General features: G+C 40.3%; 2 protein-coding genes across 2 annotated transcripts; one reads left to right on the top strand and one right to left on the bottom strand.

Moving 5' to 3' along the window:
• The first annotated feature begins 21,016 nt into the window (after positions 1-21,016).
• On the top strand, positions 21,017-26,212 carry LOC136676009 (homeobox protein engrailed-2b-like). Its single transcript, XM_066652857.1, has 2 exons — positions 21,017-21,532; positions 25,700-26,212. The coding sequence occupies exons 1-2, from the start codon at positions 21,085-21,087 to the stop codon at positions 26,017-26,019; spliced, it is 768 nt and encodes a 255-aa protein (XP_066508954.1). The 5' UTR covers positions 21,017-21,084; the 3' UTR covers positions 26,020-26,212.
• A 13,255-nt stretch (positions 26,213-39,467) lies between these two features.
• LOC136675976 (protein canopy-1-like) lies at positions 39,468-56,832 on the bottom strand. The gene is made up of 6 exons (XM_066652810.1): positions 56,602-56,832; positions 54,255-54,351; positions 49,411-49,526; positions 42,551-42,760; positions 41,630-41,726; positions 39,468-39,663 (listed from the first exon to the last, which is right to left on the bottom strand). Exons 2-6 carry the CDS (start codon positions 54,346-54,348, stop codon positions 39,623-39,625), a joined length of 558 nt encoding a protein of 185 aa, XP_066508907.1. The 5' UTR covers positions 54,349-54,351; positions 56,602-56,832; the 3' UTR covers positions 39,468-39,622.
• Positions 56,833-71,791: the final 14,959 nt, after the last annotated feature.

The raw sequence follows: 71,791 nt of genomic DNA, 5'->3' as shown, positions 1-71,791 counted from the left end.
ACACACTCTATCAGATTCCACAACTCATTCCCCACTCAAAGTTATTGTAGTTTCTTCACCCCAGAGAATGCGGTTGGGGTTTGTTTTTGTTTTTTTTTTTGGGTGGGAGGGTGGGGGTCATACCCCTCTGGTCCATGCTTGGCATTGAGCATGGTGACCTTAGTCTTTACTCAGGAGCCGTTTGAATGCTGAGAATCCTTGGCCAAAAGTAGCCCCGAGACTAAAACTAAGAAACCAAACTTTGAAGCTATAATTCGAGTAGAAATGTGGCCGAACTACGGCTTTAAGAGGATGAGGTCAGCGCTGCAGGGGGGGTCAGCCTTTCTCTGGAGTGTGAAATTCATCCGTGCTGAATTTTGATCGTCCTCCAACAGCTCCCTCACTGGTGATCTTGATACGCTGCCATCAACTTCACAGTCGAACCTGCGCACCATGGGGGAGCGGGAAAATGACTGGGAACCGAAGACAAAGAGAGTGTAGGAGCTTTTCAAACCATGGAAAAAAAACAAAGCAAAAGCGTAATGACTTGTGCGTTATTTTAGCACTTTCACGGGTTTGGACTAAGCCTAGCACTAAAGGAATCACAAGATATTCACAGGCAGAAATGAACTCTATATGAAGTGGTATGAGGAATACTGCAAGGACAATTAAGCTTCACCACAATGTGCAAATAACATTGAATAACTCAATTCAGGCTGTTTAGGGAGAAAGCACTGGGAAAGCAGTCACGTACTGGTATTCACTCATGTAATTATTCAGTATCAGAGAGAGAGAACATAAGAGTATGACTGCAGTGAAAAAGGTGTCCCCATATATTTGAATAACAGGCAGATTTTTGACAGCTGTCTCCAGCCTTAAGCAATAAACACAGCACATGGTTTCATTGCTTTTGAGTGAAGTATTCCATAACCATTAGAGTCCAGGAGGATTTGACTGACAACATTCATTTCAATTTGTTGTAATTAAAAATGAATGATGAAAACAGGCGCGTTAGACGTGCAGCGTGAGTAAAACAAATTAATACTAGAACTCATACGTGATGCTCAACTCTAAACAGATTGTGGGCGAGTACAGAGCCATAGCCTTTTATTTAAATCTGAAAACCTCTTCAAATCAATGTGTTCATCGTAAACACAAGGACACGGAAATACGTTACATTTTCTCTTTTGAATAAATGTATGAAATGTGAAATATTCAACCACTGGCAAAGATCACCTCAGTCAGAAGTATTTCACTCAGATTTATTGTGTAACACACCTCAAACAATTCCAATTATTATATTATATATATACTGTCTGTGAGGAGTGTGGTGTGTTCTCCCTGTGTCTGCGTGGGTTTCCTCCGGGTGACTGTCTGTGAGGAGTGTGGTGTGTTCTCCCTGTGTCTGCGTGGGTTTCCTCCGGGTGACTGTCTGTGAGGAGTGTGGTGTGTTCTCCCTGTGTCTGCGTGGGTTTCCTCCGGGTGACTGTCTGTGAGGAGTGTGGTGTGTTCTCCCTGTGTCTGCGTGGGTTTCCTCCGGGTGACTGTCTGTGAGGAGTGTGGTGTGTTCTCCCTGTGTCTGCGTGGGTTTCCTCCGGGTGACTGTCTGTGAGGAGTGTGGTGTGTTCTCCCTGTGTCTGCGTGGGTTTCCTCCGGGTGACTGTCTGTGAGGAGTGTGGTGTGTTCTCCCTGTGTCTGCGTGGGTTTCCTCCGGGTGACTGTCTGTGAGGAGTGTGGTGTGTTCTCCCTGTGTCTGCGTGGGTTTCCTCCGGGTGACTGTTTGTGAGGAGTGTGGTGTGTTCTCCCTGTGTCTGCGTGGGTTTCCTCCGGGTGACTGTCTGTGAGGAGTGTGGTGTGTTCTCCCTGTGTCTGCGTGGGTTTCCTCCGGGTGACTGTCTGTGAGGAGTGTGGTGTGTTCTCCCTGTGTCTGCGTGGGTTTCCTCCGGGTGACTGTTTGTGAGGAGTGTGGTGTGTTCTCCCTGTGTCCGCGTGGGTTTCCTCCGGGTGACTGTCTGTGAGGAGTGTGGTGTGTTCTCCCTGTGTCTGCGTGGGTTTCCTCTGGGTGACTGTCTGTGAGGAGTGTGGTGTGTTCTCCCCGTGTCTGTGTGGGTTTCCTCCGGGTGACTGTCTGTGAGGAGTGTGGTGTGTTCTCCCTGTGTCTGCGTGGGTTTCCTCTGGGTGACTGTCTGTGAGGAGTGTGGTGTGTTCTCCCTGTGTCTGCGTGGGTTTCCTCCGGGTGACTGTCTGTGAAGAGTGTGGTGTGTTCTCCCTGTGTCTCCGTGAGTTTCCTCCGGGTGCTACGGTTTCCTCCCACAGTCCAAAAACACATGTTGGTAGATGGATCAAAAGTTTCTGTAGGTGTGAGTGTGTGAAGGACTGGCGCCCCCTCCAGGGTGTGTTCCCACCTTTCGCCCAGTGATTCCAAATAGGGTCCGGACCTATATATATATAGATGACTGCTTAAGAAAACAATTCCATTTCCCTAGTCATTTTTTGACATGGTAATTTCAGGTAAAGCACTAGAGGAGGTTTTGATTATTATCTCTGCAGGTGTACACTGACAATTTTGAGCCTTTTCTCAATCCTGTTTAAGCTTTGCTTCATTAACCCATAACAGCCTTAACCCATAATGCTTAACATACACATTAAAATGGATAAAAAGTTTAAAACACACCGTTTAGAAACAGAAATGTTCTTTTCAAATAAGCATCACTCAGCACACCGTCACTCTGGAAACGAGGTCACACCTCCACAAATTCATAAAATGCCATGTGACTGCATCCAGGACGTCCAGTAATCATGATATAACGTGAAAGATGTAGCTGTTTAGGGAGCTTTCCATACCTTATAAATGGTTTGGGACACATATGTCACCATGGGCTCTTATGGGTTAAAAGCATTTCAACAAAATGACGTGGTCAGCAAAAAGACGTACGGTGGAAATTGAAAAACTGGTCTAGGAGAGGGTCCATGCTCGTTTGTGAAGGTTGGAACCTGCTCAATGTAGAATTTTCATAAGAATTCAGACCTGGGGAGGTCCAACAAAGCAGTAATTATGGTTTTGTTTTGATAAATGATTTAATTTTTGTAAAAAAAAAACTGCAGTTTCACCAAAAAAAATAGCGTTTTGTCAGATCTGTGGTTTGATTTATTGCTATAAAAAGAAATAATAAAAAAAAATACATTCTCAATGTTGGGTGAATCCATCATTTATTGCCAGGGGTAACTACTTCAGCTAATCAAAGGGTAATAATTACTATTTCAGCCACAGATTTGAAAGATATCTTCATTTCTAACCACTACGACTGTTTATAAAGTTAATATTCTGAAAGAGCCATATTCAAGGACAAAGTTTGGAAGCAAAGAGAATCACTAGAAACAGAGAAAATCCAAATGAAACTCCCTTTATTCACAAAGTACATACATTAATCCTGTTATATCCTCCACATTCCACTGTAGGCCTTCCTTGGTTTCTGTCAGATCAGATTACAGAGCGATGAAACATGCAGATCAGCTCCCAATCAAAGGTGGGTTATTCAAATATGAGAAGGTTATTATTTCTGACAGCAAGGATTAGACGCTACTGTACCTCTTTAATCCTCTGAGATTAAGCGAGGAATTACACTCTAAACGTCTGCTGTTATTCCCTCGCTCTACTTCTGAGCAACCACACTTTTATTAAACATCACTCTCCCCTAACAATGGATTATTTTATGCTTGAGAAATGGAGGAAAGATTTGACAGCGTGAAGGTGGCAAATGTGTGTGTGTGTGTGTGTGTGTGTGTGTGTATGTCTGTGTGTGTGTGTGTGTCTGTGTGTATGTAATATGTTGTGTCTCATTGTGTGAATCTGCCTTTGTGTAATATGAAGTGTACATATGTGTGATTGTTTCTGTGTGTGTGTGTGTGTGTGTGTGTGTGTGTGTGTGTGTGTGTGTGTATGTGTGTGTGTGTGTCTGTGTGTGTGTGTGTGTGTGTGTGTGTGTCTGTATGTGTCTGTGTGTGTGTATGTCTGTTTATGTGTGTGTGTGTGTGTCTGTGTGTGTGTGTCTGTATGTGTCTGTGTGTGTGTGTGTGTATGTCTGTGTATGTCTGTGTGTGTGTGTGTGTGTATATATGTGTGTGTGTGTGTGTGTGTGTGTGTCTGTGTATGTCTGTGTGTGTATGTGTGTGTGTGTGTATATGTGTGTGTGTATGTGTGTGTGTGTATATGTGTGTGTGTGTGTGTGTGTGTGTGTGTGTGTGTGTGTGTGTGTGTGTGTGTGTCTGTAATTGTCTGTGTGTGTGTGTGTGTGTCTGTGTGTGTGTGTGTCTGTGTGTATATATGTCTGTGTGTGTGTGTGTATATGTCTGTGTGTGTGTGTGTGTGTGTGTGTGTGTATATGTCTGTGTGTGTGTGTGTGTGTGTGTGTGTGTGTGTGTGTGTGTGTGTGTGTGTGTGTGTGTATATGTCTGTGTGTGTGTGTGTGAATGTGTGTGTGTGTGTTCCTCTCCTGCTGAGGGACTGATGAAAGGTTAGTGTTGGATGGATCTGGGAGCTGAGCCAGGTTCCTGCCCAAAGACAGAGTGACGTAGGAGCAGATGATACACATCAATTTATTTTTGATCCATTACATTAAAATCAAACGGTGTGAATATTAGTGACCAGCCTTCATTTTTAATTTCCATTCCAAATAAATGCCTTTAAGGCCTTCATTTTACAATATTAGAGGAAAAAAAACAATATTGAACGGAAACTAACAGAGAAACCTATAAATGGTGTTTAGAACCTTTCCCTTTGATACTGTATCCATTCTTGGGGTCTGTCTTTGAAGTTGGTGGCATCTGTTGACTTTTGAGAATTGAATAATTAGGGAGAGTTTGGATGGTAACACTGTCTCACGCTCCATCAGTTTCACGGCCACTTACACACTCGCGTTACTCACGAGTAAATAAATAAATAAACAATATTACTGTTGCTACAAAACAACCCTAAATTTCTTTAACAGCGATTCATTTTAAAAGTTCAGTATTGACCCGTGGACCCCCGTCTAAGAGAAGACCAGTGGTTCTGAACGGCGCATGCTCGTGCTGGTCCTGGCCGAGTTCGCCAGCAGAGATCTCAAGCCTGTTGTGATGTCCACCTCAGGGGTCAGTTAATTATTGCTCCGCTCGAGGTGTTGATGAGGCCCCTCTTCCTCCGCCGCATGTTGTTTATTTGTTTATTTGTTTACGCTGTGCAGCAGGACTCTGAACGTCCAGACAGGTCTCAAACATCACACTGTGACCAACAACTATTCACAGTGGGCTTCACGTGCTGCAAACGACCTGAAGAAACACTGCAGTTGTGTTTGTTTTCAGACCGAAGAACGATGGTTGGGCTTCGGAAAGATGGCGGACGCTGCTACGGCAACCCTTCGTTTATTCAGTTTAATTAAAGTTGATTTTCATGACAGAAACACGGCGTGGTCAGGCCACATCACTTTTGCAGTGACAATACAGAGCAAAGGAACTGGAGAATTCAACCAACTGGTGAGAGATAGAGTAAATGCAGAGTAAGTGCATGAAGAGTAACTGTAGAACAGAAGACACAAGTAGCACTCAGTCAGTGTTCCATACATTAAAGATGTTTATAAAGGCTAACAGAAATCATCAATAACAAATAAACCTTAGTCTAGGCTTAGGCTTAATCTGTTTGGGGGAAACTGGCCTTTAAAGACCAAATGGGGTTCAATTCCCGCTCCGGGTGACTGTCTTTGAGGAGTGTGGTGTGTTCTCCCTGTGTCTGCGTGGGTTTCCTCCGGGTGACTGTCTGTGAGGAGTGTGGTGTGTTCTCCCTGTGTCTGCGTGGGTTTCCTCCAGGTGACTGTCTGTGAGGAGTGTGGTGTGTTCTCCCTGTGTCTGCGTGGGTTTCCTCTGGGTGACTGTCTGTGAGGAGTGTGGTGTGTTCTCCCTGTGTCTGCGTGGGTTTCCTCTGGGTGACTGTCTGTGAGGAGTGTGGTGTGTTCTCCCTGAGACTCAAAACTGTCCGTAGGTGTGAGTGTTTGAGTGAATGTGTGAGTGTGTGTTGCCCTGTGTAGGACAGGCGCCCCCTCCAGGGTGTATTCCAGTGATTCCAGGTAGGCTCCGGACGCTGAACTGGATAAGGGGTACAGATAATGAATGAATGAATGAATGAATGAATGAATAAATAAATAAATAAATAAATAAGCAGGTTTAAAAAATAATTTCCAAAACATTTTAGTTTCCAAACATCCAACAAAACTGTACATCAATGAAAACTGAAAAATGTTGTTAAACTCATCATTCTCACAGTAAAAGAGCTGGTGTCACAGGAACAGTGCTTTAAGAGACCGGATAAAAGTATTGTTTGGATTCCCAACGATTCTGAGATATTCTTCATGTAGCCCCCCCCACACACACACACACCCTCAAAAAAAAACAATACAAAGACTCTTCCCCAAACACCCAGCAAAGCTCTACACCGGGGCCTTTAAGTTCAGTTGGTTTTTGAAAATTAAATTAAAGGCTCAATCCCCAAAGAAATCCAAAGCATATCATTAGGACAATTATGACTTTAATAATATCACGTTAATTGAAAAAGTATGACCTGGCGGAGAGCACGTTCTCCAACACCGTCTCAGAAAAATGGCCTTTGGGTTGATTTTACAGTACAGTACTTACATTGGGACCTAATCAGAAGATTAATCTGGGGGAAAAAAGCGGGACAACTTTTTTAATTAGGGCAGTCATTCCTGAGAACAACATACTTTCCAACTGACAAGAGCTAACACGAGCGGAGGTACGACCGCAGTTAAGAGCAGTTAACCTACATACAGGAACCTCCAGCACTGGACCACAGCTTCAAATCATGCCACTACTTTTATTTATGATCAAAAATACAAAAAAGCTGATGATTGACAGTTGTGGAACTCTTCAAAAACTTTGCAGCACATTGGTGTCACCCCCAAACCACTTAAACCTTTCATCTTTCAGAGAGTTAGAGAGAGAGGAACGTTAAGCTCCGCTCTGGCTTCAGATCCACAGCTGTTTGGCTCCATCCTTCCACTGGGAGAAGAACAAAAGGATGTGGTGTAGACGAGAAAAAGGGAAAAATGCCAAAACGGACCTTTTTTTTGGGAATTAATCGAACGTTTCGGGAAGGTTTTCACCAGCGTCAAACTCAGTGACATCATTCATATCATTCAGTAGTAACACAATGTGTAATGTGAGGTTAAATATGGTGATGTAGCGTAAGTGGAAATCCGATCATGTGATCTCTAATGCTGTAATGTAATGTAATGTAAAGCAGGGGCTGATACGGCCGGTGCTGGAAGACTGGAATATTGGATGGGGTTTGGTCCATTAGGTAAATCTCCCTCTGAAAGGCCACTTAAGGAGCTTAAAGCCCTGCCTCCTGATGAGAGAGGGCAGCGAAGAGAGAGGTGGGTTCAGCTCCACTGGGCTTTTATTGAGTTCTGGAGGTAGGACTCTCTCTTTTCCCTGTGCTCTCTCTGAGGGTCTCACACTGGAGAAAAGGGAGGGCTTTCGCCATCGTGCACTGCTGAACCCTCTGCTGTTCATTCACACCAGTGAAAACACTGATTTCACATACTACTGAGAGCTTTAGTCCAGTATCGCATCCACGGCGCCTTCGTTTCAGTCGTTTTGTTGGTTTTTGTTTCAGTGAAAAGCTGCAGGAACTTTCTTCGAAACTGTAGTCTGTAAAAACACAAAGAGTTAATGAGAATGAACATGTTTTTTGTGCCTAGCTTCCATCTACGTGCTATTACTTCCATATACACCTTTATAACGTTAGTTAAATTGAGCAAATGCATTATTAACCTAAACATCAACAGAACGTTTGAGTTGACAGGGCACGTGCAGACGTTGTCACAACGTAGGACAGAGAACTGTCTCGTCATTTTTTTTCATCGTGGAGTGCTACACCAGCTAATGGTGAGCGACTAGAACACACTCTAGCTCCTTTTATTTTGGAAAAGGGTGAATAACAGTGGATATTTCCGTCGGTTCCAAGTGGTCAGTGGTGTGTTACACATGTGGACACACCCCCCCTCGAAAAAACAGAGGGGCCAAAGGAGCCACTATCTTCAGGAAGGAATAAGGCACACACACAAAACGTGCAAAATCATCACACATCAGACGCTACATAAATAATACAGATACAAACAACGTCAGAGGAATGTTTTAGACTTGTATTAGAGGAATTAACAAAACGATTAATAAAATGTGTTTCTTAATCTACCTCAGACACACACACACACACACACACACCGGTAGAGAAGCTGGTTTCTCCACAGAGCTGTGGCTCTAGACTGGGGTTCTGCTTCACTGCATTAACGGAGTGTACCCTGCCTCAGAACCAACAGAGCACGTGCTCTGCTTCTCGCGCGATTGTGTTGCAGGTGACGAGGGTCTCAAATCACTGAGCTCGCGCGCATCAACGTGCAGCGTGAGGCGCTTTCAGAAGCCAGAGCGCGCATTCACCTCACACACACACACACACACACACGGGAGGCCTCGCGGTTCTTCTTGCATCTGACAAACCATCACGCTCAGCTCGCACAGTCACGCGCTTTAATCACGATAATGAGCCTCCGGTACACACCCAGCAGCGGCGCCGGCTCACGAGCCTTAAAACTTTATTACATATTATTACAGTTTGGTCACCATTAGCAACAGCACACTGATCCTGGTTCAGCCAATAGACATCTCTCAGTCAATCAAACACACACACACACAACTACCTCAGTATCCTCGCTGCCCACTGTCTCATGATCTCTCTCTCTCTCTCTCTCTCTCGTTCACTACCAGTTTCTCAGTCTCTCTCTCTATTATCTCACTCTCACTTTTACTGTCTCATCCGCTCACTGACTCATTTTCTCATCCCCTGTCTCATTATCTCAGTATCTCTCTCTCTCTGTCTCTCTCTTTCTCTCACACACACACACTCTCTCTCTCTCTAGATCACTGGGGTAAATTCTTACAGATGGCACTGAATTCAAATACCATGCAAAGTTCAGCTCTATTAGGTGTAATCCGGGAAATATTTACATGCATTTAGACATTACACTGATCCCAGCCTGGGTCTGCGTTACAGGTTTCTGCACAGATCTGAATATCCCTCGAAATGTTCTTTCTGTCACGGTACTTTCCTCAAATGTCAGATCTGGAAACATCTTTAAAACATCTATCTGTTCGCCCAGAGACAGTAGCTCATCTGCTGCTGCACAGTCTGAGCTGGTCGTGCTCTGGTCCCTCATCAGTGGACACAGGATGCAGGGGGGGTTTAAAACTCCAGCAGCACTGCTGTGTCTGATCCACCCTCCCAGCGCAACACTGTTTGGTTTTAACCTCATGGGCAGAGACAAACTAATCTACTGCATGGTTATTGTCTCACTTTTCTGTTATTTTTTCAAAAGCACTTCTATTTAAACTGATAGATTAACCGTAGGGGTTTTTTTTGGGTGAATTCCCGCCTGTTTTGTGTAAATTTACATCTAAACACACTGCAGGGAATTCTGGGATAATTTCTTTTTACACGAACGGACTGTTAAGATGGATGTGCACTTCCCGAATTCACAGCAAACTACGAACAATTTTAATTTAAGAATCGTCTTTCTGTAAAATAATAATAATATAATAATAATAATAAATAAATAATAATAATAAAGTGCTGTAGTTAGGTTTAGAGCTCACTTCAAGTGTATTGCGACTATTCGACTTTTCAACCTCTAACAAACGTTTGGTTGAAACCAAAAAATCACCTGCTATTCATCAATAACTCAATAAAAAAAACCCTGGTTCATTTACTGAAGCTCAGATCAAACCTGTTTTTCTTCTTTCTTTCTTTCTTTTTTCAAATGTAAATAATAATGCCACACTGTTACCTTCAACAATTTTACAATTTCGCAGAATTCACTGGAATTTTTGAAATTTTTTTTTAATTTGAAAAAAAAAAAACTGAAAAATACAAGACTTTTTGAGCAGTCCACTTTGTTTGTGTCCGGAAAACGTTTGCGGTTTTAACTTCGCGTTAATTGGATTGTATATAAAACAGCTATTGTTTTCCATTCTCAAATAAACTGAAGCTTAAACACGCTTTTTCTTTTTTTTAAACAGTTACAGCGGTTGTTTAGTAAACTTTTGCAAAGAATTTCTCAGCCTTCAAGTCTCTTTAGATCGTGTTCGGGGTTTTGCCTGGTTTTCATTTCCGTGATTTTCATTTCTCATTTTCCACGATGTTTTATTCGAATTGTTTATTGTTATTTGTTGGAAACTGATGAGTGGTTGTCTGTCTCTGGGGTAAAATCATACAGCCACAAAACTCATGACCAGGGCTCCTTCGGTTTAAAAGAAATGAACGTTTGAAAAGAAAAACAAAAAGTAGGTGGCAGACGTAGAAAAAAAAAAGGTTTAAACATTTGTGGAGTTTGACTTTGTGAGGTGACGCCCTGCGTGTTTCTGACTGTGGATGGGTCGCGCGCTGATGTGGAACCGCTGTTGTTTTACCGGATTATTTTACATCTGATCTCAGCGAAGGGGCTTAATTTTTCTTCTTCTTTTTTTTTTAATCTCGCGCTTAATATCCAATTTAAATGCATATCATTTAAATGCATATGGGTCAAGTGACACCGAGCAGCCACTTTAAACATTAGAGATAATGAGCTTGCGCCAGGGTCTGAGGGAAAATGATATGATTGATGTTTGAATAAAAATTCATCTTCAGTAAATGAAAATGTTTGCGTCACATTTTACTTTCGGCAGAGAAACTGTAGAGGGGTTCAGGACACTGGGGTTTCATTTTAAAACCCGCTCGGAACAGAGGCCAGATACATGAGTGAATATATCTGCAACGATTATTAAGAGGCTGATTATAAATCATTTGTTATAAGGAATTTAACCTGTGGCTTGTAATGACGACAATCCACGGTAAAAAAAAACGCGTTTTTAAAATGAATATTAACACCGTTAATGAAAAAATAAATGTTGTAAATGGAGACGTTTTTGCTTTAAATCTTTGTTCTTCTATAAGCTCTGAGTACACACTTGGAGACTCATTTTAATTGACTCTTTCTCAACGCGCTCAAATTGTAAACGCAACCTAAATAAAGCCATGTGTTTTAAGTGAAAGCAAATAATTTTAACACCGAGTTTTGTTGTTTAATCGTAAAAATAACTACTGCAAATTAATCTTTTATTTTCGTGAAACATCCCCTGGAAATAATAAAGTAAAAATCAAACTGACTGTAAACATCTAAAACTTGAAACATTAGTTGATTTGTGACGCACAAATTCATCAAACGCGTGTATTTTTAGAGTTAATTTTTGTAGTTGATTTCACTCGTTATATTTGGGGTTTTTACGGTGCACGTGTAACAGAATGTAATTAGATCCTGTTGAACAAAGGAAAGGTGGTGGTGGTCGGGAGCTGTTGAGAGCGAGGGGGAGGGCCTCGCCTTGACTTTTTTAATCACCTCAGTCACAGGGACTTTTTCAGCCTCGGTTTTCTTCTTTGTGTCTGTAGACAGCTTTTATTCCTCAAGGTTAGAAAAAGAAAAAAAACAATCTGACTCTTTGCTCCGAGGAAAGAAGCCCGGGTCCAGTGTGGGAGGATGTTAAGATGATGATGATGAAGAAGGAGACGATGATGATGGTGGTGGTGGTGGTGGTGGTCATTTGTGGTGCCGTTCAGCGCGAGCTAATTAAAGATTTTAAAATGAACAGCAGCCTGTACGAGTTCAAATAGCCTACACAGGTGACCTAGCTGTGGAAATGGGACACGCCCATCCCCCCCCCCCCCTTTGGTTGACTTTAAACTCAACCTAAACCTCAACGCTAAATACTCACTCAGAAGTCAATGACAAAATGGGCGCGTCCCAATTCTCAGCAGGTCGTGAATACAGAGACGCACCCGGTTAATGACTGACTTCATCACTGAGCGTTTTATTAAAGAACTACAGAATAGTGAGTAGAGTCAAAGACGCCACGCTCGTTCTTTTTAGTTTAAGGACAGCTTCACTGCTCTGTGGCTGCATTCAATGATAAAACAAGCACGTGAGGTGTCTCTGGAAAGTTGGGACTCTTCGGTTTTGTGACTGAACCCGAACCTGTCCGAGAACTAACGAGAGCATGGTGTTTTCAGGAAGATCACAAGCATCTGCGGCAAGAAAAAGAAACACATCAACAACAATAATAAAATAATAGCAATAATAATAATAATAACTATAATTAATAATCAAATATCACCAACGGTTGTAAAGAAATAAAAATAAAATAAGTCTAGAGCCTAGAGTTTAGTGCATATATATATATGTGTGTGTGTGTGTGTGTGTGTGTGTTATTAGAGTGTCATTATTAAAAATCACTACACATCACACACACGCACAATACACATATATTAATAATAACACTCATTTATAAGAAGGAGAGGGTTTGGCATGTAACTACACTTACAACAGTGTTATTACACTATTATTACTACACTTTACTGCGTTGTTCAACTACAGGTTTAAAGTCACGAAGCTGCTCGGTGAGAACGGAGCACTGCGAGCTCTGAGAGTTGTCTGCGGTGTGGTGTTGTGTTGTGGTCAGGTCCCAGAAGTTGAAGCCTCGGCGTCATATCGTCGTCGGTGAGTGGCACGAGCGCGCGGTTCCCTCCCCGTGAGCTTCACTCTCATGTTATTACCACCAACCGCATCTGGCGCAGTCAATTCGTTATTACAGAGCAGAACTATAGAGGAGAGGGGGGGGGGGTGGCTTCCTGTCCGCGAGATTCTTCCCCTCTCCTCCATATTCAATCCCAAAATACATTAATATAGATGTCCCGCACTGGCCACGCTCACAATAAACACTGTACAGGCCGCGCGCGCGCGCATTATTCACATCAAGTTCATGAAATTACCACAGAAGATGGAGAGCACGCGCGAACGCCGATGTAAACGCCACATATGACTTTAAACTTGAAGGATTGAGAATGTAATGTATTAAGAAAGGAGCTGAAAAAAAGACCCCCCCCCCCCCCACACACACACACACACACACACACTTTTTTAATTCTCCGGGACTTTTCCACTCTCTCTTTTCTTTCTCTCTCTCTCTCTCTCTCTCTCTCTCTCTCTCTCTCTCTCTCTCTGATCACGCGCCGTTACCGCCATTGTCTCGCGCTCGGTTTTGCCTGACCTCAGCCTCACAATAGCAAACTTCCCCCCCAAACAATGAAAGAGAGAAAGAAAAGCGTTCCTCTCTTCCTTCACTTTTTCACGCGCTCTCCATCCGTCCAAATGCACGCGCAAACTTTCACACACACAGCACACACACACACACACACACAGCACATTCCCAAGCGTTTAGGTTTTAAACCATTTCAATTCCTGCAGCGCCACAAAAACAGTCACTGAAGCATCAGAATATCGTCCCTGTCCCAAACTCTTATCTCCATTCCTCTGATCTTTACCCCCCCCCCACACACACACACACACATCATCTATGAGCAGCAGGTGGCCTTCGCCCTGTGTAACAACCTCAAAAGTAAAGTGGACCCATAGGAATGCCCTTTGACCTTAGCGACGAACAGCCGCTATCCACCAACCACAAGATTAAAACCACTCCCAGGTGAAGTGCTAATCACTGATTGTCTGGTTACTGTGGGGAATAAGGGGTGGGATATAAGCAGCAGTTGAAAAGCCAGTTCCTGAAGTTGATGTTGGAAGCAGAAAAAATGTGTGGGTCACTTTGACCTGCCTTTGACTTCCTAGTTAGTTTCCTACCAAAAGAGGTTCGAGGAAGAAACACTAGGGACAGTAACGCACCTTTGTCAGATCTCAATTTGACGCCAAACTGCATCTTTATTTGAAAGGTAAAAAAAAACCTCATGAAATCTCATGAAATATATATATATTACAACTAAAACCTATAAGAAACACGTTTTTGAACCAACGTGCGCGTCAGTGTCACGTTCTGTGCAACTAAAGCGTGAAATCACACGCTGCCTCTAACACCACGAGCCTGGTTTAGTGTTGGGTTATAGTTAGGGTTCGGATGATGCATGGTGTTAGGGTCAGGGTTAGGGTTCGTCCTGCTGTGGTACCTTTTACTATCACTGAACACAAATTCTATATCATTTGTAGGTTTCTACGTTGCATTCCTTTCATAAATCTCCCAAACCCCGGCCGTTCGTTTTGTGTTTTCTATTTAAAAGAGTTCTATTATGAAAGAGAGGGTGTGATGTACCTTTAGGGAACACACCATGGACTGGGACCACTGCTGTACCTTTGAAGGGCCACTTAAGCTCTCTGCACCTATACAGGACCTTGTTGATTTGACTGTGTGGTGCTGGTGTTAGGGTTAGGGTTTGGGCTCTGTGTTCACTACACGCTTTTCCTTTGTTTTAAACGTTTCTGACGCTGATTTCTGTCACTCACCCCGTTCCTCCGTTTAAAGTTGAGAGTGAAAGGAACCCAGAAATGTCCTGCTCGTGTTTATAACTGACCTCTTCAACACTGCTCTGTGGAGAACAATTAGCAGAACACACTCTCGCTCTTTCACGAGCGCGTGATTGATGGGTTCCAAAAGCCTCCAATCAAGCGCAGGTTAACCTGGAAATGTAGTGGCTGACATTCGCCTTCGCTGTTAGAAGCAGCCCCTAAATATGATCATTTATATTTAACCAGATCTACTTCTGGATGCGCTCAGTTTGGTCAAATTTCCATCAGAGTTTTGTCAAAATAATTTACAACCCGTTATTGAGAAGGTAAGAATAATGTGATTTTTAGGACGAGGAAAACAATGGTTATCTACAATAAACGTGCGCTAAAAAGCACAACAATTTGAAGAAAAGAGACGTGAAGATAATCAGTGAATCGTTAGATGCTTAAAAACCGTCTCTTAGAGGAACCATCCGTTTAAATGTTTTTTTGTTTGTTTGTTTGTTTGTTTTAAATGGAACCAAAGAATATGTTTGGCACTTTTATTATGAAAACCGCAGACCGGGCATTCGTAGTAATAAATAAATAAGTTAAAAATAAAAAGCGTTGTTTTTGGGTAAGTTTGAAAAGCAGAGCGATGTTCTATAGAACCATCTTTAACGATTCCTTTAAAAAAAAAACATAAAATTTTGAGATTTTAAAATATGACGTATTTGTTATTGCTTGGTAAACGTTTGCTATTGGTTCTTTAAAAAAACACAATTATTAGAACCTTTTGGGAAAGTTCTTATTAAAAGTGTAAGCAAATGATAAAACTGATGTTATATCTATGATGATAAATATTATAAATTGTATTATATATGTGATACTAAAAAATATATATCGTCAAAACAGTGGAAAGAACAGGAGCACTCAAAACTCTTAAATGTGTGACATTATTGTTAAAGTTGGGAAATATTTAAAAAGCTTAGGGTTATGATACAAATATGAATATAAAACAAAGACGTAATCTAATAGAAACAGAATTGGAAAATGCCTTTTACTGGCTGCACTCGTGACACCTGTATCTTAGGTTTCTGACGAATCACAATGGGCTTAAATAACAAACAAAAAACCACCACTAAATGAAACAGTTACTGGACTAATTTAGATTTCCAAACTTGACCATTGTGGAAAACGCGAGCAAACGGAAGCAAAGGACGAACAGTGCACCTGTTGCTAAGCAGCTGCTCTCCGTCCCATTCGTGATCTGACTGTGACAAAAAGACTTAAAAGTCACTAGAATGTTGAATCAAAACGGGCGAAAAAAACAAACTCACAGTATAAATGACCTAACATGAAAAAATAAGCTGGTTTTGTAAAGGAAATGTGAGGGGAAACGTCAAATTTTTGCGCTTTTTTTGCGTTTCCAGTCAAGTTTCAATATATTGACCTAAGGAAAGAAAAACCTTGGCAGTTTTGGCAGGAGAGCTATTGCTTAACAAAAACCTCACAGAACAGGTTCCATTAGGCATTTTCAATAATGTTAATCTTCATTAATCTCTCTGTGCTCTATGACGTGTTAAACGTTTATATAACGTTGAGACCTCACATTTGATTTTTGAGGGTTTTTTTTGGGGGGGAAAGCATTAATTGGTGAAGAATTGAATAAATAAACGTTTTAGCTAAACGTACGGTTCTGGTAAATTCTTCTGGGGAACCTACTACTGGAGGATTATGTCAGGAACTAAATTGGACGCTGTTTTTTTAAACGTCTACAACAAATTATGAGAAAAACTGGTTACTGCTTCAAAATATGGTTCTTTGAGCAGTTTTTTGGGACCAACAGGTTTCCATCACAGAGAGTAAAAAGCAGGAAACAAGGGAAAGAAAAGTAAATGTTTTCAGTTCTCTGTTCTAAACAGAAGTCTGGTTTTATTAAAGAACTGGAGAAACATTGTAAAGGTGTTCACCGTCTGATGAGACGCGGATTAATGGGAAAACGAGCTACAGACCTATGGATAACTGTTGTGTTATAAGCTGTAACTTATTGTGAAATAACACTCGCTCTACAGAGAACAGGGTTCGTTTTAATCCACAGTCACTGTTCATTTACAAAGTTTAACGCATTGGGGATTTATGTATAAAATGCCAAAGACCTGTGGTAAATAATGGGTTAATTATAAATGGCGTATTTTATTTTGCCGTTTAAGTAAAACTCAGAAAATCAATTGAAAGTTGGAGGACTCTGTCTCAAAGGTGAAGTCTAACTTTGACCAGGGGGGGTGCCCAAACTTTCGCACGCGGCCCAGGTCAAACTCCTCGGACTGAACCAGGAAACAGTCTGTAACCTTTCTCCTCATCCTCGCGGTCCCTCAAGGTTTCATTCTCTTTCTTTTCTCCGTTTCGTCAGTTTGTTTTCCAAAGGCGAACAGGAAGCTGGGAGATCCCGGATGACCCCTCTATTGTTCGCGCGCTCGATATCAGGCGCCCATTGAACGCGCCGCATCTGCGCGCGCTCATCTCAGCGCTATGATCTGTGAGCTGGCTAGAGCCCTCGCGCTCATTCACAAAAAAACAGACGTCCCTCTTTGCTTCTGAGAAAAAAACCCAACTGAAACCTCTTTTTCTTTTTTTAAACCTTTTGGAATCGCAAATGTCCACCATTCAACTAATTTATGAGTTTATTTATTTAAATAAGAAGTGGTTAAGATTTTGTAGCTTACTTCCACGAGCTTCAGCTGTTGGTGTTGTAGAGTAGTAGTTGCATTGTAGAAGGAATTGGAGTAGAACCAACGTAACAGTCATGTAAAAATAACGTAGTAACGCTAGATACTATATTCCTAGTAGCAGTTTCATTCACGTGCTTAAGATTAAACATCCATGGTCTCGAGACATGTTTCGTTGACATTCTAAATCAAAATAAGCACAGCTTCTCTAAGGAAACACTTAAATATTCACATATATAAAGTGTACTTTTACAACAGTCTTTTTACAGCAGTATAACTGTAATTGTATTTTCTTTTTATTTATTTGTTGCTGAGGAAACAAAAAATGACGTTTGACAAAGGTCAGTGATTGAATACAATGGGGGGAAATAAAACTCCCCCAGAATGTGCCGGATTTATTCCTTGGGTCTCATTTCACCGCTGAAATCTCTCATTTTTAAGTTTTAAAGCTTGATTTTAAACAAAAAAAAAGCGAGAAGAACTGTGCTGATGGTCACTGATTTTGTATAAAATTCCAGTATGGTTCTAGACCCAATTCACTAGCGTTTGTTCTTGATGGTTGTTTTGGTTCATTTAGAGCCACTTTCACTTCTAAACGTGTCACTATTTCATTAAATCAACAGCCTCTTGTTGCTGAAGTGGAAACTTAATGGAGTTAAACGGGGATTTCAGTACAAAGACCAGACTAACGTCTCTGAGCTTAAAACAAGGGGCCGCAGTGAAACCAGGCCCATGGTTAATACGAGGTTTTGTACGATTCGTGCTTGAGTTGATCGTTAAGAAGACTTTTAAAAAGAGAGTGTTAATCCCGAGGAATTCCTTTCTGGATAAAAGCAGTGGATCTGATTACCGTGACCTGCTCTTTTTGCTCTTTACCCAAGTTTAAAGTTTCTTAAACAATCTCCGTGTTATGGCTGTGGCTTTAATGAGGAAAACCAAAGCCTTCACACCTATTATTAGCCTCATTAATTAGCTTCATCCGCAGACTCGAATTATTCACGCCATTCCCATATATTTATACGTAGTAATAGAAGTGTTGGACTAACTATATTCAACTCAGCATTAACATGCACTTAACTCAAATTTAAAGTCAGGGCGTACAGTTTCGTATTTAATTCGTTAAATAAATCCGCAAACGTTGAGTTAAAAGCAACAATCATGAATTTCAAATAACGTCAAAACACTGAACGTACAAAGTCAAATACTTATAAACGTAAAAGACAACACTGTTAGTAAAAGCTACTAAAAGCTGTCAAAAGCGCGCGAAAACGTAAGACAACATCCTTAATGTAACAAATTAGCATTATTAAGAACTATTTTCCAGTTTCAAACAAAACCGTTTTATCATCAACAACAACCACAAATTTCACAACATGTCACATGACCTTGCAGTTTGTAGAGAGTGGTCCTGTCCTTGAGGTCGTTATTCTACACCTGCTCTCAGCGCTCCTCGTTATAACACACTAACTCTGATTCAAAAACTAAACTTAAAAAAATAATAAAACAAGTCTGTTCCTTAGTGAAACTGCCCTTACCTTCAGAGCTGAGCCCGGTTCTCAGAGTGATCCGCGGAGTGTGTGAGGGGGTGTAAGGAGAGTTTTGGAAGAGCAACAGATCATGACGAGGCGCTTAAAAAGCCAGAATAAAGTGCATTTAATGAGAGAATGGTGTGGAGTGGCAGTACTCTCCATATTAATGTGAAGCTGCTTATTAACAGCCTTCGTCAAACTGTTCCAAAATACAAGCCCACGTCAGCAAGTTTGGAGTCTAGCCCAACGTCAATTATTATTATTATTATTAGGTTTAATATTATTACCAACAACAACCAGAAAGATACCCTGAACGCTTGGCATGTTTAAACGACCCTTCCCTGTGATGGATAACTCTCCAGCGTGTAATACACACGTTAGCCAACGTGGATTAACGTGTCAGGGTCACGTTTTTGTGCCAGAAAGCGAGAAATACACAAACTACTCCTAAAACTACTCGTAGATGACACTTTGTTGAGTGGACGCTGGGCCAAAACAGACTTCAAAAATCAATGAACAATTACTGTTTCATATTCACTGCTGCCTTTAAAGCGAAAGGCTGAGGTGTGGCCCGTGCAAAGGTCACAGCACATGGTGTATTTGGCGTATACCACGTTTTCACGTTTCTCCCACACTGCCCTGTTTTACCAAAGCCCCCTGTAGAGGGTGTGCACTTATTTTCAATGGCAATTAACCTGTGGTGCTCAAACTTTTGCCCATAAGTCTTCACCGAGAAGGGTAGCAGCAGGATATAGACTTTTTGCACGTGATATAGGCTCAATTTGCTAATTATTATGAAATAAACAAGGCCGCTCGTGCTCCAAGCGGAGAAATCTGCACGCGCGTTCACCTCCTGCCCGCTCAGGTGGTCAAACACAAGGCGTCGACAGCCTCGGCCCGTTTAGGGGTCTGTTAAAGGAGCTCGTGGTGCTCTGAAGCATCCCACCTCGCGCAAACTGCGGGGATTTTACCTCGAGTTTGGCGCAGTTTGGTGTGCGCCACTTTTTTTGTGGGGGTTTGGCATCACTGCTTTCTTTAAAGAGCCATCAGCCTCTTTTTTGCGTTTAATCCCAGTGCCATAGTCCTCTTAAGTCCATATGAGAAAGCGCGCGTGGTATTATTATGCGTGGAACTATCACGCGCCACTGGACCGGATTCAGATTAATAGGAACGAGGTATTTCAGAAAGGAAGGAGGTATTTGACTTGCTTTTCTGTGAGTGATTACAGCAGAACACAGCTTCAGATTTTTACACCAACGACACTGAGTTGAACTGGGAGCAGGAAAACTATTATTATTATTAATATTATTATTATTATTATTATTATTATTATTATTATTATGTGATTAGCGTCTTTTAACGTGCAAATGACGTCAGACATAGATAGATAGATAGATAGATAGATAGATAGAGAGATAGATAGATAGATAGATAGATAGATAGATAGAAATTTGCAAGGACAAGTGTACAAGTCGTCAATATTATTCCTGAATATTTACATATTTTAATGCATCATCAAACTACCAAACAACTAACGGATTCTTGAATTAATTACTAAAAAATATATATTTTTAATCTTTTTCAAATCAAAACTTGAGTTCCGGTCCACATTATAAACACGGTTCATCTCGACCCAGCAGCAAAATAAATCGCGCTGTTCAACTTAAATAAGCATTCCTGAATGAACCAGGGCTCGAATCGCGCGGAGCAAAGCCCAGTTCGGATGGACCCCCTCAGTCACCTCAGGTGAGTGGAGCTCGTGGCCTGGTTTAAACTCTGAGAATCTGGTCCACATTCGAAGCACCGAACTGCAGCGTGCTGTAGCTTTAAATCTGGACGTCGAGGCGAGCTCGGGGTGCTGTCAGTTACCGGAGTCACGGGGTCACGTGACAAAAGCCCCTGCTTCCTATTGGCCCAAGGCACGTGTCTAGGATACCGGGAGTGCGACGTCATCGGTGGGAGGGGGGAACGAGGAGGGGGCTCGTACTAAAAATAAGAACAAAAATCCGTAGTGAAAGTATTTCAGAGCCAGTTAGGACCTCTTTATTTAGGCAGTGAGCCGCGGCGCGCGGGTCTATCGCTAATAGCCCCCTGTGTGTATATATTACAATATAGCCGTACACTGACTACCGCCAGAGTCATTTATGAAGTAGTAACTCTTAGGATTTAGTTCGTTTGGAGGTCGGTGTGGAATTAAATTGGTGAAATGATGAATTTGCTTTGTGAGCATCGTGGGTTTTAACCGAGAACAACAGCCACAACAAAAAAAAAAAAATAATAATAAAATTTGAGAAATCAACCAATTTTTTAGTTCACAATTTTCCAACTCTCAGAAAAAAACGATATATTTATTAACTCACACACATAAAGAAGAGGATTTTGCTGGGTGTTAAAGCTGGAAGAAAGGACGCTGAAAGGGGTTAAACAGCTGCGAGTCGGGGGATGGAGGAGAAGGACCGGAGCCCCAGAGGCGCGGCGGACTCTGGCGATGAGTCGCTGCCGGGAAACCTGCACGCGCATCGGGTCACCAACTTCTACATCGACAACATCCTGCGGCCGGACTTCGGCCGCAGGAAAGAGGGCGACCACCACCATCACCACGACTCCCACAATAACCACCACCACAACCACCACCACCATTCCCCACGCAGCCCGCTCCACGCCGCCGTCAGCAGCGAGTCCTCCGCGCCCTCGGAGCCAGGAGCTGCGCCCGTGCCTGGGGAAGGACCGTCTGGAGCCAAGCGGAGCGCCGGGAGCGCGGAGGGAGCGCGCGCGGAGCCCGCGGAGCAGTGCCTGAGCTCGGATTCAGAGTGCTCGCAGAGCAACTCGCAGCAGATGCTGTGGCCCGCGTGGGTCTACTGCACGAGATATTCGGACAGACCATCGTCAGGTACGGCCTTAAAAAAGCATGGAAATGCATGGTTCGTGTATTGGTCTTTATTCGGCGCATAATGCATGGCTTCTCTATTGGTACGATTCTGCTGTGGCTTTAGAGAAGGATGATTTATATTTTTATGGTGCATTAGGCTGTGGGTACTTTTAGAAATTGGTAAATGGTTCTAGATAATAATAAAAAGAACTTGTTGAATAAAATGTATTAAAGAACACCCTACTATCAACAAGACGATTTTTATAAAAATAACATTAACGTGCTTCGCTATTATCATTAATACTATTTCTAGTAAAAATACAATATATTACAATGATGGTGACGGCGACGATTATTAGTACACCCTTAAAAAAGGTTTTCTCAAGGCTTTTCTTTTTTTACTAAAGGCAATAGTATTCTAGAACCACGACTCCTCGGAGAACTATCCTTTGCGTTACGTATTCCTTCGATTTGGTTGAAAAAAACTATTGTAAAGAAATGGCACCAAAATCTTTCCAATACTGCTGTAAAACAGTTAATAGAGACGTTTTTCAAACAACATCCAAATACCTTTTTATTAACAGCATAAACGCTAAAATTTTACATTCAAAGAATCGCGTACGGAACAATGCTGCATTAATGAGAACCTGCTACTATAGTTTAGCAGAGCTACAGAAGACGTACTCGCCTTTAAATATTTCAACAAACACTTAAACAAACGCTACAAGACCTCGGTAAGCTTGCCCCCAGCTCAAAAATCTACTCAGATTCGTTTGAGCTACGAAAGGGTTTCATAAGGAATTTTTGAAAAATGTGATCGAAATTTGGAAAAGCCAGCGCCTAGGCCACAGCAGCCCCCAAAAGTCTGAACTAGGAGTAGGGTGCACGTCCTCGTTGACCATGACACCACCCGCCAGCTGGAGTTTAGTCTAAGAGTTTTAATATTCTGTGTTTGATTTTTTGAAAAAGTGTTTTAACGAAAAAGGCGTTTGGAAATTTTCGTTAAAAAACTAAAACAAAACAAAAAAAAACAAACGAAATAAAAATTAATTTGTGCTCCAATCTGGAGAAATAGTCGAGACTGAGTTTGGAAAAATGCCTGGAAAACTCAAACAGGCCTAAAGCTTTTGTATTTTACTTTATTTCATTTTTTATTTTTGTTTTTCTCGTCTTTATTCCGCGGTTTGTGTGTTTTTTTATTTATACACTTTTTGTTGGGAGTTATTTAAAGGAGCGAGCACTAAATCCTTCACTGTTTGCAGGTCAGTCAATCCTTTGTGATGAAAAATAAACTTGTAAGTTTCAGAATTTCTAAACGGTGAAAGGAAAAAGTGGCAGCGAATGAGAACAAATATTTATGTTGTTTTTAATTTTTAGGGAAAACGTAGGCAAGTTTTTTGCACCTGCATTGTTCCACCGCTGTCTTTGTTAATATTTCATTAGCATATTTTTGACAATAGAGTTGAAGCAGGCTACGTGCTAGAGCTTTTATAGACACTCTTGAAGGGCGAGAGTTTCTTTATTTGAATCATTTTCTGGAATTAAATTTGAGGTTTAGATATTTTTAAGCAAAGCTTTTGCTCCGTTTGAGGATATTAGGGTGAATCATTTGGGAAAAGTAAATTCATGAAAGGGACAAATAAAAAATAAAAAAATAAAATAAAAAATACGAATGGCTCTGCTAAGCTACACAAGAGCAAGTTTTCCTGAGGTTGAAAGACTTATTCAAAATCTAGCCAATGTGAAATGGGTTGTTTCCCTTTAAAATTATTCCCATTGTGAAATAAAAACCATAAGTCAGTTGCATATTCAATCAGCTTGATTTTATTTTTCCTTCAGAAGTGTATAATGGTGGATATAGATGTGTATTCCACGGTCCATAGTTTTAGCTGATAAACAAAATAATGCATAACTAGCTTGGGAAAAAATGCTGAACGAATATTTAAAAAACGTACAATGAGTGAAGGAGGCTATGCACTCGTCCCTCAATAATGCGAGCATATGAAAGGATAATCTGTTTAAAGATCAGACCTATGCTGTAAAATATGTCTGGAATAGACAATAAAGGTCATCATAAGGATGGGCTCGTGTGTACTGTTCATTGTGAGCATTGATCTTTGGACAGAGATCGATGGGAAATCGCTGGGCAGTGGCTCGTGGTGTGGAATGAGATGTGCCATACACTTATAACAAGTTTATGAACACCACGCAGGCTTATAAATGTGGTTACTATGGTAACAGAGGGAGAAAGGAGCGCCTACACCCCCCCCCCCCCTCCTTCCCCCCAACCCCCATCCCACCCCACCCCACCTCATCTCCCCACCTCTCTCAATATCCCCCAATCCCACCACCACCACCACCACCCCCCAAACCCTCTAACACCCTCCCTCCAAGGCCCTCACCCCACCCCCAACCCCAGCCCCAAATCCAGCGGCCCTTCTTCGGCCAAAAAACTCGAGCCGATCTATTGAATTATGGCTGGGATGCAAATGTGAGGAGAGCTTTGTTTGGCAGATTCTTTATTGAAAGTTAAAAAGTTATAAAGCCTTTAACAATCATTATAAACTTTACAATAACTACTTAAACTATCATATTATATATATACTATATTATATAGCATTAATACTACAAATACTATGATTATGGGGATTGTTATCACTAATACTACAATGGTTATTGCTATTATATTACTACTATGATATTACTAACAATTGAATTAGAGGCTGAAGATGTGATGTTATTCAAGAGTTTTTATTTACTATTATTATTATTATTATTATTATTACTACTATCACCACCATTATTATTAATACTATGTTATTATCATTTTACTACTATGTTACTACTGCAGTAGTTACTACCTATTGATTTATGGCTTGCATGCAGATGTAAGATGATGGTTACCATTATTACATGCTTCAGAAAGCAGTTCTTTAATAAAGACAATGTTTGTAAGTAAAAACCATAACAAAGACAACCATATATTGCTTCCTATGACACACAGCCTATTAATGTATTTTTAAAAACCTGTTAAAAGTGTTTCTACACACAGCAAATGCTCTCTGACCTTTGTAAATATTGCAAATAAGACTATTTTCTTAGAATATTTACATTAAAGTAGATGTTATAAACAGCAATATGATGAACCTTGGATATTTCTGGCCAAATGGCCCTTTTTGGCAAATGCACAGGAATGGTACACTATGAATCATATTTAATTTGTAGTTATTATAACTTAGAATGTCTACAAAGCATCATTAGACTAGAATCCCACAAACAACTACATATAATTATACACAATTAAGGACATCATTACTACATTGTTATTACTTTATTATCGCCAATACTGCTACACTCTAAAATGTCTTGTCAGTTAATCCGATAAGAACGATAGTATCGAGGACAAAATTTTAAATTCAATTAACAAAATGAATGTTTTATAGACTTTCAACGCTCAAAAACGCTTCAAAACTAATTGTTTCAAGTTTTACAGGGAAGGCATTTTCAAAACAGCAAAGCAGGGCATCAGCGCAAGAACGTGAGCACTAACGGCTAGCATTACGTTGCATTACTACGTTATTACTGCCAATAGTACTAACGTTATAACAGCAGCGTGAAAATGGCATCAAGGGAAATCGTAAGTGTCTTAAAAGGAAACTTAATTGGTTGTTTAGGAGTGAAATAAATAGTTTGAACTTTGAGTAGATGTTTTACATCAAAACAAACTGAAACTAATACTTAATTCAGATAATATCAAATTTAAAAAATGACTAGAATCAAAAATTCTGCCTGTTTCATTTTTACAGTGTACATTTTTTTTTCAAATCAACCAAAAGTTTAGTGAGTAGAAGCGTTCAAATGTTTGCAAAATCATCACTTTGAAGGCTAGTGTAACTACATTATTATAACATTGTAATTAATACCACCTCATCAGATATAGAGCAAAAATGTTTTTTTAAGGTTGTTTTTTAACTATTGCACTACTATGGCTGTGATGAGTAGTGCTACCACATGTATTACATTGTTATTACCAATGTTACACAACAATGTTACTATTATTATTATTATTAGTAGTAGTAGTATTAATATTATGACTGGGTTATTCCAAACGTCAAAATAAGTCAAATCCCCCTCCTCTAACTCTCCACTGACTCTTCTAACACTCTTCTTTGTTTGGTCCAAACGCAGGGCCAAGGTCCCGCAAACCAAAGAAGAAGAGCGCGAGCAAAGAGGACAAGCGCCCGCGCACCGCCTTCACCGCGGAGCAGCTGCAGAGACTCAAGGCCGAGTTCCAGACAAACCGATACCTGACCGAGCAGCGGCGCACGAGCCTGGCGCACGAGCTCGGCCTCAACGAGTCGCAGATCAAGATCTGGTTCCAGAACAAACGTGCCAAGATCAAGAAGGCATCGGGCACCAAGAACACGCTCGCGCTGCACCTGATGGCCCAGGGCCTGTACAATCACGCCAGCAACAACAACAAGGACGACAAATCAGACAGCGACTGAGCGCGAGCGAGGAGGAGCGCGAGGACGATTACACAATGCAATAAACACAGTCCAATAGTGTGCAAAAGTTTGGGCACCCCCCAGGTCAAAACCAGACGTTCTCTCGGTTCTTCACGGAGAAGTTATTTCGCACGTAGCCCGTGCCCAGTTTCTGTGGTTGACGTATTGGGAACAGAAGGAAAACAGCATCAGAAGTTATGGACCACTTTATATCTTACTTTTTTTGTTTTTGGAAGGTGGGAGGGGTGGCAGCTTCAGATCATAAAGGGAGAACAAATACTGCTACTGAACGGAATTACGTTATGTACGTTTCTTACTAAGTCAAACATTACGCCAATTTGTTTTAAACCATTAGAAAAAAACAGGAATGAAATTGTTGAAAAGTTCTGATTATCCTGTGCGAATGTTATGGTCCACCGTATTTCTAGTTTGTTCACTATGTTAACACCAGGAAACAAACAGAAAGTGTGCACCAAAGCTGCACAAATGCCACTTTGCAGTGTTTTTGTGTTCATTCCTTTCCCCTTTAAACATGTCATTTGACCGGGGCGTGCTCAAACTTTTGCATGCGACTGTAAAATAAAATAAAAAAATTAATTAAGGGCCAGTGTACAAATAAAACCAGCAGAAATGGAGCAGACTCTGTACGAGGCATTGACTCTGCAATATACTTAATGTGGATTGTAATTTTTACATTTTATGTCGTGTGAAAAAAAGTTCGCAATTTTCTTTCGTTCTCTTCTTTCTTTCTTTCTTTCTTTTTTCTTGGGGCAAATATTAACAAATAAATTTTTTTTAAAAAGTATAAATGAGGACAAATAAGAATAAGGAACGCCGGGAGGAAAAGTAGAGACCGTTTTGGGGGGTTTGTGTTTGAAAATAAAAGAAAAAAAAGAGAAAAGAGAAGAAAAGAAAAAGAAAAAAAGAGACAGAGACACGCGCTTTTGAGTTGATTGACACTTGACGTCGAGACACGTGATCGTCTTTAATCCATGCTGAAATCCAAAGATTTTTTTCCTGCTGCATTCAGGCAACTGTGATTTTTTTTAAAGTAACAATAAATGACAAAACTTTTATCTTAGTTCAGTGTTGGTTCGTTTGGTTTGTTTCAATGCTATTTTTATTTGATTATTTTAATATTCATATATCCGGCAGGCTTTTATTTTGACTAGCTTGATTGTGTTACAGAGACAAAGCAACAAGAGCTGGTTATTTTTTGAACGTCATTATTATTATGTGTAGTTTTTAAACAGACAAAAGAAAAACAGAACCGTATTGTATTTATAGATCTATTTAACTCGGGAGGGTTACACATCACACACACAATCAAACACACACACACACACACATATACAATCACAAAATCACACACGCAGACGTTTCATTTTGTATCAGGAAAAAGTTGAGACGAGTGAATGGCGAACAAGTAACAACCTCTGAATGACAAACGAAATACATATTTAAGGGAGAATACTTGACCCAGATCCGATTTATTGAACTTTTTAGACGGGAATGTACAATAAACCGTGTTTTGTTCTGTTTGGTTTTCAGGCTAATGTCTTGGCAACGTGTTTCTGAGAGTGGTCGCTTATGATTATGAGCAATATTTTCCCAGCTATCAAACGACGTGCCCTTAACGTTCTCCGATGTTCTGTTTTGTTTTATTTTCCGCTGCATACAGTTACGCGAAAGAGGTTAAGAGAAATTCTTTTGCAGACACGAGTTTCCTGGCACATAACTCAACGAACATACGTGATCCTGTCTTGTTTAGTTATAATATGACGTCCCTCGAACGTTTTCTGTGTGCCAAGGAATAGCGTCCTAGCAAGACCTGTTTTCCGTAGCGTGGGCAAAAAAAAAAAAAAAAAAAAAAAAACTAAAAAAGCATTTCGTTTAACGAATCCTAAAGAAACGTGGAGAAGTCAAGTCAGAAACTTTTCAGAGGGCTTGTTATTACGAATATTCTTTTCATTATTTATTTGATCTCGTGCCCATGTTCGTTGTCATGCAATAACAAACCTTGTGAGCAAAGTTTTCGAGGCCTTTTGCATGAGAGCTAGAAGAGAAATAGTCGTTTTTACTCCATACCAAATCAATGGTGTGAACTGTGTTGGTGTGAATTGTCATTATACATTTGAAGAAGAAGAAACAAAGTGTGCGCGTGCGTGAATCGATTCACCAAACAAACGCACTTCTGCCTTAAAAGTTCGGTGGCGAACTTTTTTTATATATATAAACACATAAATATATATATATATAAACATATTATGATTCTTGTTACTGCTATTACTTCTATTATTATTATTATTATTATTATTATTATTATTATTATAGGAGAACTGTGCGACAAGGAGAGAGACAGTGAGAGAGGGACCCACAAGCTCAGCATCTAGGACACAAATTTACCACAGAAATCTACAAAGCAAAGGATATGTATAAAACATAAAGAGATAATTTAAGTTACTTTTTTCTTTCTTTTTTTTTTTTGCTATTTTTTAAATGTCATGTACATTCTCTTCTGGAGTATCCTTTAAACAGATGTACATAATTTGTATCATGTTTATTTGTGTAATTAAATCCAACGGAGGAGTGGAGAACTCGTCAATAAAATGATGCATATTTCTAGTTCGACTGACCCTCTTGTTTTCAACACAACGACACTGAACTGAACACTAAAAACGTACTGGAACGTGAAAAGTGTTCTCCTTTAACTCAGGGCCACTTCTCACGTTTGGAGGACTTTCAGTCATTTGTAGCGTTATGTTCAGTATTATATTCACATATGTCTTAAGATGAACGGTAAAACATTTCTTGTAAATTTTACAGTAAAATACTGTAGACTCGCTGTAAATTTACAGCAATTTTTTACAGTGTGTGCTTCAGGAGATTAATGTGGAAAACAACTAACAAAATAAGCACAACACTAGAAAAGTAGTCACTAAGTGTATAGTTTACAGCTGTGGTGAATCAAATCGGCATCTGAAGCATTTAAATGAAGAGAATGGTTTGGGCCTAGAACATCCACTCATTAAAGGTGTACAAGGAAGCTGTTGTAGGGAAAGTAGACGTATGTAAACTTAGAAGACACTGGCTGTAATAATATGGATGTGTTTGGTGACCACTTTAAAGAAACTGGCAAGATTCTCTACAAAGAACAGCCATCAGTGATAGACGAGCATTTTCTCTTATTATAAGAATGTAACCCTATATCAAGTTCATCGAGTTTACATCGAGTTTACGGCGCCTGGAATGTATTCTGAAGCAGAGGGAAACAGTTTGAAAAGCTTTGGCCTTTGGTTATTTGAAACTCATAAAGGAACTAAATGTAACTGTGCTGAATGTGGATGAGGGGTGTGGAGTGTAGTTGGCAGAAGGCCCACAAAGGTCCCGAACTGTTTTGTTTAGGTGGAGATGGCAGACATAACAAAACATGTTCTGATATGTCTGAGAGGCCCTCTGTGTGTTTCTAAGTCCTTTAAGGTTGTGTTTATTATGTTTCAAGGCACATGATTTGTTTGGCCTCTGTTTTCAAAAATCTTCAGCAAGATGAGAGGAGGAGAAGGCAAACACCTTCTTAAGGTTTGGTGTAAGTTAATGAAACGAGATTTTAATCACTGGTCGTTAGGAGCAGTTCTATTGGGTCATTGTTCATGACCTTTTCACATTTGGCAAAGAGTTTACAGGTTCAAAGGCAGAAGGAAGATCGGCTGGATTTCCTTGGACAGATTTCGTTATTTTAAAGTATGATTATTGATTAAAACAGGGACTTACATTATGACATGATCACAAGATATAACCTCTAAGCTCTGGTTGTAAAACTACACTTTGGTTTTACAATTCTTAGTCAGTTTTTCTCTCCATATCCAACGTTTACTACCATTTCCAGGCTACAGTTTATTACAGCAACAGTTTTCTTGCTCTTCAAACATTCCCCAGGCTCACGGACGCCAAATGCCTCATGCATCTACTTTGCAATTCCTTTACAACTAGAATAGAACTTTCTAATTACAGTAATGTTAGTCAGCATTACGAAGAATTCGATTTCTGAACTGTTCTGTTCTACTTCTGCTTTAATCACATTAGAACACAAGCTTCTATAAAAGAGAACAGACTCCCAACGATCGTAAAAAGACTTCAAAGACAGGTCAATGTAAGAACCGTGTAACAATCTGAAAAGTGATCATATTTTTACGATTTGTTCCTACGTTTATTTTTCATAACTTTTCTTCGTGTCACGTTTTCAAACTTCAACAATCGTCTTTGATTTATGGACTTGATTACAAGGGGTAATCAAACCCAAATTTCCAATAGTTTCAAACATTTGAGATGCTCCAAATCTGCCTCATCATTTGACACTTTGTTGGACATAAACTTATTGACTGTCATAGTGTGATCACATTAAAAAAGTTCTAAAGAAATCATCGTAACATTTCTCTCTTTGCCTCTTCATGGCGTCAGCTGAGACTCTTCAGTTTGTACCAGATTCTTTATTGTGAATGTGTTGCTTTGTTACAACTGACCACTACCAGACTCCTGACTGAAGGTATGAAATAATTTATAATTTTATACGTTCCTTTATTGGACCTAAATCTACTATGTGCAAAAGTTCAGTCAAAGGCCTTCAACAGCAGTTTACCAGGTCTGAGACTCTTCCCCCAGAAAAGAAGACAAACATTCACCATGTTCTAGGGCCTTTGTAACAGAAACTAATCACCGGTTGCAGACTTTGCAGCAAACAGTTACATTATTTGAAGGAAAGGCTGGAGTGGAGAAAGTCGCAGGAGTGAATAGGGCGCAATACAAAAGGGAAGCAGCGGCCCATCTCTGAGAAACCATTCCCAGCATTGACCTGAGCTCCTCAATGCCGCAGAGAGCTCATCTGCATTTCTATTCGGACAGGGCTAGTGTGAGGACGTAACGCCCAGCATCCAGCGTCCGGCGACCTGCCCGGCTCCAGGAAACAGAGATAAGGCCAGAGAAGTGGCCAGGAGAAGCTCGGTAAAGGTCAACAGCAGGAACTCAGACCTCTGACTTAGATGAGCCTCAGGTAGATTTGATTAAAGCAAAAGGGAGACACACCTAAGAAACTCAGCTAAGAAACGGTGAAATTTAAGCTCATATTTAGTTCAATGTTTTTTTTAAAGCTGGTGGTGTAATCCGTCATGAAATAAGTCACAAAACTTTATGCTGAGTGTCAAAGTCAAAAGCATCATAACTTTATCCCTCATACTTTTAACTGCAGGCTTATTACACAGCTATTAATCTCCAGGCTTGTTATTACTCAGTAAACACCAGTCATAGGTTTCAATGATGTCCATGTCAGTGTACGAACGGTGTTCATTTGATGAAAGAGTGAGTCAAGTGGAAGTAAAAGGCACAAAGATTTGCGCAAAACTGAACAGAATTTCCAAAAAAAAACACACCCATAGTTCATTAAAGAACTGTGAAATGTTTTAGAGTTACATCTGCTTTTGAAGTTTGTTAAACTTTACTCTAAAACACACGATATTCTAGAGCTCCACATAGTGCAGCAACAGCAAACAGCAATACTTTCGTTAAAGTTTGGTTGTGTACCATTAATTATTAAGTACATTTTAAAAGTTTCACTATATTCACCATTTTGTGCTTTTTTTTGACTAAACTTCTTAATGTAAAAAAGAAGAAAACAAAACTCCACACCGACCAGAAATATGGTGAAATTATATTCCAAAACTTAAGGCACTGAATACATTACACTGACAACACAGTGACAGCATTTGTACCTCAGGAATTACAGTTTAACGTGGTACAAAAACAGTGGAATACAGTAAAATAGACTGTGTTCTTTGCCTCGAAACAAAACAAAAACAAAAAAACCCTATTGGAAATCACTGCAGTGGAAATCCATTCAGCTTTACATTCTCCAGCTATGAAAATAGCATTAGTATGGGCCCCGGTCTGAGCCCATAACCTGCAAGGGGCCGTTGGTCTGAATGAGCCATCCGTCTCCCAAACCTCACTCTTAGACTCTTAGCCTCAAAGTTTTCACGCAGGTCGATTGTGACGAGGCTGCCCCCGCTCCGAACAAAAAAAACATCTGCCTTTTGTTATTAAAAAGCCCCTCTCCCTCACCCTCACCCTCACACCCAATGGGTCCTACCTTCCTTCCTTCTAGAGACGCAGCCGCCTTGTCACACCGAGACCCATGCCCCAAGCTGAACTCCAACGAATGGTGGAGGCAAAGGCCAGTCACACTCCAAAAGAAAATACATATCAGAAAAGTATTGACGTCTCCTGTTGGCCCCCTCATACAAAAGGGCCCCCGTCCTGACCCCTCCCCCACTGAGTTATTTATCTATAGTTTTCCCCAAAAAACGCTTCCTAGTCCCGATTTGAATATGCAATGAAGCGCCGGGGCTTTGTGGCGGAAATATAATTAAGGTCGGTGAAAGATGGGCGAAGGTGAAGAATGGGGATGACATCAGGCTAATTTCACACTCACTTCTCCGATGGCCAGGCAGTAGCCGGGCCCTCGCCACACAACACAGATCAAAGCCCGTTCACTAGCGCCGAGAAGGCCAAAAGGAGGACTTAAGTATGCTAATCTCCAGGACAAATATATTTTAATCTTGTTAGAATACAAGTTAATGCTGGAGCTCACTGCTGAACTTAGCAAGTCCACTCTCCAGCTCATATTTGTGAAAGAAAGTGGGATCTTCCTGCCTTTTTCCTGCTTTAGACTTCAGGCAATTTTACAAAATGCATCATCAGCCAGTGTGTGGTGAGGTCGGAGTACAGCAGCAGACCTCTCTGAGGGGGTCAAAGAGGACCTTCACCCAAGCTCCTAGCCAATCATTCTCAAGAAACCTGTGAATGATTCATAAGTTTTAATGTCAATTCTCAAACAAGGAAAGGGGGGTGGGGTCAATGGAGAAACACTGTTCATTTCTTAAAGAACCTTTCAGTATTTGGTTCCTTAAAGGAACGTTTGGTGAAGCCAAGCATAACCTGCAGGGTTCCATTGAATAACATATATATATAATTTATAAAATGCTTAGTCAATACATGGGACCCCTAACAACGGTGAAAAGCACTTCCACTTTCACTTCAGATCTGAACCAGCCCACAGCTGATTGGTTCCATGTCGTGGGTCTGAAAGGATGTGGCGCTATCAAGATGCCCTTACAGTGAAGAAGAAATAGACACAAAAGAAGAACCTTTGGAGATGAAAGAATGAGGCGGATGGTGTTCTTTTTCTCAGACAAAGCCGAAAAAGGCAACCAACTTCTACGACTGATCTTTGAAGAAGCAAAAAGAGTGTTATCCTTGAAGTTAAAGCTCAAAAATGCCTCTTAATCTTAAACTGATCTTGGCTTCTCTGTACAATACTAAGACAAACCTTTAATTGGTGTAAGACTTTTTAACACACACACCCCGTTTGAGAAAAACAGCTCAAAAGAACCGTTCACTGAACAGTTCAGGGCGCTCCAGAGAGTCCATTCCGCAGCGTTTATTTTTTAAGAGTTTAGCACGCATAGGAAATGAGGCTCGGGTTTGTCTGGTCACTTTGAGCCCTTGCCAACAGCACCTTGGTAACCCTTGATCTGTCATGTATTTAGGCTTAAGTCGGGTTGGGGGGGAGGGGGGGGTGCAGAAATGGCCGAGCACAAAGGGGAAAAGCTACTTTCTAAGGCCGCAAGCCAGCCTTACATTGGACAACACAAACCAGGCCAGCTTCCTGGAAGATGAAAAGAAGTGAGAGGAGAGGAAAAAAAGGCTTTAAGTTAATTACACACTTTTGTGGCCGTGCGAGGGCGATAAGGTTTGGGGACGCTGACCACTCTGTGACATCTGGACTCACATTACTGGTCTTGTGATGTTCCTCCCTGGCTTACTTTCTCCTTCCAGTAAATACAAACACAGAGCACCGTTATTCTACAAAGGAAAATACACTTTCACTTTCAAGAATGTCAAAAAAACACAGCCAGAGCTCTGTAACTCTACAAATGTCAACCAGGCCAACGTTCTCATAAAAAAAAGCATCAGAAGAGTGTTGAGTAACTGCTTATTTTATATCAGGGTTCATGAGGCTACATGACACCCGTCTGAGTGTCAAACAGTACATAAAACTATGTTTGAAGATACATCACTGGTGTTAAAGTCCAGTTGTGTTCCCTAAAGGTCCATTACATTCTCTTCTCTAGAATGAGAGGTGTAAGATTTTATTATAGAACTCTGTAAAATAAAAGAACATAATATGCGTCCTAGAGATGAAATGGGCTCCAGGGACCTGGAGGTTGTGGGTTCGAGTCCCACTCCGGGTGACTCTCTGTGAGGAGTGTGGTGTGTTCTCCCTGTGAATGCGTGGGTTTCCTCCGGGTGACTCTCTGTGAGGAGTGTGGTGTGTTCTCCCTGTGTCTGCGTGGGTTTCCTCCGGGTGACTGTCTGTGAGGAGTGTGGTGTGTTCTCCCTGTGTCTGCGTGGGTTTCCTCTGGGTGACTGTCTGTGAGGAGTGTAGTGTGTTCTCTCTGTGTCTGCGTGGGTTTCCTCTGAGTGACTGTCTGTGAGGAGTGTGGTGTGTTCTCCCTGTGTCAAAGTGGGTTTCCTCCGGGTGACTGTCTGTGAGGAGTGTGGTGTGTTCTCCCTGTGTCAAAGTGGGTTTCCTCTGGGTGACTGTCTGTGAGGAGTGTGGTGTGTTCTCTCTGTGTCAAAGTAGGTTTCCTCCGGGTGACTGTCTGTGAGGAGTGTGGTGTGTTCTCCCTGTGTCTGCGTGGGTTTCCTCCGGGTGACTGTCTGTGAGGAGTGTGGTGTGTTCTCTCTGTGTCAAAGTGGGTTTCCTCAGGGTGACTGTGAGGAGTTTGGTGTGTTCTCCCTGTGTCCGCGTGGGTTTCCTCCGGGTGACTGTCTGTGAGGAGTGTGGTGTGTTCTCTCTGTGTCTGCGTGGGTTTCCTCCGGGTGACTGTCTGTTAGGAGTGTGGTGTGTTCTCCCTGTGTCTGCGTGGGTTTCCTCCGGGTGACTGTCTGTGAGAAGTGTGGTGTGTTCTCCCTGTGTCTGCGTGGGTTTCCTTCGGGTGACTGTGAGGAGTGGGGTGTGTTCTCCCTCTGTCAAAGTGGGTTTCCTCCGGGTGACTGTCTGTGAGGAGTGTGGTGTGTTCTCTCTGTGTCAAAGTGGGTTTCCTCTGGGTGACTGTCTGTGAAGAGTGTGGTGTGTTCTCTCTGTGTCAAAGTGGGTTTCCTCCGGGTGACTGTCTGTGAGGAGTGTGGTGTGTTCTCTCTGTGTCAAAGTGGGTTTCCTCTGGGTGACTGTCTGTGAGGAGTGTGGTGTGTTCTCTCTGTGTCTGCGTGGGTTTCCTCTGGGTGACTCTCTGTGAGGAGTGTGGTGTGTTCTCCCTGTGTCTGCGTGGGTTTCCTCCGGGTGACTGTCTGTGAGGAGTGTGGTGTGTTCTCCCTGTGTCTGCGTGGGTTTCCTCTGGGTGACTGTCTGTGAGGAGTTTGGTGTGTTCTCCCTGTGTCTGCGTGGGTTTCCTCTGGGTGACTGTCTGTGAGGAGTGTGGTGTGTTCTCTCTGTGTCTGCGTGGGTTTCCTCTGAGTGACTGTCTGTGAGGAGTGTGGTGTGTTCTCCCTGTGTCAAAGTGGGTTTCCTCCGGGTGACTGTCTGTGAGGAGTGTGGTGTGTTCTCCCTGTGTCTGTGTTGGTTTCCTCTGGGTGACTGTCTGTGAGGAGTGTGGTGTGTTCTCCCTGTGTCAAAGTGAGTTTCCTCCGGGTGACTGTCAGTGAGGAGTGTGGTGTGTTCTCCCTGAGTCTGCGTGGGTTTCCTCTGGGTGACTGTCTGAGGAGTGTGGTGTGTTCTCCCTGTGTCAAAGTGGGTTTCCTCCGGGTGACTGTCTGTGAGGAGTGTGGTGTGTTCTCCCTGTGTCTGCGTGGGTTTCCTCCGGGTGACTGTCTGTGAGGAGTGTGGTGTGTTCTCTCTGTGTCAAAGTGGGTTTCCTCCGGGTGACTGTCTGTGAGGAGTGTGGTGTGTTCTCCCTGTGTCTGCGTGGGTTTCCTCCGGGTGACTGTCTGTGAGGAGTGTGGTGTGTTCTCCCTGTGTCAAAGTGGGTTTCCTCCGGGTGACTGTCTGTGAGGAGTGTGGTGTGTTCTCTCTGTGTCTGCGTGGGTTTCCTCCGGGTGACTGTCAATGAGGAGTGTGGTGTGTTCTCCCTGCGTCATAGTGGGTTTCCTCCGGGTGCTCCGGTTTCCCACGGTCCAAAAACGGACAAAAGTGTCCGTACGTGTAAGTGTGTGAGTGAGTGTGTGTGTTGCCCTGTGAAGGACTGGCGCCCCCTCCAGGGTGTATTCCTGCCTTGCGCCCAATGATTCCAGGTAGGTTCTGGACCAACCGCGACCATGAACTGGATAAGGGTTACAGATAATGAATGAATGAATGAATGAATAGTGACAGTTTTTCTCACAGTGCAGCACTTTGGATTCTGACACTTGTTTGAATTTGAGGACGTTTTGAACAATGACTTATGAACAATGACTTACTGTAAAGTGTCATTGTATTAGAGGGACATGGAAAAGCTTTACAAAGAATCAAGTGTTTCCTGGATCACTTTTGACACAAAGACTTGACATTCATTCATTCATGTAACTACTTCATTCTGATCAGGGTTGGGTCTGGCGTTTACTCCGAGTCACTGAAGTAAACACATCGTGGACCAGGAGCAAATCCATCAAACGTCATCACACACTGGTCGAGTCACTCACAGCGTTTTGGACAGAGGGAGAACACACCAAACTGTTCACAGACAGTGATCCGAGGCCAGGATCCAGCCCGGGAACCACCAAAGGTTCTTTGAGTGATGCTACAGAAGAACAACTATTGGTTCCATAAAGAAGCATTTCTGCTGATATGTTTAAATTGGTAAAGTGATGGATTTTTAACCCTTTAAAAGGTTTTTCATGCACACATTTCTCAAACAAAAAATGCTTCTTTATGAAACCAAAAGTGTGGCATCGCTCAAAGAACCATTTGCAGCATCTTTATTTTTAAGAGTGTATGTCGCAGCCACCCTTCCTGCAGTGCCAGCATGCTGCCCATAGAGCACAACACACAAGTGCCAAACGGAACTGCAGGTTTCTGCCATAGAAAACAGTATAAAGGTAATCCTTCTGTGCAAATTAATGTTTTTATTTTGTTCCCCCACAGATCTGTACAAGGACCGTTTTTGGAACATTAATGGAACCATTGCAGAACCTTTTTTGGGCTCCATTAAGAATTTTCCATCATTAAAATATACATTCTGACATATGTTTAAATAAAAAATCTTACAGAACCCACAAAGCTTATAAAGAACTTCTGTAAATTGCATAGATTGTATAAAAATGTCCAGTGGAACCATTATTATTTCTTTAAGAGCACATCTGTGTAACAAGCTCCAGCATATTTACAAGCAGTTTGCAAAGTGTATGCTGATAATGACAAATTGAAGGGGGGAAAAGAAAAAGGAAAAAAAAGGAAAGCTATATAATTTGCATGAAAATTAATAACCAAGGTCATGTTCGATCACCCGGCAAAAGCAAATGGTGCGTTACTTAAACAAGCAGAGCAACAGACGTCCAATCCAGCCCCAGTATTACAGCGCTCAGGTGCCTTTCAGCAGCTCAGCGTCCAAATCATTTGGATCAGAGGCAGTAAGAACCACCCTTTCGTTATCGGAGGGGAAAGAGTGGCGTGAGCCACTTCACTTCAGCGTAAACATTGGACACAGTGGCATCTCAGCATCCCATGCAAAGGGTGTACACCAAAAATCTGTAGTGATGTAATAGGCTGATGTCAGCACCCCCCCCACACCCCACCCCGGCTGTGATGAGTCTGGAAACCGTAACCAGGCAACATCACACAGCCAAGTCGCCATGGCATCGCCAAAGGAGAGAATCTTTTCTGGCTGCTTTATTTTTAAGTATTTTTTTTTAAATATGGGTGGGTGTGTTATGGCATCACCCCAGATTCCGCTATTCTGGGAATGCTTTAGACTAGATCTTGGATTACTTCCATAAAGATGTTACTTCTTTCAGCCACAGGAGCATTAGTAAAGTCAGGTTGTGATGTTGGATAAATAGCTCTGAATCCCATTGCCCCACTCCAAACCATCCCAAATGTACTGGATGGTGCTCCAACGTTCCAGAGAATGCAGTTCCACTCTGGGACAATCCTAATGCTGGGGAGCGTGTAGGCTCTGTGCAGCTTTAAAACATACAATATTTGCAATATAAAAACAGCAGTTTGGTAGTTCTTAAAAAGCAAGAACAAATGCATGTTGCAGATTAAACTTAAGAGTACAGAGAACCGCTACATAATATAAAGATTTCCACCCAAAACTTGAGGTTTGCCTACAGGAACCTTCCACAGGAGGATTTCCGTACAGAGGGCTGAACTCCGCCCTCTCACCCCCCACCTACCCCCCCAATCTGCTGCAAGACGGGATGTGGACCCCCGCAGTGGGACGCAGGCGCCTTAGAGCACGCTAAGCCGAGAGAAAGGGCGTTAAACAAGAATCTCCACCAGCTCCCTACCCTATATAGTGCACTAAACTTGGCTTATTCACACAAGGCTGTATTCCAAACGTCCCTCTGGTAGATTATAAACATGCACTCTCTAGGTGAAGAACCCGCTATTAGATGTACTTCTCCACCTAAGACTGAGCTTATGTTTAAAAACCTGCCAAAAATTCAATTAAAAATGGGGATTACATGAATGTTTTTTGGTTTTTTTCCATTTTCCCCATTTGCACCACCCCCAAATTGGAAAGGTAAATACTGCAGATGTGCAGTTCCACATGTTTGTTTATGTGCATAGCTACATATTTCAGGTGAAAACAAAGTAAATGAGACTGGACGCAAAATGGCTCTTAAATTACTGACTCGTTTCTACATTTGTGGCAAAATTATACACAGGAAGAGCTGTAAATTTTAAAGCTAATCCCTATTAAATGTGCAGGAGATGGTAAGAATAAATGCTAAATTATTATTGAATATTTTGTATAGTAAATAAAGTGGCTATAGTCATGGTGCAGTCGTTCTGACCTCGGGTTCCCATCAATACCATGACTCATAAACAAAAAATGTCAAATATTACCCTGGATTTCACCGTATCCCAAGTTAAAAGCCCCCTGAAATAACAATAAACAACTAAAAATGCAGCAAACGTTGAACAACAGAGAAACTAAACCATCCAATACGTCCTTTAATGTCCAAGAAAGGATCTCAGATCGCAGCTTTATTTACAAACAGCTAAAGCAAAGTACTTCGTTGTTATAAACGACTTTTATGGAAATTTCAAACAGCTCAAAGTGTAATAGAAAGAGCACTAAACATAAATCTAAATTAAGCATTAATTTATCTATAACCATCAATCAATCACCAATACTTTTTAATTTATCATTTCTTGAATATAGAACGGAGGGTTAAAATAAGCAAGAAAAATACATTTTTCATTTAAAAACCCTTTATTATCAATTATCAAAATATTACACCTGAAAATGGTGTATTCTTATAAAACATTTGCTATTTCATGATTTAAACTCTTGTCTTTGATTGGTCCATGGTTACGGTTCATATTCTTCTGGCGTTGTCCAGCAGACTACAGCTCTCCATGCTTAAATACACTGCTTTTACAGTGATCTGAGGATAAAACACATAAAAAAATGTTTATATCTATAACTTTATTCCACATCATAAAGTGTACATGAAAGATACTGCACTCAAAAGATGTACATTCATGTAAATATATATTACAAAATAATGGTGATATAATTTTTTGGGGGTAGGGTTTTTTGGTCAGTGAAAATGACTGATAGAAGAACAAGAAGTGACCCATGAATCTGCAATGGGAACAAAACCCTGTATCCTCAAAATATTAACATAATTTGGGAAAAGAAAAAAAAAAATAGATTTCACAACATATGGACAAACTGTATTGGCCAAAATAAAGAATAAAATCTTCTCCCTTTAACTTAAATTGAAGCACAATGTCTTTGCCCCATCTGTAAAGAGACCATATCTGATATAACACATATATATATATATATTTATATAGCGACAAATACCAATGAGTACAATCTATGCTTTATTCATCAAACAAATCAATCAGAATTTCCTCACTTCTGTGAGGTCTTCTAGACACGCTAAGCTCGTACAACCCTCATCCTCTCTGAGCTGTGTTAGTCTGACTGTGTCAGTCTGTAAATGCCAAGCCCCAGCATAGCCGTCTCAGGGTTAAAACAAAATGGCGGCTATAGGGAGTGGGGGCTCATACAGTGGATACACAGATCCAGATTTTCGTCTCAGCTTGGAGTTGTATGAATAGAATAGAATAACCTCAGTGCAAATACGATTCAGTAATACAGCACAACAGGGCTAACGCAGTTGCTAAAGTAAACAAACAGCACATGAAAAACGTCATTTAGCATGATTTGACACACAATACTACACAATATTCCATAAATAACACCATAGTGACTTGGCAAAAATACAATATCTTTATACATTAAAACAATTTCACCATACAGAGTCATGTCCAAAAATTTAGCCACTCCTACTCAAAGAACGTTCTAAATGAAAATTATTTTGAAGTGTTTTTCTGTACATTCTAATGCACAATTGTTGTTTACTTTATCTCTAAACATCAGAAACGTAGCCTGTGCAAGAGATAGCATCTGTGATTATTTTATAAAATGCTGAATTATGAAAAAAAAAAAAAAAATTGAATTGAGTGCCCAGAAATGGCATATATTTTTCTTTCTTCCAAAAGAATTATTAACTTCTTTCTATGGGCGGAAAATAAATAAATAAAAAACATTTTTCTTTGTGTTTTCTGTCTGTAGCTGTATGAAAAAATTAAAACATTTGTATAAATAAATAAATACTTCAAGTGTATTTTCTACATTTATTGGACACATTTTCATCATTTCTTTGCCTTCTTTCTTCAGGGCTACACTGTCCAAAATGACCTCATCAATTTATTACAAAAATAAATAAATACATTAAAAATAATAATAATAAACAAATCACGTTTTATTTATAATAATAATACAAAAAAACATCAGGACTATTTTATAGGAGAAAAATTTACATTTCAGCATTACTTTAAAAAATGTGTGACAGAGGAAGATATGAGTGGATAGTGGGAATTTAAATAAATAAAAAAATTATACATATATAAAGAATGGCATAACAGGCTGCCACCCAATCAGCTGCCTGTTACTATGCAGTTTAAATAGTTTCTCTATTCTCTTTCTGGACTACTACTACAACTATACATTTTAATCTAACGACATAATTATTATATGGTATCTATTTATATATTTTTTTTATAGTGTCATAAAATATTATACAATAATTTACGCATTTTAAAAACTAATTGATCATTGTTATGACACATGCCACTGCTATAATACTGACAATATTCCTGATATACCCAGAAAACTAATAGTTTTATGATCCATGAAACCTAACAGACTTCTACAGATAACGAACCAGAACAAAACCAAACCAGAATCCTATTTACATTGGTGCACACATTCTCTAAGCTCCATCTGAGGGAATACAGGCTTAAACACAAGGGCAGGCCAGCAGTTTTAGTCCCTACCTGATACTTCACTGCACAGCTTCTGGGACACATGCTCCTCTTCACGAGAGAACAAGGAGATGATATCATCCTCCAACTCCTCCACAATCGTTTCACACTGACAGAGAGAGAGAAAGAGAGAGAGAGAGAGAGAGAGACAAGGGTTGGGTTCAAAGCAAAATGGTATGTCCTAAGTATGAGCTGGCAGCCATCTTTAGCCCTGCAACACTGGCAGGTTGGCTGCCATCTTGGGAAGCTCATGTGGCAGAGGCATGAAAAGTCATTTCTATCAGTCCGAGTATTTACAAAAACTAAGGAATATTGCTATACGCTCTATAGAGATGTCTGATTTTTCACAAATACACTTATACTGCATGATAATCACTGGTCACAAGAACTATGTACTAAAATGTAGAACTAGGATTGGTGGAAATGGATTTCAAATACAGGTGAGCATTTAGAAATCACATAAAAACTGTAGCATTTTATCTTTAGGTATAAATATTCAATCTTAATGTGATCCATGATCCAATTTTAAATAAGAAAAATTCTGTACTCAGTTTTACTTCATAAACATCGTAAACTCATGCAAAACTACAATATATCACATTTCAAACGGGATTAATCCCCTTTAAGAGTCAATACCGTAACTACGTGGACTACAGTGATTTTTATTTTATTATAAATGTATATAATACAAGTTTGTTCCTTAAATGTTTTGGAAATCAACTGCTTAAATTGCCTTAAGCAGCTCTTTACAAAAAAATCATGTAAAGAAAAAACTAAACAAAACAAATATGTTTATCCTTTCATTATAAAATGTCTGTAAATTTTTGTTTCGTTTTTTTTCCCCCCTAAACCTCAGCAAGTGCAGTTTGGAAACTTTTTCACGGTCAAAGCAAAGTGGAAATAACACAAAATAATAATTATAAAAATACTCACAGCAAATTTCAAGGAGTTAGAACCCTCTGGTCCATCAAATTTAAAATTTTTGAAATCAGGGAAATTGCTGCTGTCACCACTCCTCGGGGCAAATCTCCTGTAGCTCTGTTCTTTGGTGTCAGGCTCTTCGTAGAGAGCATAGTCACTCATGTTGTTACACACTCCATCCAGCAGCTCAGACAGGTGAGTCTCAGACCTGGCAAGTGGAACCTGGCAGGACGGAGGAATTGAAGATGAATTAATCAAAAAGGGGGGAAAAAATATTCCCCCAGTTTAAACAAAAAATATATGTATATCCTTCAAAAAATAATAATAGAGGGCATCCAGGTCATGTTGATGACCTTTTTCCTTCCGTTCTGTATTGAAAGGAAGAGTGGTGGTGGGGGGGAGCCCAAAAAAAACAAAAAAAACAATAATGAGCCCCACTGCCACTACGGCTGACTTTTAACCTGCGTCTCTAAAGTGTAAAGTTGGAGAAGCAGGTCCCTGTGCCTTGGCAACGGAACAAAACCAAGCAGCGGCGTCTAGACAGGTCAAGGTGCACCGCTGCCCCGCCCCCGTGGCCTCCCCCGGAAGGGGAAAGGGGAAGGGGCACAGGGAGGGGGGCAGACCGTCAGAGAATGGGACGCGGGGCGGGGGGTAAAGGCAGGGGTTAAGGAGGGGGGATAAAGCGGGGATAAGCGGTGGGGTGGGGGAAGTTGTCAACAGCAGCCAAGTGCAGGGTAAAGCAGGGTAAACAGCGCAGAGTCATCCTTTTCAGGCCGTTCCCTCTCCTCCACCCTCCGATGATCAAAGCAGGACGTTTTGCCCCTGTCAGACCACTCAGCAGTGTTACTACTGGGGGGGGGGGGGGGGGGGGGGGGGCATGGTGCAAATATTGGGTTTATATTGGTCTCCTTCTATAAGTCCTATAAATCTTGGCGTGTTTAAGGAAAGATAAAACTTATGATATAAAATGAGCATGGACTAATATCAATACGCTGCAATTGAACAGAAATTGTGAATTAAACGACACTGAAGTGTGTTCACCACGTGGTAGTCTTCACTTATTTTCATTTAGAAAAGCTACAAAACAGGACTTTTGTCCAGAGAAGATAAAACTTCTTCATAAACCATAAAAACTGACAAAACTGCTCACTCAGGGCTCAAAGTTTATCCAGTAAAAACACACACATTAATCTGACAACACATTCATTATTCACTATAATAAAACCACTGCACTAATCTAATGTAAACATTCGGGTTGACGCCGGTCTCGTCTAAGACATCACCGAAGGGAGTAAACCAGCAAATTACACTGTCATTTTGTATTCATTAAGTCATTTTCTTATGGAGGGGGGCATTCATTTCTTATGCTGGGGCTCATAAGATCCTAGATATGCCACTGAGATGAGTGAAAGGGTGGTGGGGGGGTTGTTTGGGGTTCTGGGGGCAGAAGAAGCAGAGAAGAGCAGGTTGCAGATGAGCTGGATTTGGTGTTGGATGTGGATATATGCCTTGACCCCTGTGCCCCTTTTCAAACACAGTATGGACCCTTCCGGTCTCGCTCATTACATTATGGAGGCACTTCCCCCCCCCCCCCCTTTTTTTTATTTTTTTTTTTTTTTTTTTTATTTGCACCCTCCCTCTCTCCCTTTTTTTGTCCTCCTCCGAGGCTCCAGGACACAAAGAAGCTTCCGTGGCTCACCGCCATCTGGTCACAAATAAGACAAAAGCTTCCATGGAAGGACGGAGAAGCAACCCATCCACGCATCCCTCACAGTTTTTTTAATTAAAAAAGAAGAAGAAGAAGAAGAAAAAAAAGTAGTTGGACAGACTTGAGAAGAAGATAAGGTGGGATACAATCAACTTTTGGGGTACTGAGATGCTTAAAAAATAATGAAGAGGGAGAATTAGAATTAAGCGACCATCGCCTCCAGTAGCAATGAAGAACGGCAATTAAAAAAAATAAAAAAAATACAAAATAAATAAATAACAAAACGCCAGTGGAGATTATTGGCATCAAAAAGACGTGCCGGAAATACAAGGTCAGAGTTTGAATTGCCTTCAGCAAGAGAATAGAATATAGTCCAAAATCTTGGCCAATTATGCCCTGAAATGCAACTCATTAAAGTAGATAGAGCATGCTGAATGGCAGAAGGGGTTAAATCTGCGTGCACACACACACACACACACACAATAAATAAATATAAATAAATAAAAAAGTGCCTCTGTATCTGAGTCAGAGAGGACGGCTCGGCTTCTGTGCTGCATCCTCTCGCCTGGTGCTTATCATGCAATCCTGAAAATGGGGAATTAAATTCCTAGCCGTAACAGTCTGAGGGGTTTGAATAGGAGCTGTCAATAAAGAATTTCTCCCGGAATAAAGGAGGAGGGGGGGTGTGGGGTGTGGGGGGGGGGGGGGGGGGGGCAGGAAAGCCCAGCAGAGAAAAGGCTTCTCAGGGATGCCATCCTCCACTGACTCTCCATTGGAACCAACAGTGAGGCTTTAGAGGCGCAGGTAGTCAATATATAGGACCTTAATAAAAATGAGCTCACCAAATGTAAGGAGAAAAACAGAAATGACTAAATTACTTTACACATAATAATAAAACAACATCTTGACTTCCATAACTCTTATTCCAATGTTCAGAAGCTACAGAACCACACCATCTTCCACCAACTGAGCTGAAAGTGATCCTAGGACCTGCCTCAGCTGAAAAGCTATAGCGCTTTAACAGATCACTGAGATAACCCAGGGCCACAGACTGGTTTAAATGTCACAAGCATGACCTCAGTGCAGAGTTTAACAGGCAGCCAGTGTGAACCGAATAAAACTAATATACGGAATAATTAACCTGCATCCAGTGTAACCTACAGACAGTGTTAAACACCCTTGGGGCCCTGTACAAAACGGGTAGAAGGCCACTGTTGCTGGAGCTAGTGGTGAAACAGTAATTAATACTTGTTTTAAAAGATGCAGGCCCACAGCACAACACATGACCTGATTATGTGTTTCTGGATTCTACGTTTTATCTGAAAAGCTCACAGCTACATATTCCCTGAATGAAACTTTACAACTTAACAGCTGTATTTGGAAAAACATCACGTCCCGCGCTGAAACAAACTCCTGAATGAAGAGAAACGTCTGTAGAGTTTTCAACATTTGTTCATAATAAAATCAGTCGTTGAACGTGGCCTGAAATGAAGGTCTGTGGTTGTTCAGAGCCATGTTTCTGAAGTGTTTAACGCCTCTAACGTAAAGCTATACACTAAACACTAATGAACGCACTGCCTGATGGGTCTGAGACAGGGTTTTAGACTGAAATGCAAGGCCTTGTTGAGCCAATGAGTCCAAAATAATGAATACTTTAAATTTCTAACATAAGCATCAACATCCCGTTTAAATCTCAGAAGATACATCCAGGTTTATTTGTGGATGTGGAGGGGACATAAAACAGAGACGTCTGGTTCCATTCAACAGCACTGGAAAGAAATGGAAATTTAGCTGAATAGATGTAGAAATTGTACTAATTTGGTGGCATTCTACCTAAAGCTCATGCTGCTTTAAAAGGTGTACTCATGAAATCCCACTCTCAGATCCACCGTGGCCAGTCTGCAGAGCTATTAAACTACTATTCACTTCCTCAGTAGCGTAAACAAGCCCAGGTTGACTCTCAGAAACAGCAGCGAAAAGCCAGAGCTTTCTCAGCCAGAGTAAACACTTGTTATTAGTCAGAGGGTACAATCAAAAGGAGATTAACCCCCAATCAATAGGAGAGTCAGCCACCTAATGACGCTCCCTGGATAGCAGGGGTCAGGGCTTTGAGTTCATTGGGTCTGACCTTTAAATACTGACACCACAGTTAAGGAGGAAACAGTTAAAACTGCCCCCTTTGGCCAAGCAAGCATTACGAGTCCTCCAAAGCCTCGAACATCTGCAGAGGAGCAGGGGTGAGGAGTCACTCAGGGATCTGGCCTTAGGTTTCCTTCTTTAGTTGGGCCTCTGAGTTTTAAAGAAACTCTACTGGAATCTTCAGAAACGTAGGTAATTTAGAAAAGTAAATAAATCTTGAAGTTGATGAAAAGTATGAAGGAGATAAATAAAAAAAAGTGTAAAATAAAATAAATAAATGGGAAAAAACAGGCAAATAGTTAAAAAAACAATGTATGTGGACAATAAAAACGAAGTGGGAAGGTGCTAAAAAAAATACGAGCCACCGATAAATATTTAGAACACGTGAAAAATGCATCGTTTAAAAAAAAAAAAAAAAAAAAAAAAAAAAAAAAAAAATGTTCTTCAGTAAAACCTTTAGGGAAATAATCTAAACATTTATGTGCACAGCCAACAAGACCACAATTACAAAAGTTCGCCAAATACGAAAAGTTTGGGAAACCTAAATTGACCTCAAAAAGTTAGATCTGATAATGACAATATACTGGTCCTCAACTTTGATTTGGGTCTCGAGAAATGCTCAGAACGCAGAGCCTTGGTTAAATAACACAAAAAAATATAATCAAACAAAATCTCATCATAAATCGTCGAAGGCAGGAGCAAGGTCCTGGTTCAAAAAACCCAACCTGGTTTGAATAAACACATGATGCTTTACTTAAAAACAAAACGTTAGAGTCTTTACCAAAGAGCAAACACCCCGATTTCCACCAAACATGTAAATGAAACCGTGCTGAAATAATTGTGGCATTTTCCGAGTCAAAAGTGAATGACCTCCCTGGAAGGGGTCAAAGTTTGCAGAAATGTCTACAAATTCCATCCTGTTTTTCTCCTGTTGATGAACCACCACCTCTGAACTCCAGCACTGATGGGAGTCATTACTGTAAAAATAACGGAGAGCTGTTACGTCCGCTGAGAGCTTTCAACACAAAAACGCACCGGATTTTGAAAGCTGCCAAACTTATATTTGGCTCTGTTTTTTTACGAGGTGAAAAACTGCAAAAGATCAAAGCGAGTTTCAAAATATTCGCACCTTTGTGAACTTTTGTTTTGCATATTATTCCTCTTCAGTCATTTAGAGGTTTGGCCTAAAATCCTTCTCATTCATTCAGTCAAATTCCAGCTGAGCTTAAGACATGATAGCAAAGGAATACTGGACGACTGGAATAGTTTATCGTAATAAAATAAAGATCTATCGGTGAACAAGTCATTTTCAGAGCGTAGAAAAATCTGTTGACCCTATCTGCAAAGTATCGAGGCCTATGTTAATGACGCATCTACTGCAGCTAGTGCTAGACCACAGCACAAACCAATAATAGAATGATACACAATGGGGCACATTTACAGTTCACCTTCATGCAATACGTCGCATTTTCCGTTCCTCGGTTCAAAGAACCGAAGATAAAGTGCATTAAAGTACTTTAAGCAATAAGCTGCATAACGCCGCTGTCAGAAGAATACCTTGTATCTCCTTACTTCGTCCTAATTTGAAAGCTCCTTCTTTTACATTGTGGGAAAAGTATACGATGAATGGACAGATTGAAACGTTAAAAAATGGCATGGAATATTATCGCTTTGTATTAACGTCCAATGAAAGTGATGAATGTGTCCTTCCCCTGAAACAACTCTGAGGTTTTTGTCTGACAGCACAACCATGACGTTTGCCAAGTCGCCCCTGTCACCTTTTCTTGCCACAAAGAAAAGCTATCATCATCATCATCATCATCATCATAAAGAATTGATCACGAAAAAAAGTCCGCAAATCAGTCGTAAAACAAAGAATCGCGCTCTGACATTTATTTCCACACAAACTAAAGTAAATCAGAAATCATAACACGTCGTTCCTCCCAGAACACGGTGCTCCTGAGTGAAATGCAGCACCAGGGAGGGTTGCTGAGCTCCCTGATTGTTTTCTCTCTCGGTGATAGGTGGAGGTGGTGGGAGGAGGAAAAGAAACATGATATTACTGGTTAATATTACTTTTATTTTATTATTTTATTACAATGACGTAATCCACGCTTGGGAGATGCTGTTGTGAAAAGTAATAAAGCACAATAAAAAGAGGTGAATAAATATAAATTTTAAGACACTGATCAATGTTTAAAGGAAAATAAAATGTCCTTAAAATGATGACATAATGAAGTGCTTAATGGGACCAGACGCATGAAGTAAAATGGATCTGGATTTCAAGGTGACTTTTAAAATCCTCCAAGGCCTGCGTCCAGAACCACTCTCAAAGTACAAGGTAAAACAAACAGGGTGTTGTTACTTAAAGGGAATTCTATTAATTTTTATGAATTTAATTGCTACGTGATATTAATAAGTCATTTAGAAATCGTTATGTGGAATGGTTCAGGTCCGAGAAACATTTTATTGACTATTAAACGTTTAAACGTAAACCTACACATCTGACAAATCTCGTGTAAAACTAATAATAAATGTTATTAATAATAAAGAAAAAAGTTTCTTTAGGAAATATGTTGTTTTCACAACATTTTGTATGTGCTTCCAACCATGAACTTACCTTTAACCCAAAACATTAGCGCAAATCACTAACAACGATTGCAAATCAAATGTGGAAGCCATCAACTGATTCGATGTTATCACTTTACACACATTTCAGAGTCATACAACTCTTTTAAAACCTTTAATTGTGTTAAGAGGTTGTTAAATGTAGTAAATCCAAAAGAATAGGTTCTGAACACACTCCTTAACACATTAAACTGATCTCAGAGATGAAACGGAAAAGACATTTGCAAACACGTGTTTTTCAACTTCTCTAAAACTTTAAAAAGTGTTTCCGAACCTAAGCGTTTCGATTTGCCTCGTATTAGTAGCAGTACTAAAGTATTAAAAAAGCTAAAGTAACTCTCTGAACTCACTTCTTAAGGTTCCTTAGATTACAGAGGTGTGTGACAGTGGAACTTACAGTTTTCTCAGTGAGAGAGCCATCAGGATTGAGCCTGAATCCTCCAACGCTGACAGTCTTCTTGGGATCAATCTGGCTAATGGAGTAGTGGAGCTCATCTGCGATGGCCACGCAGGCTGGAGGAGATGGAGATCGTTACAGTTCATTTCATTGCTTCACAGTGCATTATCTAATTTTCTGATTTATTCAATCTCTCCTCTCCACTGCTAAAGAAGCAGAATTTGAATAATGGCTGATAGAAGCTAATGGAAGAGAGGTTGCTGAGTTTGCTAAACTGCATCGCTGCGATTGAAATGTTTCATGTTTTCAGAACTATTTTGACCAACACAGATTTCCATTTCATTAATGAGACTCGGGCGCAGGTCTGGGGGCTGAAAAGAACACGGTAAACAGGTCCTCTCAATCAATCGCAAGGTCACAAGGTCAGGAAAATAAAAACGCTCAGGACAAAGTGCTAAAGCTAATGTTGATTTTCAGACATTTAAGAAAAATGACCTTTTTAGCGTCACAGGTGATAAAATGTACATATATTTGTGTCTGAAAAACAAACAAACATGTATCTCCAAAATGATATCTTTAGAGAAGTTAAAATGACGATGCATTTTAATTCCAAGCCATTTTGAAGCCTTCTATTGGTCCATTCGGCAAACATTTTCCACAGTGTAAATAATGACTGCTGTGCTTAAAGAACTTAAATAATAAAAAATACAAAATAACGCGCTCTTTGTTTGTACAGTAAAGGTACGTATACAAAAAAATATATCTCAATAAACGGATCCATTTAAGTTAGTTCCTGGTGAAATGCTGGGCTTGAGTTTTGCTAGTGCTTAGTCATGCTTGATCCATCTCCATGGAAACTGCTGGGCTTGGGCGGTGCTTAAAGCAGGCTTTATCTGAGCTTTCGACCTCCTTGAATGCTCTAGTGTTTGATGCTAGCTTTGTAACTGCAGCCCACTGCAGAATCATCATATATTCCTACGTGGAAACTGCACTGCGAATGTGCTCTGTGGCTAGGTACAATTATTTTTGCTCTATTTTGAACTTGAATCGAGTCAAAGACAATGGCCCAAATGCTAGTGCACTGTCAACGTTGTTTGAATGTACGTCTTTAAAATAAGGTACGACTTTGACTGTTTAACCAAATAAGTCTATTACAACTGACTTCATGCTAAAACACATTGGTCGAATGGAGGTTTCTAAAACAAATAAACCTAAAAAGGTAGAGGCTTAACCACATAACCATTAAGAATATACATATTACCTCTTAAACAGCAGTCTGAATGCTAATAGAAGCAGTCGATATCATTCAAATAAACAACTTTACCAGCTTGGCCAATAAGAGAGTACACATCACGTCTTTTACAATGGCTCTAATGTTAATAAACAACGTCCATTTAAAAGGTAGAAACTGGTTCGGCCGGTCAGAATCATAATATAATATCTTTAAAATGAACTGAATGTTGAGATGCAGTGCACTATATTTTTCAAACGAAAAACTTTACAAGTTTTTACAAATGCCCTGAACACATCACGTTATTATCATCAACTTTGCGTGAAACTACATTTTAAACTACTATTTTAAAATAAAGGTAGAGCTTTAGTAGCCTATTTTTAAATCAGTGGCGACAGGACTGTTTCTGTTTCAAAACTGTTTCCGAGTGCGTGACATGGAAAATCCACAGATAATCCAGAATGGAAGGCCTCATTTATAAAACGACCATGAATGGATTTGGACCTTGCGTATGCCTCTCACGGCTATTTCATGAATCCTAACGGTACAAATAAAACTGATATGTAAAGAGATATGATCTTAAAGTGGTCTGTATATTACATTCCATGCCAAAATGAAAATCATGATCCATACACAGTCCATACACCCAGGCTCCAGCTATTACCCTATGGCTGTTTATCAGCGTAGTCAATATAAACATAATACTGCTAATCTTACAGTAAATCTAACCAGATTGCTTTTGTTCTCCCAGCAACAAACACGATTCATGCCAAATCAGTGAGCAGTGAGTGTTGACGCCCACGCAGAAAACCACACCGAATCTCAGCTCAGAACAGTGGCCGCTAGCAGCTTTAATGCCACCATTCTTTGCAGGACCACTTCCAAAAAAAAAAAAAAAAAAAGGGGTCAACCACCTTGGGAAGGTGCAGATCCCACGCAAGAGTGATTCCGAATGTGCCGGGATTGTTCTTAAATCCAGGAATAATTCAGGTTACGCATGGGGCAGAGTTGTCGGAGTTTATGAGCACAGAATTTTAAATCATCTTTTTAAATGTTTCAATAACATTAATAACTGTGTTACTAGCCGCGCAGATACAGTCAGACTGGAGTTAACAGGAGAAATCAGAATACACCAATGTAAAAGCTCTACATTTTGAAAAGTTTTATCAAGTAAAAAAAAAACATCTGCCTCAGATTAAGTGACAAATTCAAAATACCAGGAAAATTAGATCGTAGTTTCTTTCAGAAATATTCAGACAAAGTTGTCACGAAGTTTTAAAACCCATTTCAGTGCCTCACACAACCTCAAGTCCAACTTTCAACAAAGATGTTTAATTAAATCAAACATCCGCAGCTTCACTCCTTTAATATTCCACAGCATTTCCTCTCTAAGGCTGTGAAAACAGTTTGGCCCAAACAAAAAAACATAATACAAAATATGACAGCAAAGAAATTTAAATATTTGAATGAAACTCATGAATGTATGTTAAATGAAACATCGCAAAACAAAAACGTGGAGTTTGGGTGGTATTCGTAAAATAGTTTTTTTACATACGTTCAAACCTTGATAACACTTCAGCTCAACTTTAGCCCTGTTCCACTTTTTCACCGTGAAGCATGGCCTGCTGCTGGCTGTCTTTAGCACAACCTCATCTAGCCCAATGCAAAACTGAAATGCCCAAGCTGTGTAACTACAGCGCCACTAAAACCATATTCATTCATCAACTCTGTGTTACAAAGAGTTCTTTAAATCCACTGCTTTAACAAAGAAAAATATGGACCACATCAAAACAGTTGCAAAAATACTTGTATTTCAAGTACGTGACACTTGTGTCATCTCTTGACAAGGTGTACAACTACTGCAGTGTTACTTATGATTTCCTAGTTAGTTTAGTTGAATTTAGTCTGTTTTGTTATTGTTAACTGCAACTTGGAGAGGAGAGTAACGTAATTTCAATCCTTTCTATGTTCTGTACAAATGCAGAATTGACAAAAAAGTACTGCTTGATTTGACTTGACGTTATCGTAAATACATTTCAGTTTTTTTCTGCCTTGGAATTGTACGATAATTTCCATAAACATACAATAAATCAGACAACATGCAGAATTTAAACAACTTCAGAAAATGTATACAACTCTATTTGTAGTTTCACACAGCAAACTATTTTTATTATAGTTCACACAAAGCAACAATGAAACAGGAGTGGCTTGACCACTCCCAGTAAACACAATACCACAACAAAACAAGAGAAAACACTTTCAAAACACTACTTCGATCAAAACAATCAGATTCACCGAATGCAATCCCGACCCTGGTGCAAAACCAAAACGTTTGATCACAAATAAGATTCAAACCTATTCAAACTAACTCTGGACATTACACCTCCCACCAAACTTGGAGGTTGCAAAACCTTGTTCTTCGTAAAACGGAGGTTAAGCTTGTCCTTGTGGATGTCCGTCTCTGGTGATACACAAACCTGCAAATGATACACACTGGACTACACAACTCAGCACCTCCAGCACAAGAGAATAAACCAGCTTAGAGAGACCTGGCCATCAGCGGGTTTGTATTTAATATGTCATTGAATCTGCGATGCACAGTGTGCCACACCGGTGCCAGACAGAAGCAGGGATTGGTCGCTTTCTGGAACAGAATTAACAGCCAGTGGAAAACTGGGGAAACAGGACAGAACCACACTGGTGTCGCTATTGTGCTGGAAGAAGAAAATGGCCGAATGAGAACTCATGCTTGAGCTGGATTTCATTTCTAAATGTAGGTTATCAAAGTTATAGACATATAATATGAAAAGGTATTAATATTAATAGGGATTATAGATAGATAGATAGAGAGATAGATAAGATTAGATTAGATTAGATAGATCTTCCACCTGTATCCATTTGAAGTTTGAAGTTTGATAGTAAGGAGACACTCAAGCTCCACCTGAACAAACCCAATGCTGTTTGTGTCCATCCCTGTACCATGAGACTACAACTCAACATTGTTGACAACAAGTGTCAAAGCACATGAAGCTCTAAGCCCTAACTGAAAAAAGGAAATAGACACAAAAGAAGAACCTTTGAACTGCAGTCACCAAAACTGGATATAACTTTCTTCAAGTAAGATTTTATGAACTAAGGAGTGTTAAGTAATAATCTTGAATCCTAAGATGCAGAAAGTGCAAACAATATGTGATTTGACCAAAAGTGTCCGTACTTTTACCCACGAGACTTCTTTTCTGCCTTCTTCTGTTAGTTGAGAAGAAGGTGTAAGCTCAAATTATGGCACTCCTACTCAACTGAAATACTCAATACTGTACATACAACTTTAGAATTGATAACAACACAACACCAAACATATTTACCCTGCTGCCACTGTCAAAGGCTCTAAGGCAAATTGGTGCATGAGGGCAGCATGCGGGGCCTGGCCTACTCTGTCAACTTGTCTGTGAGTTTGATTCCCAAGCACAAGACCCCTGAATTAAAGACTGTACCATGTATTGATGTTTACGACTTTGGAATTCTCATTTTGGCCATTTTGATATCAAATGTCAAAGGAACGTGATAGGCGTCATCACTGATGTGTTTGCATATGAACTATTTAGCCTTGACTCACCAGAACAATACAGCACCTCGTCTCTCTTCCCCTCTGCTCTTTTAGAAAATACTGCCATTGCCACAAGAACAAGGCCAATCCACGGTGCCATCATTTTCTGCGAGGAAAGATATTGTTAATGTCCAGTAAATGTTTTTCTTAATTTTGCATAGGAGCAGTGAAGCTAATGTGGCTAACGGTTAATGAAAGATAACAAACTTCGCCTTAGTACGCCATACAAAGAAATACAATTAACAGGTTTTCTTTTAAAAGAAACTTTAATTATATTAAACATACAGGTGTAAAATGACCAAATTAGCTGATGCCTTAACTTGCCATATCCTTTAAAGATCCAACTTTAAAGATGTCAGCACTTCACAAGATTCTCAAAAAATGCATTTTCTGTTTTTATGAATTGGTCTTAACCGTAAATATATATGAAAATCATATTGTTGTTGTGACATGAACAAAAACTACTGTAAAAGAAAGTAATAATAATAAAAATATAATAAAAATCAGATTATTGAGGCTGCAAACATCGCTATAAATGAACCAGAAGTTCTGCTTTATTCCCACCATAACCAGGTCCAGTTACAGGAAGGGATTTCAAAATTTTGCTAAGAATGATATGGAGAATTTCCAAAAAAACACTCATTACTACTCATAAACATATCCATTTGAGAATGTTACTGTCAAAACTGAACAGGTAAAAGCAGGAGGCATGATATTTATATAGCGATAAAACCCATGAGGCTAAACAGCTGTTGATATATTGTTCCCTGTGTTAAATCAGACATGTCTCTCAAAAAATAAAAGCATTTCAAAAATCCACCCAGTGCTGTCTGTTAAATACATTTTTCAAACAAAACTTCAAAGGCATTTGATCGCGTAAGATATTTTTAACTGAGTGTATGCACAAATCTGTCCAGAAATTATGTTTAAAAATAATAAATTTAAAAGAGCATAAAGTCCGAATGTATGAAAAGTCTTACAGAAAAGCACTGATCGAACACCGCTAACACGCTAACAATGAACAGAGGCTAACCCAGAGAAGTATGATGTTATTTGCTTAACGCTAACTGGAGCCTTTTCATTTTCATTTATTGCTGGATGTATATTCAAATAAGGTGTTCAAAATGGAAATGGGCCCCGTATCTTAACTGTTCCAGATAGCAGCATAACTGCAGGTGTTTTAGCAAGACACTGATGTAGAAAATAAGTTGAAGACAGTAAAGCAGATAAAATCTTATACATGGTCTGTATTTACTTAATATCTAATTTACAGGACTTTTTTTCAGAGGGTGTTAGATGTGGAATCTCAAATGACTGCATACTTCCTACATAGCGCACTAAATATGTCATGAAATAAGGTATTATAACAAACAGCCAAGTACTGCATGCATGTTTAATAGAAATCATAATTCAACCAAACACTGGCCATTGATGACTGGTCATTTAAAGCACACTTCAGTCGCAGAAACCAGGTTCAGTACTTATGAAGTGTACTATTGAGGTTGTAATGAACCAAAGCGGAATGTTAAATCCCATATGACACCCTACAGTGCAAGCAGGTTATACATAAATATTGTTTACCAAATTATACTGTACTATTTGGCTGTAGAAGCCAGTTGATCTGACATGACATCTAGTGTACTATGTAGGGAGCATGGAGCCATTTGGGATACAGTCTTAGTCAATATACTGCCGATAACAACACGTGGTTCTCCATCATGGCTACCACAGCTGGCCATTAGTTACAACGATTAGCCACATCCATTTTCTCAAAGGGGTCTCTCCAAGGGGCAGAAGTTACTAAAGTTTTAGAGGAACTGGCGCCCCCAGTTGTTCATCACCTACAGAGACACACACGTAAGGTGATTTAACTCAAAAGCAGTGGCTTGTTTTGGGGGACATGGATCAGTCTGTATTGCTTGGTGCAGAACACTTTTTTCCCCCCTGTACATTCATATTTAACACTAGGATACTCTTTTTGAGGGTTGACAAACAATAACAATAGGTGTCTGATACATCTGCATTGTTTGACAGTATGCTATTGTTAATAACATTAAATGGACATATATAGAGGGATAGTCTTTTTTTCTGTCATCATCTTCAATGTCAGTGGTACTTTAAAGGCGTGTTATACAGCGAGGATTTAAAAATGGCATTTACCTGAACAGGTGAATATAAGAACCAGAACAATCAATGAGCAAACTTCTCATTCATCTCTTAATCAAACTGTGCTATCAAACACAGATTACACATCGTCGAAAACGTGTAAGACGTCCTTCTACACCATTCTAGACCTTTAAATGCCATGTAATACACATTTAAAGCTTTAATATTGTTGTTATTTTTGTTGCCTTACCTGGCGCTACGTAAACAACAGCAGGTGAACGCAGGGTAAACTTTTCAGCTCTAACACGTCAGCGACTGAAATGTAACGCCACCACCACAGCTAGAACCCAAGAACATAAGCGTCCCGTCTTTGTTCCTGCTCTTTTTTTCGCAAACAAGAAAGACAACTTCTCTCTGTAGAAATATTGCAGGCCACTTACGTGCCGCTCTGTGGCGCTGCCACGACCTGAAGCTCCGCCTATTCGGCCGCTGATGGACAGCCACCGCAGCCAATGGTAGAACGTTTTGTTGATAGACAACCAATCAGAATCGCGACAGTGCAGCCCACCGCATACCCGGATGGACGAGTTCCCAGACACTACAGTTATGTGCTTCTGCATAGTCATCCATTGATAACGATTCAGACTGTAAATTAATGTATACATATTAAATAAAAAAACATATATAATTTGTCCAAGGCATATATATGTGAGTGGGTATAAAAGCATCTGGTAAAATTGCTAAATAACTAAAGATATCTGGTTAAACCAGGAAATCCTGCTTTGTGGAGTATAGGACTCTAGGTGTTCCACATTTCTCAGTTACCCAGGAATCATGAGCCCAATGTTGAGGACTACACAATATGTCCCTCAACTACTTTCCTATTTGGCACATTTAATTTGAGACTTATGTTATCTACCTAAACTGACGAATCCTGCTTGTCCAATAGTCCAGCCTGTCGAACAGGAAAGAAGCAGCCCAGTAAACATTTAGCCGTTGATTCAACGTTGAAATAACGTAATGACTGCCGTCTAATCAACGTTCTCTTAAGGTTGAAAATGAAAGTTGAAAAGACGTCCAAACACAGACATTGAAAAGACGACTATTAGACGTATTTTGGACGTCCATTGACGTTATTATTTGGTCCCGAAATAAATTACTTGTATAAAACGCGTTTTGGACGTCCACTGACGTTATCGATTGGTCACCACTTAACTAACTTATCAAGATGGAATTTGAACGTCCATTGACGTTTAAAATATGTCCTTGACGGACAGACTACTTTTAGACCTATTTTGAACGTCCAGGGACGCTCCTTGTTTACTGGGGGACATTATTTCACAATCCTCAACTCTGGGTTAAAGTATTCCAACAGCCCCCAGGGTTTGTGTGCAGTTTACGAGCTAAGTGTCTAGTTGAATGTCCCTCAACCGTTTTATAATTGGACACATTTGACATGGGGATTAATCTATCGATTTCCGTTTAATTTCCCTCTTTTTTTACCCTCCTCGAGGAAGACAATATCTTGTCCTCTAATTTTCAATGACTGAAAAAATGGCCGTGCTAATGTTATTTCTGTATGCCTGAGGAAAATGCTAACCGAAGTTAACGCTAGCCATTATTGGCTAAAATGTGTTACTTCTCACATAACTACTATAATCATATACTTTGATCTTCAGTATTGGAAATACATCACTAATGATTTAAAACTGCTTAAACAAAGGTTTGATGCTTTCAGGACCTTTTAATTTTTCTATGGCTTTTTTGCGTGTCTGACAGAGTAATAATATATTATTAATAAATAAATAAATATTAAATAAGTACATAAAGAGTGATAAAAAATATATGGGTTGTCAAAATTATGCGTTAATGTTCATTAATGAAGAAATAAAATTAACGCCATTATATTTTGAACTGTGTCCGCGTAACGTCCAAAAATGTGTACTGTCTCTTTAAGAAGTGTTCAAGCGGTGTGTGCATGTGCGGTTTGGTTTTGCTGATGTGACAGTTTGTGAAGACCTGGAGCTCTTGCTCCTTTATTTACTTCTAGTTGTAAGTAACATAGCCATGGTGCTCTGGACTGGGTTTAGTTCATGGCTTCTGTAGCCAAACACGTGGATGAGTTCTGATCACTATTTGGCATCTACATCTTGTGCTTCGTGTCTTGTCTGTTTATTTGACATCACCAAAGATTTCTGCTCTGTATTTTAAGCTGAAACGACCCCCTACTATTGCACGTCATTAATAGTTAGACGTTAACGCACCCGTTTTGGTGCCGCGTTTCTCAACGATTTTTTTTGTTAAAAGAGGTCTATGTTCTGACGGGTTGTTCTACCCACCGATATCTGCTACTTTTGGTTTTGTTCATAGTCAGAAGCACAGTATTTAATGTGTTTTAAAAATATAACTTTTATCACTGTAATTATTATTTTTACACACATACAGGAATTTATGCTACATTTTCAGCTTCTGTTGGAAGTACTTCCTGATATGGGACGTTTCGCCTATCGAAATTCTACCTACTGTTTTATTTAAAAGAACACAAGGTGGTATTTTTACCTCAAAATTACAGCTTCAAAATCATTATGATACACCACTGACCCGTAATAGAGCCTCTGTTGTTGCTAGTCTGGGCTCGACACTGCAGAAACTGCGCTATGTAACTTCTGGAGGGCAGTAGGAATATTTGAGGAATGTAAAATATGAAAATAATGTTCATGAATCACTAAAATATAAATAATAATAATAATACATATTTTGTGATTAAGCCCATTTTCTTCACTTGTGTTTATAACTAAATAAACTTAGGCATAGTTAATATAAAATATATAATAAAACTAGCAATGATAACTATAGTCAGGATTAACTGCAAGATGAAAACAATTATCTGTTCACATTGGCCAAAAATGTAGCACATACTTCAGTACACTGATTGTCCATTATCTTGTGTTGGTAAGAGCGGATCAGACACAGCACTGCTGCTGGAGTTTTTAAACACCTCAGTTGCACAGCTGCACTGAGAAAACCCACTGAGAAAAATTTTAGCCAACAGCATCGTGTCCACTGATGAAGAGCTAGAGAATGACTAACACTAAATGCTCAGGAACAGATGAGCTGTTGTCTCTGACTTTACATCTACAAGGTGGACCAACAAATAGGGGTGTCTAATAGTGGAGCGTGAGTGGGCACAGTTTGTGTTGGTTGTCCTCTAGTCCTTCATCATTGGATACAGGACAGTGCCCACAGCACACTGTTGGCAGGATGATTTTGATTGGTGGATTGTTCTCAGTTAAAAAACTCCAACAGCAACTGCTGTGTCTGATCCACTCATACCAGCACAACACACACTAAAATGCCAAAGCCGTGTCAGTGTCACTGCAGCGCTAAAAATGATCCACCACCCCGATCATACCTGCTCTTTGGTGGTCCTGTGGGTGTCCTGAGCAGAGTAATAGATGGACCACAGGGTGTAATTGTGGAACAACACAATGCTCCTGTGTGGTCAGTGGAGCTGAGGGAATGGACAATGAGTGTAGAAACAAGGACGTGGACTAAACTGTGTGTGTATATCTAACCTTAATTTTCATCGAGGAGACCCAGGTTTAAAATGTGTGGAAATGAATCCAACTATGACCTGTGGAACTGCACAGTTCCAGCTGAAGTTTATAGTCTTCATTCATATCTCTTATTCCCGACAGGTGATGTATAACTCATAAGGCGTGTGTTAAGCTGAAAAACGAAGCCAGGACAAAAGTATGGACAGGTAAATCCACACTCTACGGGTTAAACTCACTGTTCTGCTTTTTCCCGACTGAGTTCGTTTTGTTTGTTTACTGTGATGGGATTACCCCTGTTCAATTATGTGAAAAGCAGCTCTGTTAGTTTAATTTAATTGTTGTCAGACCCTAAAGACAGCTTCAGTTTGCACAAGCATAATTGTTTTGCATCTGAAGCTAGTGCTCATAAAATGAAGTTGTCTCTGGTTTGAGTATGAGCCTGTTTTTGGTCATTTTTTTCAGTTTATAAAAGTGTGCCTAAAGTTAAGATATTCCATAGAAGAACAACTATTGGTTCCTATTAATACTCCATTTATTAATTTTGGAAATAAGGTATGTGATTATGAAAAGGCAATGTTGTGTAAAAGCTGAGAGAAAGTTTGGATTAAAATGTATTTCTTAAAAATCTTTCATGTCAGAGAGTTACGTTCAGGCCACAGTGCTTCCCAGGAGTTATTTTTTTCTCTTTTCTTTAAATTATTTTTATGAACAGTGATAGTGAAGAGTGCATCCTTGAAGACAGCTTTCTAACATCTCAGAATGTGAGTACACAATTCCTTGATGTATTATCAGATGAATGATATTTGGAGCTGACCATAAGTTGACCCCCCATGGGTTGTCACACTATGAAACTGTGAAAAGGAACGCAGAGACTCTTTAATGCTAATGCTAGTGTTAATCAAGCCTGAGATTTAACACAGGAACCCAGGAGCTGGGTGGCAGCCACACCAGCTGTCATGCCCCTGTGCTGCACATCTAAAGAGTCTGTGTTTTCCCTGTGTCTGTGTAGGTTTTCTCCAGGTGCTCTAGTTCCCTTTCACTGACCAGTACACACATTGGTAGGTTGACTGACTTTGTAAAAGTGCCTACTGGTGTGTGAGTGTGACATTACCTGATATACCCCTGTGCTACCCTACTAGGACTATATATGAAATGCACTCATTCATTCATTCATTATCTGTAAGCGCTTATCCACTTCAGGGTCACGGTGGGTCCAGAGCCTACCTGAAATCATTGGGCACAAGGCAGGAATACACCCTGGAGGGGGCGCCAGTCCTTCACAGGGCAACACACACACTCACTCACATCTACGGACACTTTTGAGTCACCAATCCACCTACCAACGTGTGTTTTTGGACTGTGGGAGGAAACCGGAGCACCCAGAGGAAACCCACGCAGACACAGAGAGAACACACCAACTCCTCACAGACAGTCACCCAGAGCGGGAATCGAACCCACAACCTCCAGGCCCCTGGAGCTGTGTGACTGCGACTACCTGCTGCACCACCGTGCCGCCCTGAAATGCACTCACACTATTAATATATATTTTTCCCCATGATTTACATTATTAATCAAATAAGCTAAGCTTAATCAGCGTGTATTAGATTTTATAGAATCCCAACTGTCCGATTGCCTGCTCTTGGTATACAGTAAGCTAGGCATGGAGACATGTATAACAAGGGCAGTTGTAATATAAGGTAACAGGTATCTGTGTCGGGTTGCCAGGTTGAAGGTAAAGGTGTCATATTCTGCCTCAGGACAGGTGACAGGTGGTTTTCTTGGTGGTGGAAGCTGCTGTGCTCCTCTCCCCAGTAATGGCATATTATCCACAGACATACACTATGTCTTCCAGCAGAGATGCAGTGTGTGCTACAGATGGAAAGCGCTGGCAACACCAACACCGGTAGCAACCGTGGCAGGGCTTTAAGGCTAGGATTTTATGTCAGGGAACTCCAGGGCATCCACCTAGCTGGTGTTATGATTGAAATAGCACATATATAATGTGGCAGCACTTAGGTGTTCCACAAACATCAGAAAATAGAACTCAAGTTAGGCCTGTCCGGATCGTGGATTCGTTGTGATTCGTTGTGATCTGTTGTGCTGAGAATGGTCCACCATCCGCATCTGGTCAGCAGTGGTTCTGTGATGTTTCTGAGTGAGAGAGAATGAATACCGGACCAATCCAGTCTGTCTTTTCACTCGTTTACAGACACTGGAGCTTCATAAACACATCAGACTGGTTTCCAGCCCAAACCAAATGGCGAGAAAACAATCTTCTGAATTTCATAAAAAGTGTTTTTTTTTATTGCAATCACAATATAAATTTAAAGCTAAAGTGGGCGTTCCCATGGATGAGAAACAAAGAACAAATTAACACTGAAGATTTATGTATTAATTGCATTAATTTGGTTTATGTGAATCTCTAGACACAGGAACCATTATATATCTCAGTGTAGCACCATTTGCCAAAAACTGCATCCACTTTTTATGCTTTGGCATACACATGGGGTGCACTGAAGATGTGATAAAGCTGTAATTATTGACCTTCTGTTGTTCCTAATTTAATAAGTTATTGTCTAGAATGTAGTGATTCAGAAACGACAGTATTTAAAATGAACACGCTCATGAGAAATGTACGTAGGATTGTGTTACATGCTCTTACTGTTATTTTCTGTGATCAGGGAATGTCTGACTGTTTGCTTTAGTGATGTAATAGGTATTTTTTAGTAAGAAATACTGTTATAATATCGACATGAGCTATTATTTAAATATTTTTAAACATTTAAATATTTTCTAATGTCTATTACTGTACACCAAAAAAACAAAAAAAACAAAGTATCCTGGCTCTGAAAGACATGTTGTACTTGTAGTGAATTTGTGTGCGGTGTCCTGTAGTTCTGCTTAGCAGTTCAGGAAAACATTTTTGCAGACTTTTTTCTGCTGTGATTTTAGTGGGGCAATGCAACATTTTACTGAGGCACGTGCTGCAGTTAATTGGTTCTAATAACTCACCTTCAGAAACCGACCTGCTGCAAACACAAAGTGTGTACTTCATGGGGGGTAAAAACAGCTGTTGTATTTCTCAGGACTTCTGGGATGAAGACCTGAATGATGACCTTTTGTGCAGTGATGAAGAGGACCTAACTACAAGGTAAGGTGAACTTTTCCACTTCACCTCACGGCGGAGAGTATAGGGAAGCTGTTAGCTGAAAGGTTGATGGTCGATGTGCCACAGACCTCTAGAACAAACACTAGTGTACATTTCAAACTCAAACACTGGAGAAATATTTTACAAACAAAGCTACTGTTTTTGAGAATGCGTTCTGGAAGAAGTTGGAACATAACTGTGAGGGTTTGATGCCAAAAGAGCTTATAAGTTCGGGATGCCAGACACCATTCCGAGTTTTCCCAAAGTTATTGAAGGGTGCTCCACGACTCCAGAGAATGTAGCACCACTGCTCCACAGCCCAGTGCCTGTAGGTTTTATACCCCTCAGGACAACAATGGACACTGGGAATGGTGACCTTAGTATTAGAGTGACACTTTGCAAAAACAAAAAAAAAATAACACATGTATAGTGTGCTTTTCTGTGTCATCTCATATAATTTGATGCTTGAACTTTTACACAGTGTTGTGAGCTCACATCTGGAACATAAGGATGAAGATGAAGCTACACATGTAGCTGAGGAACTGAGATTATTCACTGGAGAGCAGCAGGCAGAAGAGGAACTGGACACTGGTGAAGTTTTGGACGTCCGAATCAATGAACCTTTAGGTGATGAATTTCAAGTGAATCCTCTTTCTATCTCCTCAGATAACATTGTTTTTGTGTGTTTGTGTGTGTGTGTGTGTGTGTGTGTGTTAGATGCTAAGCTTTGGAATCAGTTCCCATGGGGCACTGAAGGCTCAGGGAGCGAAGGAGAGGTGAAATTAGATCTATTATCGCTCCCTGGCAGTTTATTTGTCCGCGACCTGACAAAGTTAGTGCTGACAGCTTGTTTGGTGGGCGCTAAAACCCCCCTGTCGACTCGGCCGCACGTTTGAGTGCTGACCTTGAGGGCTTTGTGACTCCCTGCCAATTATCCAGCGCGGATAATGCATGAGCTTCTGTCCTCGTTTGGGCCAAAATCTGATAACGGCCTGTGTAGGTGAAAAGATTATTGACCTTTTTAAAAGATATCTGCGGGGCTTAAATATGGCGACGGTAATTGATGCTCTTCTTCCTGTTGTTTTTCTGTCTTCTTGATAAACTGAAGAAAGAGATTATCCCTCAGACGAGCACGATAAGGTCTAGCGCGGTCAGGTGGAGTGGCACTTCTGAAGGACGTTGGGAAAGAGACGTTTCCCAGATAAAGATATTCCGTTTTTATTGTTTTATTAGATAACATTCACAGACCAGGAGGTTCTGTCTGTCACGTCAGGTTTTACAGACCATCATTGCAATTAAAGAACAGAAAATCATATCAATCATTACTTAGTAATAATAGAAACCAAATAAACAGATACGGAATTGAATAAATAAAATATACAAACTGCATATCCAGGAAAGCTGGGGCACTACAACATAATGCAGTCAAAACATAAATCTGTGATTTGTTAATTCTCTTGAACTTTATATAGTGGACAAATGTGCACAATCCAGCTTTTTACAAACTTGAACACATTTTTAATCTGGTGCATACAACACCCTCCAAAAAACATTGGGACGATGTAAAATAAGATTTTAAGGTTTATAGAAATACATGTTACACACATGAAGCTTCACATGAGGCATTACATTATAAGTGGGTGAAAATAAAATAGTTATTAAGAAAAATATTTAGTTCATCATTTTAGGCTAAACTGTGAAAGAATTGTCAACAATTCATTCATTCATTCATTGTTGGTAACCCTTATCCAGTTCAATGTTCCGGTGGGTCCGGAGCCTACCCGGAATCACTGGGCGCAAGGCGGGAACACACCCTAAAGGGGGCGCCAGTTTTTTTACAGGGCAACACATACAGTCACTCATTCACTGACTCACACCTATGGACACTTTTGAGTCGCCAGTCCACCGACCAACCTGTGTTTTTGGACTGTGGGGGAAACCGGAGCTCCCGGAGGAAACCCACGCAGACACAGGGAGAACACACCACACTCCTCACAGACAGTCACCCGGAGGAAACCCACGCAGACACAGGGAGAACACACCACACTGCTCACAGACAGTCACCCGGAGCGGGAGTCGAACCCACAACCACAGATCCCTGGAGCTGTGTGACTGAGAGAGTACCTGCTGTGCCAGGTTTAACTGTTGGAGAATCTGTCATACTACCATGATGGACATAGCCACGTGGGCTATGTCAAGGTATTGATGCAGAGCTCTATATTGATATTTTGGAGAGACGCAGGCTGCCATCAAGATGAAGTAGTTTCTCAGGAATTACAGCCGGACAATGCCAGGTCTCATTCTGAAATGAGATGGGGACTAGGGTTACGTAAACTGTGATTACATTGCATTTTAGATGTTAACAGTAAGCAGCAAGCCTAAAATTAATATGCATTAAATTTCTATTTATAGAACTGACCATTAGACACCAGTTATAAAAACCCCCATAAAACCGTTTGATATACAGGCATTTATGAACTAAAATAGTAGCTGAGTTATATGCACTGAGATAATATTAACATATTTAGATATTATAAATCATACTATATGGATCATGGATGGATACCTCGGACCAAAATATTCACAAAACTGTTGTTCAGAAATAGACGTTTCTTATAAATCCTTACTGACTGAATACTGCTCTGAGCACTGAGAACTGATTCTCTGTTCTAATCGACTGGAAGCTACTGTTACAGCAGACAGATTAGGTCGGAAAACACTGGAGTATTCCTTTAACCAGCTGGGGATGCATATAAACACAAGACTCGGGATTAAGCCTTGTAGACATGTAGATGTACAGCGTTTTCTTTCCAGTGGAAAGGGAAACACGCTTAGCGTGACTAATAGAGTGGAATGATTCTTACATGCATCATCCAGTGCCTCAGTTTGTTACATCAAGATGTCACACGCCACATAGATATTGGATTCAGACACTGATGAGCTTTTTCCTCGTTTGTGGAGAACACCAGCGGAGGACGTTGGTTTCGGTTGCTGAGATAAGAGCGTCTACCAAATGCTGTAACTTTAAATGTATGTATCTATATCTACAGCTCTACACCGAATGATCACTGGATTAGGAACACCTACATTGTATCTACATTCATTGTCCATTTTTTCTGCTCCACTGACCACACAGGAGCAGTTCTACAGTTACATACTGTACTCTGCCTGTATCTCTTATCCACATTTCACCATGTTCTTCAATAGTGAAGACCCCCACAGGACTTTGACAGAGCAGGTATGATTCAGGATGTGGACCGTTCCAAGGACTAGAGGACGACCAACACAAACTGTGCTGTGCAGCGACTGATGAGCTGACTGGAGGAGTGTCTCACAGAGTGGACAGTGAGTGGACACAGCATTTAAAAACTCCAGCGGCAACTGCCTTGTCTGATCCAGTCACACCAGCACAACACACAATAACACACCACGGCCAGCACTGTCACTGCAGCGCTGAGAATGATCCGCAACCCAAATGATACCAGCTCTGTGGGGTCCTGCGGGGGTCCTGACCATTGAAGAGCAGAGTGAAATAGTGATAAGAAAGTGCTCCTGTGTGGCCAGTGGAGCTGATAAAATGGGCAATGAATGTAGATACATGGTAGGTGCTCCTAATCCAGTCTTTATCCTGCATTAAAGATTCTTGCTCAGTTGTCAGTGTGCTCACAGCAGACCCAGCCAGGCTAATCATTCAGCTAAACTAAACTCGTCCTGGTGTAACATCTCTCTATTAATTATCATCATCTGCTGCCTGTGATGGAGCTCTCTATTTAATGGCCAGCGAATGGCTGTCCAGTGCTGAGGCCTGTTTCTCTCTCTCTCTCTCTCTCTCTCTCTCTCTCTCATACACACACACACACACACACACACACGCTGCAGATGGCGTCTGAACTGCGCTCCGATTTGCACGCTGGTGGTGAAGTGGGCGCTCTGCCGAGCCAGTTAGAGCTCCATCTGTGGCTCTGGGTGCCATTGTGTATCAGAGAGGAAGAGACACAAAAGAGAGTGAGAGATAGAGAGAGAGAGAAAAGAGGGAGAGAGAGGGCCTGGATGTGTTTTCAGAGGATCTACACAGTTGTCACTTCTCCAGCACCCTCTCAAGGATTTATAATTGATTTTAACATTATTTCGAACATTCTTTTTATATTTTGTGTTTATTTTATTTATTATTCCTGGAAAAATTTGCAGATCTCAAAGAAATACGGCAGTTGCAAGCATCAGTTAATATTACCACATTGCTGATATTCATATTGTATATTGTTAATATAATTAGAAGGGTATTATAGAGGCTGTTCAATAATGTCACTCAGACATAATAATTCATAATTGATTTCATAATTAATTAGAAGTAGTAATATTGATGACTATCAATAATAGTTCAAACAAACCCATAAACTTTATCTGTATGTTTTTGCTAATGTGATTTAGCCCATGCCCTGTTTCATAGACGACACCATGTTTGTGATTGAACAACAGCATCTGTGGCTTGGGAATAAAGTCTATTTTTTTCATCTCTGTTAGAAGCAGCCCAGAGAGACCATCAGGCAGCAGGAGGAGGACCCCACCACAGAGGAAACTGGTGAAGAAAACCTCCGTTTACACTTGAAAGCTGAGAGGAAAGCTACTGCTGCTGTTACAAACACAGGTGGCAAAATGAGCGGCAACTTAAGTGAGACTCCAGGTAATATTCCATTCCCAACACGTGTCGACAAGTACACCAGAGCTATGCGTAATACACTAAAAATGCATGAGGAAATGAGTAGTCTAATTCGGTTTATTCAACTCCCAAATATTTTGAATCGCTAACACAGCACAAAAATTGATTTTAGAAATATTTTTCTTAAATTTATTAAACTTAAAAATCATGATTTGCTGTTATTTCAAGCACTTTATTTGGGTTTATTCGACTTCTGTAAACACCCGAATGATGCAAAAGCAATATTTTACATTGATAAAAACCTCAAATCTACTTCTGAACTGTTTCATTTTGTTTCCGTGTGCAACAATGAAAAAAATAATAAATAAATAAATGAGCTAATGACCAGAGCTAAATTGACATTTCAGCTGAAGTTACAAATGTAATTTCTCTTTTGTCAGAAGTCGTGACCTTATGTGACAGCTCGTTTCTACGGCAGGGGAAAGCGCTGATTGGAGATGTCACCTGAAAGCATTCTGTTCCGCCTGATGGTGAAATTAATACTGACACCTAGTGTGAAGGAGAATAATTGCTGATTCACAGCCTATTGAGTTTAAAGAGAGGGTGCTTCGAATGGATCATTTGGTACTGTATGTTGGTTGATGTGTATATCTGAGCTCTCAGAAACGGCGTTTACAGATTCTAAACGTGTACGGGCTCTGTGTTTATGATGCGGTGTACGTTTATGTAAGGAAAAAGCCTGAAACGTCACTGTGTGTGCAGTAAGCTTTGTGCGCTGTTCATCAACATTAGGCTTTGGACACTGTGCCACCTGCCCACCGTGTGATTATTTGGGATTTAAATGTCCTGAGCAGCTAACATGAAATATTCATGGCTCCAAAGCAGATGTTAACATCAGAACGCTTGACCCACCGTCCACTGACAATGCTCAGCTTTGTAGGGGTGTGTTTATTTGTGGACACAGGGGTGTATGATGGTGTTTTTGATTGACAGGGCTTTGTGAACGGGACAGATCGCCTTTACAGGGCCGTGTGAATAAATCCAAGCTTCCTGGAAGAGGAAAGGAGAAAACACACAGGGGAACGCAGGTAAAATGCCACAACAAAGCGCTAACTTCAGAGCAAAGTTTTAGGAGTTTTAGCATTCACAAAAACATTTCTTTACTGATACATGGTCCTAGATTGGATTTTACACCTGTTCCTTTAAACTCGAATATGTAGTTTAAGGAAATTTAAGGAAAGTTGTACAGACAGTTTCTTCAATAAAAAGAACAACACATAAAAATCTATACCAATGTATAGTTCAAAAGTTAGCTACCACAAAGCTAATGTTGCTAACACGTATGTCCCCCATATAACGCCATATGTTGTAATTTGTTGAAAACTTGAACAAACTTTTGCAAATATTTACATTTTCTGTTAATTGTACCACATTTTATTCAAAGTTACATTTAACCACAAAATGGAGGGTTAAGCTTTATGCATTTATTCTGTTCAAATATTTCTAGAATTTTCAAATACAACGTAATTTAAAAACAAGATTTTTTTAAAACCAAAATCAAGGCTAAATCCTCCTTTCATACATTTCTGTATTTCTTTGTTTGTTTGTTGTTTATATTATTATTATATGATTTATTTCCAATAAAAACAATGCTGTAAAAAACACACACACACAGAAAGTGTACATCATCCCCAGTGTTCTGTGTTCTTTTTTTTCCCCTCATTTTTCTAGAAGCTACTTTCCTCCTGTAATGTCATTGCAAGAGCACGGTGAGTTTGCTCAGGAGAGTGTTTGCCATCCACGCTCTGTGCCCTCCTTTATCCTTGTTGATATTTGGATTACGCTGAATAACTTGGCGCTCGGCCATTCTGAGCCAATCACATGAAATTAGCCGGGTGTTTAGTTTGGGATTTAGCGCATTGCTCTCTATTCCTAAGCAGATGGGTTTGTGATGGGCTTTGGTAGCAGCTCTGAAATCGCAGCAGGAGTTAAATAAAATAAAGTAAACTTGCAGGAACTCATTTCTTATATTTGACTCTTTATTAAACATCGCATGTGGTAAAGAACACTTCGCATATGTGTGTGAACTCTGTAACAGGTCGGTGCATTAAACTGCATGTGCAAACAGATTGATCCTTATGCTGTGTGCTTATGGATAAATATCATGCATAGATTTAGTGGGGTTTATATATATATATATATACTTATTTTTCTTGTTTTTTTACCTTGTTTACTATCATTATCCTTGACTAGAGACCACTTTTTCTATATTTACTTCTTTAAAGAATTCTAAACATAAAAATGGGTTGTTTTTTTAAAACAATACTGTACTTAAGTGTAGGCTGTCACAATGGATGGTCTCTCTCTCTCTCTCTCTCTCTCTCTCTCTCTCTCTCATATATGAATTCCTGGTTAATCTGAGAGTGATCACAGCTCTAATGCTCAGAGACAGGCCCCTCCCCCTCATCAGTGCTTGAGTCGTCATGATTTTGGAGCGTCTCAATCTGAGACGACTGACTCAGGACCTGCTCTAAATGACCTCAGATACCAGTGCTGAGGAGTACTTGAAACTGAAACTGATTCTAGATCAGTGTTTTATTTCCAGTAGCTGAAACAAGAATAATCTAGCCTTTTTTTATATTATATTTCGTTATAATAAGAGATTGTAAGTATTTCTAAAATGCCGTTGTGTACTTTCCTGTTATAAAGTGTTGTGTGCTGTCATTTGCAGACAATTTGTTCAAGTTTTCAACAAATTACAACATATGGCATTCTATGGGGGACATGCGTGTTAGCAACATTAGCTTTGTGGTAGCTAACTTTTGAACTATACATTGATATAGATTTTTATGTGTTGTTCTTTTATTTTTTTTAAATCTAGTCACATCTCTACGGTGCTTATGGTCACACACTCCAGGACGATGAGATCCAGAAACATTGGGAAACTCCAGAGTCCCGCAGAAGAGTAACACAAAGCCCTTTCTCTCTGCCTCATCAGTCTCCAGGAGGTCCCCCAAAACAAGGTCCTGTCCTAAACAAACACACATCTGTTCAACATTCAGCTTTGTGATAATGACCACATAAAAAAAAAATCTTTTCAGATTATTTACTGAATTTAGCATATGGAAAGAACTTTATGTAAAATATTACTCGTGCAGAACATAACCAAATCCAAATATGGTAAACACGCTAAATTTTTATTGTATTTATTTATTTTCCACTGCTTAAAGCACCAGCTTGACTTTATCTATGAGAATATTTAATGGATGGATGGACCAACAGAGCTGTTTGGATTAAAATCACTTTTCATTAAAATACACATTGTTTTGACAGCCACATTACATTTCTATTGACCCTCAATGCAGTAAACTGGACAAGAGCGATGAATGTGTGTCTATGTATGTGTGTGTATGTATATATATATATATATATATGACACCAATTATTTTTTACAGAACCAGTGTGTGTGTGATAGGAGCCTCTTGGCTAACCCATGATTATATTCATAGGCTTTTATTTAATGGCCTCTGGCATCAGCTGAAAAGCCCCTAATTCAAAAGCATGGCATTGCTTTCATGAGAGCAGAGGGCTAGTGAGTGGGGGAGTGGGGCATAGTCGATATAAATGAATTCTAAATAAACATGTGCGGTTTAGACAGCAGTTACATTGCCTGTGTTTCAAACTATAAAGGATACTTTACAGGGCAAAAGATGTAAAATATAGTTCAAAAGTCAAAGGCCAGGCTGAATTTATCTAATTTCCTGTCAACGGTTGTGTAATTTCAAGTAATCCCAAGGTGTCTGCTATGGGGCGGCCAGTCCACTGTATTGACAACTCCACCACCTCCTATGTTTGAGTTGCACACGTTCTTCTTTTGTGTCTATTTCCTTTTCTCAGTAACGGCTTCCTGACAGCTCCAAGGGTTGTCCTTTCACAGTGGACGGATGGACACAAACCTGTAGATTTTATTTTCTGTCTCTCAAAGAGGAAAGCCTTGAGTGCTGTTTATCTACTGAGACACTTTGAGGTGCTACCAGGGCTTGAGAGTTCGTTAGGACTCCAGTTTCCTTTAGTAGTA

The sequence above is a fragment of the Hoplias malabaricus genome, chromosome X1 (assembly GCF_029633855.1).
Source record: "Hoplias malabaricus isolate fHopMal1 chromosome X1, fHopMal1.hap1, whole genome shotgun sequence".
NCBI lineage: Eukaryota > Metazoa > Chordata > Actinopteri > Characiformes > Erythrinidae > Hoplias > Hoplias malabaricus.
Note: the sequence above shows the minus strand (reverse complement) of the source record. Positions and strands in the feature narration are given on the sequence as shown.

What these genes read in the sequence shown, in the direction of transcription:
- LOC136676009 (XM_066652857.1), top strand. Translation starts at nt 21,085, where the DNA reads ATGGAGGAGAAGGACCGGAGCCCCAGAGGCGCGGCGGACTCTGGCGAT. An exon ending in TTCGGACAGACCATCGTCAG is followed by an intron (nt 21,533 to 25,699) that starts GTACGGCCTTAA and finishes GTCCAAACGCAG; the next exon opens with GGCCAAGGTCCCGCAAACCA.
- LOC136675976 (XM_066652810.1), bottom strand. Translation starts at nt 54,348, where the DNA reads ATGATGGCACCGTGGATTGGCCTTGTTCTTGTGGCAATGGCAGTATTT. An exon ending in GCTCTCTCACTGAGAAAACT is followed by an intron (nt 42,761 to 49,410) that starts GTAAGTTCCACT and finishes CCGTCCTGCCAG; the next exon opens with GTTCCACTTGCCAGGTCTGA. An exon ending in CTAACTCCTTGAAATTTGCT is followed by an intron (nt 41,727 to 42,550) that starts GTGAGTATTTTT and finishes TCTCTCTGTCAG; the next exon opens with TGTGAAACGATTGTGGAGGA.